General features: G+C 34.3%; 1 protein-coding gene across 1 annotated transcript; it reads left to right on the top strand.

The window, feature by feature from the left end:
- The first annotated feature begins 9,091 nt into the window (after positions 1-9,091).
- LOC128554019 (interferon-induced protein 44-like) lies at positions 9,092-50,624 on the top strand. Its single transcript, XM_053535231.1, has 5 exons — positions 9,092-9,276; positions 22,223-22,363; positions 46,253-46,430; positions 46,999-47,132; positions 49,968-50,624. Exons 1-5 carry the CDS (start codon positions 9,124-9,126, stop codon positions 50,190-50,192), a joined length of 831 nt encoding a protein of 276 aa, XP_053391206.1. The 5' UTR covers positions 9,092-9,123; the 3' UTR covers positions 50,193-50,624.
- The last annotated feature ends 14,264 nt before the right edge of the window (positions 50,625-64,888 follow it).

The following is a 64,888-nucleotide window of genomic DNA, read 5'->3' as shown; positions in this document are numbered from 1 at the left end:
TGTCAAAAGATCACATAAAAGTCAAAGATAAAAGGTAGCTGAGTTTGCGAAAATTCCGGATTTGCAAACTAAATCCGGAGACTGTTATAGCTTCTTTTGCTGTTCAGTATATGTCACTCGAATTTCCGATTATCTTTTCGCAATAAACGTCTAGTTTCAATGTTATTACTTCTAACATTAAAGTCTTCCATGCATTATTTTTAGCTCACCTGAGCCAAAGGCCGTCATCCGGCGTTCGTCCGTCCGTCCACACTTTCCTTTAAACAACATCTCCTTCTAAACAACCAGTTTAATTTTGACGAAACTTCACAGGAATGATCCTAATATGGTCCCCTGTCCAAATTGTTCAAAAACTGAATTCTACATAGAACTCTGGTTGCAATGGCAACCAAAAGGAAGAAATTATAAAATCTTCTTGTCATAAAACGCAAGACGTAGAGCCTCGATATTTAGCATGTAACATCATCTAATAGTCCTCTATGAAGATTGCGCAAATAATGCCCCTGGGATGAAAAGAGGCTCTGTCCCGGGGTACAAAATTTTACATAGACTTATATTGGAAAAAGTACTTTTAAAATCTTCTTTCCTTGATATTTGGTATGTAGCATTTCCTTGTAGTTCTCTACCAAGATCATTTGAATTATGCCCCTGGTTGAAAAGTGGCCCTTCCCTGGGGGTCCCAAGTTTTACATAGACTTATATAGAACATATTTTTAAATCTCCTTGTTTGAAAGTTCAAGGTCTATGCCTTTGATATTTGATATGTAGCATTTCCTAGTGGATCTCTTCCAAGATTTCAAATTATGCCCCTTGGGTGAAAAGAGGCCCCGTCCCGGGGATCACTTGTTATATGAGTTAAATACAAAAATGCTTCAAAACTTATCAGATCTTATTTCCTAGACAGTTTCATTATAATTACCTGATGACCCCAAGTGATTAAGGTCATCTGACTGTGACCTTGACCAGTTAGGTGACCTTGAACTACTGACCTACTTTCTTGTTTTTTAAGATGTAACCTTGAAATTTGGATGACAATCTTGAAACTGACTTTCAGTGAACATGAGTGTGACCAACTGACCTAATTTCTTAATATTTTAGCATAGTTTGACATTTGAAACATTTAGCTCATATTATTCAGGTGAGCGACCCAGGATTATCATGACCCTTGTTTAGCAAATTATTTCATAACTTATGTTGTTTTCAGATTTGACTTTCTTTATGTTATTTCATTAAAATTTATTTTTTATAAAGGCGTTGGCGTGAGGTTTCTTGGTTAAATTTTTTCGGCAACCTTTGTTTTTCTTTGTTACTGCTGCTGATATCTTACCGTAACATCACGTTAACATTGTTCAGCATGCAAACAAAGTATAAGTAGGGGCTGGGCCTATTATACATAATGTCAATGTCACCAAGATGTTATACTTAGGTTATTTCTAAGGTCAATGTTTTTCGGCAACCTTTGTTTTGCTGTCATATCTATGTTACTATTGCTTATAATTATAGCTTACTGCAACTTCTCATAAACTTTTTCCAGCATACAAACAAAGTATGTGCAGGGGCTGGGCCCATTATACCTAAGGTCAAGATCACCAAGTTGTTATACTTGGAATTATTTTTTGGTTGATGTTTTTTTCGAAAGCTTCGTTTACAGACATATCTTTGGTACTTTAAGAGATAATGACAATATTAAAAATGCTTCTTTATAATCATCATCTGCATGTGTGGTTACAATCTCCATAACTCTAATTATATTTTTGACAGAATTATGCCCCTTTCATACTTAAAGGGTTTTTTGGCAACATTCGCTTTCTGGATATAACTTTAATACAATATAAGATAATGGCTTGAAACTTAAAATGTGTCTTTATTATCATCATTTGCATGTGTGGTGACATTCCCATTAACTCATAATGATTTGTATTTTATGCCCCTTTCATACTTAATTCTTTTGAGAAACTTCATTTTCTGGACATCATTTTGGTACTATATAGGATAACGACTCGAAACTCATAATATATCTTTACCATCATCATCTGCATGTGTGGTAACAATCTCAATAACTCTAATTTGTGTTCTTGACAGAATTTTGCCCCTTTAGTTTAGCAAAGTCTTTATACTTTATGTGCATGTAGTTTCTTGGACTGTTTTTTTTTCTGATGTGATTTAATTCCATCAAAATAAGAAATGTCAGTACCCATTCCATACTTGACCTTTAACCCCTCTGGGCAGTAGGGTCTTTTTTATATCTTCGTGTATCTTCCTTTAAAAGAAGAGGTTTCTTATTGAGAAATAAACTCATTTTACTGTCAAATCGCCAAATTGTGGAGAGCGCTGTCTTACGCAAATCTCTTGATTAGGCCAGCTTAACACACATTTATATTTGTTTATATCTTTAAAAGCTTTCGGAAGGAAATGTTGCTTTTCTCAAATAGTTGTATGTTGTTGACATATTGACTGATTTTCGTATCGTTTGTTGTATCACCTAGTAACGGGCGTGTAAAGTCTGAATTTGTATTATTGGACTGTATTCTGCAAGTCATATGTTCAGCTTTAATTATTGAATGTGAAATTAAACAAGAGCTGTCCGTAAGACAGCGCACTCCACTATTTGGAGATTTGACAGTTAAATGAATATATGTCTCAGTTAGAGACCTCTACTTAAAAGGAAGATACAACAAGGGGCATAATGCTGTCAAAAACACAAATTAGAGATATTGGGATTGTTACAACACATACAGATGATGACGGTAAAGATACATTTTGAGTTTCAAGTCATTATCTTATATAGTTCCAAAGTTATGTCCAGAAAACGAAGTTAAAAAATAAAATAAAAGGGGCATAATTTGGTCAAAATACAAATTAGAGTTATGGGGATTGTTACCACACATGCAGATGATGAGGATAAAGATACATTTCAAGTTTCAAGTCTTTACCTTATATTGCATTAAATTAATATCCAAAAACCGGAAGTTTGTTAAAAATATTAAGTATAAAAGGGACATAATTTGGTCAAAAATACAAATCAAGAGTTATGGCGATTGTTACCACACAAGCAGATGATGATGATAAAGATACATTTCAAGTTTCAAGTTTCAAGTCTTTATCTTATCTTGCATTGAAGTAATATCCAGAAAGCGAAGATTGCACAAAAAAGTTTAAATACAAAAGAAGGGGCATTATTCTGTCAAAAATACAGTTAGAGTGATGGGGTTTGCAACAACATGTGCAGATGATAATTATAAAGAAACAGTTTTTATTTCAAGTATCTTTTAAAGTACCAAAGATATGTCTATAAACGAAGCTTTCGAAAAAATTTAACATGAAAATAATTCCAAGTATAACAACTTTGTGACCTTGACCTTGAGTAAAATAGGACCAGCCCCTGCACATATTTTGTTTGTATGCTGGACAATATTTATGTGAACTTACAGTAAGACATAAGCAATAGTAACAAAGATTTGACAGAAAAACAAGGGTTGCCGAAACACTTTAACCTTAAAAATAACCTAAATATAACACCTTGGTGACCTTGACCTTGGATAAAATGGGCCCAGCCCTTGTACATATTTTGTTTGTATGCTGGACAATGTTTATATAAAGTAACAGTAAGGTATAAGCAACAGTAACAAAGATATGACAAAAAACAAAGGTTGCCGAAAAACTTTAACCTTAAAAATAACCTAAGTATAACACCATGGTGACCCTGACCTTAGGTAAAATGGACTCAGCCCCAATGTATACTTTGTATGAATACTGGACAATGTTCATGTGAACTTACAGTAAGATGTAAGCAATATTGACAAAGATATGTCAGAAAAACAAAGGTTGCCGAAAAACTTTAATCTTAAAAATAACCTAAGTATAACAGCTTGGTGACCTTGACCTTGGGTATAATGGGCTCAGCCTCTACACATACATTGTTTGTATACTGGACAATGTTTATATGAAGGTACAGTAAGATATAAACAAATTGTAACAAAGAAAGACAGAAAAACAAAGGTTGCCGAAAAACTTTAACCAAGAAGGGTCACGCCGACGGCGACGGCAACGCCGACGCCGGGGCAAGTAGAATAGCCCCCCATTCTCCGAATAGTGGAGCTAAAAGCTAATCGGAAATGAAACTACTATATTCTAACTAATCAATAGCATACCATGAAATCCCGAAAATAAGCCGCTCAATTTTCATAAGGATTTGGTCGCTTATTATTTAGACCGGCTTATTTTTGAGTATGGCGAACTTTTGTGTACATATATTCAGTAACGTTTTAAAACCGCTATTTTTTCGAGTACAGAAATAATGAAGATATGAATGTCATATACTTTCCTTTTTAGTAAAACCATCGACGTCGATAAATACTTGTACTTCTGACATACCACTTTTGTTACAATTTGTTACTATTTTTAATGAAAATTATCCGATGCTAACAGATAATTACCTGTTAAAAAGTTAAGTTTGGCCTAATAAATACACTTATGATTGAATCGGCCGCTTACACAATGCGTGAAAATACACTGCATTGTATTATAAAGACCGGTCATTTTAATTTGTAGAACCGATTTGACAAGAAGCGTTTGAGACAGGAATATTATTGCTTTTTAAGTTTTAATTTGTCCAGGGATTTAACAATTAGCATAACTTGCATTGTGTTTAGTGTTTTCATTCTAAAGTATGTTTTATTGTTACTACATGTGGTAACTCTTGCTATCTTCTTTGGTGTCCTAACAAAGTCATTAATACTATATCAAATACAAAAAATCTTGACGGCTAATTTTTTAGTTCGGCTTATTTATTAGCCCTTTTTGTCTGTAGTAAAATGGTGGTTTATATTTGAGACCGGCTTATTTCCAACCCCGTCTTATTTTTGGGATTTCAGGGTATAGGGGTCTATATGATATTTCGAAAACAAAGTTGTTCCTAACATATATATCTATTGCCATTCGATTCTTTATAAGTTTTGTTTTGATAATAATAGTAATGGCTACATGGTTTTCACTATTTCGTGTCATCGAGTATAGTTTAAATTAATCTGTTAGCTTCGTTGCTGTTTTGTTCCTTCCTATAAATACTTTATGGTCTTTGTGTATACATTTCGGAAGTTGAGCTGTCATTCCATTCGAAAAACTTGTGCATTAATTTTACATCCCATATTTAAAATCGTAATAAGACGCAGTTTATATTTAAACTTTCGCACTCGCCATTTTTATGAATAAATGAGAGCATTCCTATGTTTAGAGACTGATCTCTTTTCAGGTCCTGTATTTTTGTTCCTAAGTTGAAAATATATCAAAATTATACTTTACCATACTGGTGAAATTTCGTCATGTTGCCGTCTAACCATGGGATCTTCAACGTCTTCATATTGAATATTTTATTTTCTTACAATGTAAGATAGGACTCAAAGCATTTTTTCATTGCTTGTATTATTATCGGTTGCGAATAGTCTACTATCAGCTGTCCCCGATGTAAACAAATTCTAAATTTAAATCATTTTTGTCTCGTCGTTCTTGAGCAAGAATTTGTAACGGAGTGTTCTACCTCCAGGAAATTTAAAGCAGAATTGCTCTGACTCCATTTCAACCAATAGAATGCACAGTTACATGCATGTGATCACAACAAAATATGGCGCATAGGCATAGTTGGTAGCATGGTTGAAATATACTTAGAATGTCTATCTACACGACATACAAAGGTGATCTTGCTTTTTATAGCTTACATAGACTATTTTACCAAGTCATTATTTATACAAACACATAGCTTTGTCAGGCTATAGGCAAGAAAATGTATGCTACTGGCCAAGTCTGATGAAGATCCATCAAGCGCTTCATGGCAAGAAAGTATTTCTATTTGTAGCTAAAGTTGCCCCTAAGAGGGGCAAAGTGCCCTTAATCAAACAAAGTTGAGAAAGGACTCTAGACGAAGTTTGGTGAATATTCATCAAGTGGTTTTTGAGAAGAAATCGTTAAAAGGTATTTGATTTTGAACTCAGACAGTCCCTGAAAGGGACCAAGTGCCCCCGACAAAAAATGTTGGTGAAGATTCTTATCAAATCAAGTTGAAGAAGATCCATCGAGTGGTTCATGAGAAGAAATAATTTAAAGGCATTTCTAATTTTAGCTCTGGTAATCCCTCAAAGGGGTTAATCGTCCCCATTTGAAAAAGATTGGGAAAGGACGTTATAATGATGCTACAGACCATGTTTGATGAAGATCCATCAAGCGGCTCATGAAAAGTTGGTATAAATGTTACCAGTAGTTTCTTAGGAGAAAAATTTTAAGTACAGTGTTGACGCAGGAAGACGGACGATGGACGCTGGACAATATACCTATCCTTGTAGCTAAAAAGAGACATGAATATAACATTGGTTGTGTTTATGCTAACTTATAACAAAACATGGAAAAAAACTTACGCAGCGTTATGAAAAATTAGACTAAGCTGTATTTGGAAAATATAATAGTTACAACTAAAAAGATTTTAGATCTGGTATTCATTGTTGAAAAATATTATTGCGGTTTCTAAGTAATTAATCTTCAAAATATTTCTGTTGTTATTTAACACGATTCTACGCTATGGTTTGTACGAATACCAATCTACAAAAGTAGGACCAGTATGCCTAGTTTAAATAGCCAGTTATGCCTGTAGTGTAAAAGTAGTTCAGTTAACCATGAACAATCTAGATAGCATGGTAAAGAGTTGGGAACCATTTTCCGGAGAGGACTAGTTTCGGACACATGTAATATCCGCTTTATTTCGTTGTAATTCATGTAATTGTTTCATCTAGACCATTTAGATGTTTGTTCTTCATGTCTACAGCAAACCACTATTTTATAAGGCTGTATAATGTTTTGGTTTTTTTTTGATGATAACTCACCTGCGTTTACAAAACAACTTTCTGTCTTAAAGGGGCATGAAGATAGCATTGCGCATGCGCAGTAGTTCACACATGCCGAGGTATCAAGTGGGGAAGAAATAATCAAACTACATAATGATTGTCTGCTGATAACATGTTCTACTTTTAATTTAACGCTAAAAGTTACGTAAGATGCAGGGCTGTCGATTTTTGCACTACAGTTGAACTTCAATGGCTCGAACTCGGATCTTTCGAATACCCGGGATCGCTCGAATTCTTCAGCCGGTCCCGAATTTATTCCTTCTTTATTCTATATAGTTCTACCTCGGATCGCTCGAACTTCAAAAATTCGAACTCTCGAACATATTTGGTGGTCCCCTTGGCTTAATTACAGTGATAATTACACCTATTCTGTCGAACAGACAATTTGTCGCCGGAATGGCTTGTGTTTACAAAGTTTTTCATACCTGTGCCTGACATTCGCCAAGCTTCCCCTTTAACCGGCGCGTGCGTAATTTTCACACGCTTATGTAATTAGCGTCGGTATACGACAAACAAATTAAACAAAGTGACTTTCGTTCATTGCAATGCTTTAATGGGCTTTGATTTATACGAATGAAATTATCTAAAATAATTGAGCAATGTCTGTCTTTATTTTTTTTCTGCATAAAATCGGGAGATCTGATGTCAACTTTCATACTGCTTTCGCATGACTGAACAACTTAGTAAAGGACCCGGAAACGGGGGGATAGCTAAGTCGGCTATTGGAAAGCAATATATTTGATAATATTTGTACTGAACTATGATTCATAAATGTTTGCTATTCATGTCTTTCTATTTGATGCTGTCTTCACCACAATTCTGATAATTATATAAGTGTTTTATCTGTGTTTTGTTTTCGTATCTATGTCATATTTGAAAATAAATAATAAAGCATATTGCAGCGTTTTTTTTATTTATCATCATATCATACACACATTTAGGTACAATATGACAATATATTACGATGTAAGGTTTGTAACACATCATGCCCTCGAATTCCCGAATTCAAAATGGCCGCCATTTGGATGGCTCGAACAACGGAAAACTCGAACTAATTTCCACTGGACCCTCGAGTTCGAGCCATCGAAGTTCGACTGTAATTTTAATCTATATCTATTGGAATTATCAAGAATTCGTATAAGACGAAAATCGAGATTTTTATAGTCAACCTCGGTTTGCTTTCGTAGCTGCTATTGAAAGTCGAGTTACGTTTCGTGCGCAATTTTGAAGAGATGAATAATAAAGAAATGTGTAGAAATAGTTTAATTACTTATTTTGATATCAAATTAACAACAAAACACTGTCAAAATATTTGTCCGGAAACTGGTTTACCTGACGGGAAAATTAACTCATTTTAGTGACCCCATTTGAGGCCCTATAGAACCCATATTTTACGTCATAACGCAATACTGATTACAGCATCGGATGTGAAAGGAGCTGAAGTTTGTGCAGTGTGAGCTTCATTTATGTCGAAGTATTTTTTTAGGGAATAATGGAGCCGAAATATGAAAATGTGTCCGGAAAATGGTTCCCAACCAGTACAGCGACTTTAATTACTGTTCAAGAAATCATTCGAAAGCTCTTGCCCTAATTTTAATATACATTTGTAATAAATATTATCTTGCTCTATGTCCAGTTTTGTAATTTACAGTGTTTTTTTTTTATATTTTTGTCAAAATCTCTAAAGTGAAAAATGTAATATTGCACAAATGTAAAAACGAAATGTATTTGAAAGCATTTTTAGTCAGAAAGAACTAAACGCAAGGAACAAGTAGATATATTTATTATCGTTTAAATACAGAAATGAAGAAACTAGACGAGAGTTACAATTTGGAAGCGATTTTCGCCACGTTTTAAAAATGGTAGACAGAGCATTGTTCCACTCAGGCGACGAATTGAAAAAAGAACTTCGATGTTCAAGATTAATTTTATTTTACACATCTTGATTTTTACAAAAGTTTACTTCATTCATAGTAGTGCGAATTTTTTAACTGAATACAAAACATGCATTTCTTTGCCTCACATAAGCTAATGTGACATTTTACAAGTGTGGTATATCTTCCAAGCCGATATTGAACAGCGATATTGTCGTACACCTAACAATATTTGGTACAGTACAAATGTTGTAGCAAAATGGCACTGGTCATTGTTGTATTAGTAGCCAATAAGTGTATATGTTTCCGTTTCTCTTTAGTATGAAAAACAACTCATTAAGGACATCCAAAGCCCTAATATGAAAGGAGAGGTAGAGAACGTTCGCTTATTACTCATCGGACCAATAAAAGCAGGAAAATCGTCATTTTTAAACTCTGCAGCATGTATTGATAAGGGACGAATCGCAATGGTTACTGCAGTCGGAGGAGAAGGAGAAAGTATGTCTAAAAAGGTAATTTTTTACACTCTTCTCTCATACCGGTGCCATTCTCATCTTTTACAGTATTTTCACAGTAAACAGCGATAACAAGGATCCAGTAGAAACAAGTGAATGAAGTATTTTCGTGCATTACAAGGTCCCCTACAGGATGGTACCAAATTTTCTCTACTGCAGTATAACATAATGAACTGATATTTGTTAATGATGTATAAACAATATTGTACTTTATATACAATATGTTATAACAAAACACTTGGATTAAACTTTATATATTAAAAACCTACAGTTGTTTCCATATGGCATGTTTTGGCTAATTATCAAAATAAAATGTGTCATAAGTTATTTATAGTAGCAACAAAGGGATATTAATCCTTCAAAAAGAAAACAAAAGACAAAAAAGTCTATACAATATAAGTCAACAAAAAAACTCTTTACCAGGTAGAGATAGGTCAAAATGCTCTAAAAATTGAAAGTAACATGCATGTTTTACCACAGAAAACTGGTCTCAATTTTTCCTTACGGCCAGTAATAGATAAGTTACAATATAATCTATTTATAGTAAAACAAAGAAACATAATTCTAAAACCAAGAGTGCCTCACGGTTGTGATCAATTGTGCCAAGTTACATCAAAATCCCTCCATGCATGAAGAATAAATGCCTCAAACAAAGTCATTCTTGAATTTGACTTTTGGCCTCTATGTTTGACTTTGACCTTAGACCTAAGGGCTCGGGTGTTACGCACAACACATTTGATCATCCAGGGGAATATTTGTGCAAACTGATATTTAAATCCTTTTATAAATGACAAAGTTAAAGACCGGACAGGAAAAAGACCCAATGAACTTTGATCTCAAAGTGTGACCTGGACCTTTAAGTTAGGGTTCAGGGTGTTGCGCATGACACGCCGTCTTATCATGGGAAACATTTATGCCAAGTAAAATTAAAATCCCTTGATGGATGACAGAGTTCTGGATCTGACAGGATAAAAAAGCTAATAACCTTTGACCTTCAATTGTGGCCTTGACCTTTGGCACGGGGTCTGGGTTTTGCGCATGACACACGTCTTTCCATGATGGGAAACATTTGTGCCAAGTGATATTAAAATCCCTATATGGATGGCAGAGTTTGGGATCGAACAGGAAAAAGCCCTGTTGATATTTGACCTTCAATTGTTACCTTGACTTTTGAGCCAAAGGTCCGGGATTTGCGCTTGACAGGTTGTCTTATCATGGAAAACATTTGTGCTAAGTGATATCAAAATCCCTTCATGAATGACGGAGTTATGGAACGGACACGAACCAGACTTTGTTCATGCTATGCAAACATTTGACTGCCAATTGTGATCTTGACCTTTGAGCTAGGGGTCTGAAAGTTGTGCACGACACATAGTCATATTATTAGGTACATTTGTGCTAAGTAATATTAAAATCCTAGTTATGGACCGGACAGGAAAAATATCTATTGACCTTTTACCTCCAATTGTGACCTTGACCTATCAGCTAGGGGTCCTGATTTTGCGCATAACACGTTGTCTTATTATGGGAAACATTTGTGACAAGTAACATTAAATTCCATTCATGGATGACAGAGTTATGACACGAAATTGCGGACGGGAGGACGGACGGAAAAGCGCATTCCTATAGTCCCCGAAACTGGTTGTTTCTGTTGGAAATGAAATTGGAAAGTTATAATACTTTGTTGTTTAAAATCAATTGGAAACCTTTTTATTAGTATTGTTTGGTGGTCATCTTGAAATGAAAACTTCATTTATTTTGCTGGGTTGTTATCACTTTTAACTTGTATAACATTAAACTGATAGAGTTTGCGAGGTGTTTAATAAAATAAATACTTATAAATGTTAAGCATATGAAATCGTGTGTTTCTTCTTTTTCTTTTTTCTTTTCGTTTTTGTATTGATGGTTTCGAGAGGGGATCTAATTTCTTTGTTCACTGTAGAAATTATCCCTGGTTAAATTAAAATCAGTCACAAATCAAATTAAAAATGTTTTGTTTGCTTGTTTTGGCTTTAACGCCAAGAGTATGTAGTATACAGCTTATTGTGTGATTGCTTATCATGACTAATGACTCTGAACTTAAAGCTACTCAGGTTAAGCTATATTTTAAAACAGGTTACCAGTGACCTGTGAGCGCTTCATGTATTGTTTCAAAAAATATAAAGAAAGCTGGTTATTTTCAGTTTGAGAAATATTAAGTAGAAAACAATTTATTATATGAACATCAATCTGGTTTTAGGGTCAGACTTAAGGTAGTTCTGCACGTTAGGATCAAAATTTTTTCTACAATATAGAATTTGATTAAACTCTGATCTTTCAAAACTACTGAATATACTAAGAAAATTCAGCAAATAAAAAGATAGGGTCGTGTACTTGAATTTTTGCTAGACTGATTTGAAAAATTTCGACCTCACGCAATTTTTCATAATGGGAGTCTATGGGGAAAACGCAATTTTTATAATATTTTCGCGAAAAGAAATTTTTCTATAATGTAGATTTTAATGAAACTTCTCACAGTCGTAAATACACATATGACCTTTAAAAGATGAAATAAAATATATAGGTCCGTTTGCTTATTTTTGAGATATTTGGCCATGATTAAAGTGAACCGCCTATTTCAAGCTAATTTTAAGACATTGTTTTGAATTACCATGATTACCTAACGTGTAAAATGTTTTAATATCATATTTTAACTTTAAAAATATACTAACAGCGACATTTTAATACATTTACTCACGGGCTGCCTTTAACTCATAAACTTATTTTCGTTTCCGTACACCGAATCCTGGCATTATTCTATGTTTCCCAGATAAATGACGTTACGCCATCACTTCCGGTTTATCAAACGAACTACCTTAAGGTATAGGTCCATGTTTTGGAGAAAAAAGTTCGAACGTCATCAAATCATAGAAAGAAACCATTGTTTTACATGGAAATTTAACAGCGTATAAATCATTTATATTATTCTACAAAACCATTGTCAATTTGCTGATATATGTATTGAATTCCGGAAAGGGACTGCACTTCTGGACAGTTCAGCGGCTTTAAAAACTCACCATTTTTTAAAAAGCTGTTACAGGTCTTCGTTTTGATTCATTTGCAACATCTTGCGAGGGTTTAAACTTTACATAACTAAGTAAAACATCGTTTCTGACAATTGTTTACATTTTTTCTTTACAAATGGCATTCTTATTTAAAGGGGGACAACTCATTAAGAATAGTTTAAGTATCCAACTCTGTGGGACAGAACAGTAAAACATGTATTGGACAGATAAGTTGTTTGTCATGGTGCTGTTCATTTACTAAAAAAATCTGTTGTTTTGTGATATACTGCTAAACCTTAATTCTACTGACTCCTGTCCCATTCATCTAACAGACTATATTAGATAGCAGTTTTTTAAAGGTTTACATACGGTTATGAAAATGCTTTGTTTACAAAAAGATTTTGACATTGTCGACCATAAAATCCTTTTTGATAAGTAAAAGGTAATGGAGTTGACTCGGTAGAATGGTTTAGCTCGTACTTGTCCGGTCACACACAATTTGTCCATATTAATGAAACTTATTCAGACTTGCAGCCTATAACCCTGCGTGGCACCTCAGGATAGCAAGCTTGGCCATCTTCTGTTCTTATGTTATGTTAAAGACATGCCAATTTGTATTAGTAATGATTATAAATTTTTACTTTACGCAGATGATAGTGCAATCATCTTTTCACATAACAACCTAGATTTATTTCCAGTAGATTAGGTCTTCAACTTCACTCGTGTAATAAGTTACTCGTTGATAACAAATTATCCCTTCACCTAGGAAACACTGGGTGTATTTTATTTGTAACTAAAAGGAAACTCAGTAAAGAATAGTCCTTTACTGCCACATGTAATAGAATTAGCAAATAGAAGAAAGTAAAGTAACTGTGTCAGGTCATAGATAATGATCTGTCGACAGTCAATGATTTAGTCAATAAGGTAAATTCAAGATTATTCTTTTTGTAAAGACAGAACTATCTTCTTTATAAAAGTCCACTTAAAGCTCTACGTACACTACTGGATGCACATGCCATTAAAAGGGTTTTAACAGGTCACCATTAAAATTCACCCATTACTTCTTACTATTTAATGGGATTTTCATGACCATAGTTTTAATGCCATATATTAAAAATGACTTTGATGGCCATGAAAAGCTGCTTAAAATAAACCATTAAAATAAATTAACAGGCTCCTTAAAACTCCATGAAAATTTTTAATTGGCATGAAATTAATGTGACATTAAAAAAGTACCCATTAATTCCACATTAATTAGTAAGAACTAATAGGGTCATTAATTTTTTTAATACTCTGTTAATGGCCGTTAATTATTAAATTTTTCAATGGTCTCATTAAATATGTCAGATTCAATTTTAATTGGTTCATAATATTTTAATTGTATATCAAATTAAGGGCCATGAAAATTTGCCATCAGAATTAGACATCTTAAGATAATCAACAAGAATATTTGTTTCTTCTTTTTTCTCTTATTTTTTTGTAATGTAAACACATGTAACAGCCTCGTTCAAACATTTGTTATATTGTATCCTTATTCTGTCATATGTTCATATGAAATGAGAAAATAAATGGATATTGTATTGTACTGAGTTGTACTGAGAAGGGTTTACAGGTACCGGTTTAATAGATCAAGTGACCATGTGGTTAGTTTTACCTATTCAACATTATGATATTGACAAACATTCTGACCAAGTTTTTATTGGTACAGACATTAGGCATCAGGTGTATTCAAAAAGCAACTGTTGATGACAATGTCAGCGCACAATGGGCAATCACAATTTAGCTCTACTTCAGTACATTGTGCTCACGTGCATGCACTTAAACAGCTAAGAGCAAATGTTTGAGGGATTGCATCACAATAGCTTCTCCCATCTCGAGTCAAGCGTACCACACTCTTTGATTCATTGAAACGGAGAAGCGATTGATCTGCCCATGCCCCAAATAAATTTAAATCAGACTGTAAATCTTCACAATTATGTGTACTGTTCACTTCTCTATAAACCTACGTTTCTACTCAAGGATTGGAAAATCTAAACTAGTATGAACACATTTTATAATGTAAATTCCTTACCCCACCAATTTCCTTATACAAATGCTGATTATTTGGACAAGAAAAACAAAGAACAGAAAAAAATGGCATGCACCAATGGCATACCCTTACCAAAATATTGTAGATTGAAGTTATCAAATAAATTAATACGTTTTCATCCGAATTTCATTGAAATAAATCCGATTTTTTGTAGGAACACAAATTGGCAAACATTTGAAAAAAAAATGGCGGAACTGCATCAAGGGGAAATAACTTTAATGCAACTAAATATAACATCATGATGTGTGCGTAGTATGTATTTATTGTGATTAAAGTCCATTTTAGAACAATATGAGACTGGAATTATAAGCATTCAATAGGAGAGCAAGCCAAAAACCAAAAAGAATCACATTTTACAGAATGTAGGATTTAATGGGCATTACATAATGGGCATTACATTGCTGTTAAGGGCCATTAAGTTTACTCTTAAATGAAATCGTACACAACCTGAACATTTAATGGGCATTAAATCAAATTTAAGAGCCATGAATAATCCTGTTAAATTAAAAATATACAGCATTTCACTATTTTTTCAAAGCCATTAACTATTTTAGCTACCAAACTAAATTTTAAATGGCATGATTCATGGTCATTTAACATGTAACCAATTAATATTGTGAAACCTGTTAAATAAAGTGATGCAAGAATTAATGGGGTTAATTAACGGTTTTTCCTATTTTAATGGATATTTTACAAGGTTTTAAACCATGTTTAATGGTATGTGCATCCAGTAGTGGTAGTTCTTTAATACAGTGTATATTTGACTACATGTGTTATTCATGGTATATTGGTCTTACAGTCAGGCTAAAACAAAGGTTGTCTGTCAGAATAAAGTTGTTGGCATGTTATTATGTGACTATTTCCGTAGAACATCTCTTAAAGACATAGATTTTGTAGATTTGGGAACACTTCATGTAGATGATAGAGTTAAACAACTAGGACCTAATCATACTCATAACATTTTCTATGACATTTTTATGACAAATGCCCAAGGTATTTACACGAAAACCTTCAAAAGGTATTGTTTTATTCATGATTGTGGAACTATAAGTCGTAGTAAAATAAATTTTTATGTTCAGAATGTTTTCAATAACATGGATAGCAACACATTTTATCATAATTGTACTTTGGCCTAGATTCTCTTCCTGAGCATATCAAAGATAGAAGTAAATAATTGTCTTTTAAAAAGGAAGTAGGACAAGTTAAAATGTTTTCTGTGTGTTTTAAATTTAGCCATCGTAAATTTATTATCTTTTCAATACAAGAAGGTATTGAATGATAAGCTCTAGTATTTAAGATTGGGTCAATTTTTATGACCGATTATTCATGTTAAACCGATTTTCTGAATCAATTTTATTACAAATTTCATACGATCACACTGGATATAATTTTTGGACTTTTATGGGGTATCCTGCATATATACATCTTCTACCTTACACTCAATTTTTCTTTCCAAGTCTGACTAAAATGTTTTAGGTTTTATGTAGACATAGGTATCTGTAAGCTAACTATTATTCATAAAACGGTTATTACAAACAGTAATAAATTATGTGCCAGTAAATGTATATTTTTTGTGATGTGTTTGAAATTTGTGATAAAATATGATGTATATGTGCAAATAAATCTATCTATTTATCCGGCCTATGCTGAAACACGTACTTAACACGTACTTAACAATTCAGCCATTAAGTATGTTTAAATACATCAACTCATAACTTTGCTTGCCCTCCAGACTACCTGTTAGAAAAGCTTCCCCTTTATATGGCACCAGGTAAGGCAACTCTTCCAAGGTCATGCCACTCCACAATCGCCTGTTTACAGTTTGATTTGACAACGTTTTTCATCCGTCAATCCTAGTGTAATGCTTGAATCGGCAATGTTCTCATGCTATCCTACTAGTGTACTGTATGTATTGACAGTGTTTCTCCCTTAGCTCCACTTTAACAATACATTTTGTATATACACTGAGCAAATGTTCCAACCAGACATTTCTATAAGTCATTTCTATAAGTCCTTTATTTTCAAAGGTATCATTCTTAAATAAGAAACATGATATTGTGTAGTGTACAGTGTACACATTTATCGACAAAACTGGTTTTAAAGTTTATAAAACCATGCCATCCTTGATGCACGTGCAAATCGTGTTTTTCACTTGCCGAAACCAGCAATTGTCCAAAATTAAACACTGTACATGGACATACCGATTTGAAAATCATAAATTAATCAAAACGAGTACAATATGCCGCGTATGCTAAACGAAGAAACAGCACGTGTTATTGGAATCTTGGAAGCTGCAGTCTCATTTTGTCAGGTAAAATGAGATTTTCATTTATCTTTTGTTTTAATTGGTTATTCTTTTTCAAAACATTGAATTACCATTGAAAGAAATGTTATGCTTGTTATCCTATTGATATTGATTAATATTGCAGGTTGCACGTGTGTTTGGACGTCATGTGAGCACTATAACAAACCTTCGAAATAAATTCTTCCGTACCAGAAATTTAGCGGATGTGCAACGAAGACCTTGAACGCGTGTTTCTTTACATAGGTAGGATTGAATATTTCGGCTCAGACAGTGAGAAATCGTCTCCGAGAGCAAGGAATCAGAGCATCAGAGCAAGACGTCCGTATACAAGCTGCTCACCGACAGATTAAACTGGGTAAGGAGGCACATGCTATTCAGCAGATGCAATTGGGCAAACATTTTGTTGTCCGGCGAAATCAGATTCTCATTTCACCGCAGTGATGGTAGGATAAAGCTGTACCGCCGTCGTAACGAACGCTACAAGGAAAATTGTGATATTGAACATGACAGGCTCTGTGTTGGTTAATTGATGAATATGGTCATTAAATTCTAAAACACCTGCAAGTAATGGAAATCTCAATGCGCATAAATATCAAAATGACGTGTTTTTCCCAGTGGCGATTCCCCATATATTGACACATGGTGGTCTAACCCTCATGCATGATGGATCTACAAGTCACACAGCCGTCAGTATTAGGAACTTCTTACAACGTTACGACGTTAATTTGCTCGATTTGGTGTCGAAATTCGCGGACTCAAACCGAATCGAACATTTGACGGACGAGCTTGATAGGTGCATTAGAGATTTCCTGTTGTTACTCAAAACCTTCGGGATTTGAAAGAAGTCTTCGTCTGAGAATGGTCAGTCATAGACCAGGCGTACATTTGATCTTACATCAAATACATGCGCAGTCGGTGCTTGGTTGTTATTCGATCTAACTGCGTTTATACGCGTTATTAAAAACCTGCGACTTAATTTGGTGGGTCAAGTTGTAAACGTCTTTGTTATTCGAATCTTTTATTGAATAATGCACTTTGTTATGAGAAAATAAATTGTTTTTCAAAATATATTATTGATTTTTGCCAATTTCCAATACTGTCAAAGAAATAATAATAAAACAAAGGGGTCTAGTTTGAACTTTTGCTCAGTATATGAACAGCACAACGCCTATGACAAGAGGATGTAGAAGCTGAAAACTCAAACATATAAAAAATCAAATATCTAATCTATTTATTCATTTTGTTGTAAATAACGTCGCACAATCAAATACCTAAAGAAAAGGAATATTATATAGTTATTTGGTTATCGATAAATGACCTCGTTCTTGCGATAAATTTGCAATACACATAGCCCTAGGTTCGTCAATGTGGTCGTAAATTATTAACTACATCGTGACATTAAAATATGTTTGCGGATAAGATATTCAAAGCTCAATGTAACAGCAACACCCGCATGACTAAACCATTGAAAATTACTTAATATATGCATGCACATGATGTATCTAGCTCAGAAAACAAAACCAGAATCACATTTCGAAACGAAAATTTGCATGACATATGTCATCCAATTCAGTTCGACCAATCGCATCTTACAAACCCTCTTTTACAACAACAGCAGTAGTTTAATAACAAGAGCTCACATAAATATTCGGACATAAACCAATTATTGTCTGTATCGTATATGATAGAACAAAACAGGATGCCTTTTAAGGACCAAAGACAACGTTTTAATAACATTTGGCTTTTATTTGTTCAAATTACATCAGCCACAGCAAAGCAGTTTAATAACAAACATTTACATAAACAATTTGGTTAAAAATCAATATATAGTCAATATCGTACATGTATATAGTAAAGCAAAAGGGACAACAGAAAACGGTTTAACAACATAACATTATACCTGTCTACTTACATCCAGATATATCTACAAAAATACCCAACTTACTCTACCTACTTTACCCGATACCTGCAAACAGTTCTATTGTCTACAAGTATGTTTTTCTTTACTCGTAGCTCAAGAGAAATTTTGTTTCAACATCTGCTAGAATATAAACTAAACAAAATATTGCACTGTTGTATGCTGAACACAAGAGCACCGCCCTGCGGGTGCAGACGCTTATCTGATTCTTTTTTTTGTCTTTGTATATTGTCCAACCAAAAAGGGCCATAAATTTTGCATAAAGCAATGTAGAGTTATAGTACTTGTTGTGCAGAGTTATCTTCTAATAGCAAATAACTGCTCTAAGTTTTAAAGCAATAAATTTGACCGTTAAAGAGAAAAGTTAACCTAAACATAAAACTTTACCAAGAAATCTGATATTTTCTAAATCCCAAAGAGACCATATTTCTTGCAAAAAGCAGGATGGACTTTTGTTTCTTGTTGTACGGAGTCCGTTTTGAATGGTGAACAAGTGTTGCAAGTTTTAAGCAATAGCTTTGATAGATTAGGAGAAAAACTGATTAAAACATAAAACTTAACCGAGAAATCTGATTTTCTAAGTCCAAAAGGGGCCATAATTCTTGCAGAAAGCTGGTTGGAGTTATGTTTATATGTTGTACAGAGCCAGCTGCTGATGGTTAACAAGTGTTGCAAGTTTCAAAGCAGTAGCTTTGATAGTATAGGAGAAAAGTTGACCTAAACATAGAACTTAACCAAGAAATCTGATTTTCTAAGTCCAAAAGGGGCCATATTTCTTTCAAAATGCAGGATGGAGTTATGTTTCTTGTTGTACAAAGTCCGCTTCGATGGTAAACAAGTGTTGCAATTTGCAAAGCAATAGCTTTGACAGTTTAGGAGAAAAAGTGACCTAAACATAAAACTTAACCAAGAAATCTGATATTTTCTAAGTCAAAAAGGGGCCATTATTCTTGCAAAAAGCAGGATGGAGTTATGTTTCTTGCTGTACACAATCAGCTATTAATGGTGAACAAGAGTTGCAAGTTTTAAAGCAATAGTTTTGATAGTTTAGGAGAAAAGTTAACCTAAATATAAAACTTAACCAGGCAATGCCGACGCCTATCAAATGATGACAATACCTAATTTTTTTCCAAAAAATCAGATGAGCTAAAAATGTAACATAATCATACACTTAATGCATAATTTAAATAAGTACCCGTTTCGGAAGGTAGGCATAGTTATTGCTAAAGTAGCATCTAATGTACACTAAAATGCATAGTCTGATCAGCGTCGGCATCAACAACAACTTTTACTTTAGCATTTACAAGCACGACTGATAAATCATTGTCGTCGACACCATCATCGTCATAAAGCAGCAATGACATTGATAATCATTGTGATCATCATCGAAACCGCCCCTTCAAACATCAGCGTAAGAATCATCTTGACCAAAAGTCGTCTTCATCAAGATCGTCCTGTACATCAAACTACCAAAACATTTCTAGTATAGTTGGTATTATCACCATCAGCAACGACAGCAACAAGACATTAATGAACAGCATGAAATATTACCATTGATTCTTAAATATTTCACTGATAGTAGCAATCATAGAAAGTTCAGTCTGTCATTATTGAAATCATTCAGTCAAATGTTCAATCTTTTTTTTAATTTGAAAATTTCTTTTGTAATGGAATGTTTATTTCAAAATTAGAAGCGAAACAAACAAGACCTATCACTAATGCTGATGAATATCACTAGACAGCAGCTTATTGTCAGATCAACATGTATATTGAAAATATGATACGTTGCATTTGTATATTGTTCAGGGAGAAAATGTATATAGATGCACAAAACGTGCTGTGTAAAACTGTATAATATCTCTAAATTTCATTGATTTACCTTAAAAAGAAAAAAGTAGTACAGTAGGTCAAAAACAAGGTCAGTTATAGTCAGCTTTGAAATGTATGTTTAAAACTGTGCAAGCTGTCCAAATTTTATGGCAATATCTTGAGAAAAGAAAGTAAGTCAATAGGTCAAGGGTCCAAGTAATCGCTAAGGGTCGTCATTTAGGTATTTAGGTATACTTAACAGTATATGAAATATGTTACAAAATTATTGAAGGCGTTTCCAATTTAACTCTATTAATATTTGAAACAAATAAAGGGACATAACTTCATGAAAAAAACATTCAAATGGAACGTGCTTAGCACAACTACGCTTGGTACCAGGAATAATAATAACAAGTTTTGATAAAAGTTTGACATTTCACATCTAAAACACGCAGTTTGGTAAATGTGTACTGGTGATATTGAACAAGTGGCAATTTATCTGCCATTATGTACCGGCCATATTTCTTCAATATTTCTCATCTTAGAGAAACAACGCGTAGTTTATAGTTTTCAACGTTGCACAAAAACTTGGTTGAACTTCCAAGGTAAAATTCCGGTCTAGATTATAAAGCCATTCTGATTGGCTGGTGTGAAAATGTATGTTAATCGTCGTTTAACTACACGTTAAAAAGTGTATATGCAGCATAGTGTGAAAAATGAATTAAATAAACAGAACAGATGTATATCAATGTATGACTTCAAATTCAAAATCATATCTTATTTCATTCATCATTTCGAGTTTTATTGTTAAACTGTGATTATTTTGCATTCTGTTTTTGTTTGTTTACATTCGCCTAACAAGTGCACACTGCTGTGGCCTCTAGACCGGATGTTCATTAGGGAAGTTAACGCAAGATTTTTTTCTGTAACGTTCACGAAAGCATAAAATATGTGTAGTATCTCTGCAATATGCAATATTGAAACAATGTGACTGGTGCACGATTGAAGATAAATTACCGCTTGTTCAATATACCAGGTACCTATTCATCGAACTATCTTGTAAGAAATATATACGATTGAAATGGTTAAGTGCCCTTTCCCGTTCATGACCATAGTTCTTACAGAATACTCGTACCTAGGGGAAAGGTATAACATGTACAGAGGCGTTCACATTCTGTTCTGATAAGGACAATAACTTTATTAGAATTCAGTCCAATGGAACGTGTTTTGAACAAGCACAACTTGATTTGGTACCAATGATAATTACAAGGTTTGATAAAAAGTCTGGTACATGAGGATCGAGAAATAGCGCGAACAAAATTGTTCCAAACTTAATAACGATCAATAACTTATTTAAATATCATCCAAAATGGAACCCGCTTCGCTCATGTACAACTAGGCTTGGTACCGATGATGATAACAATAATAAATGTGATGCATACAATGCCTGAGAAATAGCGCGGACATCTTCTTTTCATATACATATGAAGGAAAAATAATAAAGAGCGATAACTATATGAAAATTACTCAAATGGAATCTTTTTAGTACATGCACAACTTGACTTGCTACCAACGACTGTTACATGGTTTGATAAAAGTTTTATAAAGACTTAAAAATATGGACATTTTTTTCCATATACATAATCATAAAGATAGAATTAATAAAGGACGCAGAAAATAATATTTGAAATAATATTGACGAATGAAGATTGGTAAACCGATTTTAACTCCACAGTATATATTTACTGCAGTGCTGCAGTATTGCATTTGTCTTTCAGTTGAAGGTTTACCGTCCACAAGGAAAGTTGAAGAACTTCAGACTGTTAGATACGATGGGCATTGCAACTGCTGGGGAGGCCGGCATAAGCGTCAAAGATTTGATATATGTTATAAAAGGAAACGTTCATCCGGATTATAAGGTCAGAAATGCAAACAGTTTCAGGCATTTGAGAAAACATGCCATGAAATATGTTGATAATAATGCATTTTTGTCTTCGGTTTATTTGATTTCCTGCTGTTCAACGTGTATTTACCTCTGAAACAGAAGGGGTAAAGTTAGACATCTTTAAAATTATTGAGTTAGATGTAGTTACATGTAGAAAAAGTTCTCTAATTCACTTTTAATTTCACTCTTTAGATTACAAATGGCGGAAGAAATGTAGGTAGGTATTACTTCTGGCCTAAGGTTGTTTTTGAATGAATTAAGTGAGCAATATTTAAAAAAGACACACAGGATTATACCATAATTTTTCAACGTTAGAGTTAGAAGTTTGTCACATTAAATCCGTTAACTTGAGACACCCTAGAAAAATGATATTGACAGTTTTATTTTGTGCTTTTTTAATTGTTTACCAATAGCTTGATGTTTCTTTTATCAAATCTAATGGTATAATGAATTCTTGCAAATGTTTGGATAGTAGTCATCACTTGGAAATTTGTTTCTACTTGAAATTGGGGAAAAACTATAAATTATTCAAGATTTATAAAAAACGGCACGGTAAAAGTTGTATAAAAATTGCAACACAGTGTGAAAAATGACCAACTTTAAGGAGTCGATGAATATTTGAAATCTTGAAATTGGAACATCATAAAATCATAGAAAGAAAAAAGTTGTTTTTCATGAAAACAGCACACCTTATTCAATAAGTACATAATTCTGAAATTCCAATTTCAATTTAATGGTAGAATTAAGCTTGAATTCACAAAAAGGGACCATGATAAGGGACCTCACTTTTGGACAGTACAGTGTCTTTAAAATCCAATCATTTTCAAAGAAATGTTGCACGTCTTCGTTTTGATGCATTTTCAACTATGTGCGAACACTACAATTTCGAATAATAAGCTTGATTATCTTTTCTAGAAATATTGAAAATAGATTGTTTCTTTTTCTTAACAAATGGAATTCTATTTTAAAGGGGAATAACCTCTTGTGAGTATTTGATGTTTGGAGCTGTTAAGGACAATGCGCGTAAGCAGGTATTGGACCGAGTTTTTTGGTAATGATGTTGTCCATTTAAATACAACTGTGAGATGTTCAATTTATGGTTCATAATATCTTTTTTACGGGATAGTCATGTCCTTTTCATTATATGTTTAAAGTTTATAAATGTCAAACTATGAAGTATTGCATATTACGCTCAAATAGAAAAATGAGTCCCTAAATTAAAAGATATGTAAGTTTGTCATTGATTTATTCATTATTTTTCTATTTATCAACCATACACATTTTTGACAGATTGCCTTTTGTAATCAAATCAAAGGGAAACAACTATTTAAGCAAATGTGCATAATAACTTTTATGAAGCGGAAATGATTAATCAATAAAAAGAGAATATAAACCACGAAAATGAGTTCTTAAAATGTTTTGCAAGGAATAACGCATTTACCGACATTCTAGTCATTCAACACATGTTTTCCCGTTGTGTTCTGAACTGTCTCGTATTCATTTCAAGAAAGTTGCCCTCCTTTGAAAAACAATTTCATTTGTAAAGAAGTGCTTTGCAGCACTACACAAGTGCTGAAATTTCAAAAAGGCAAGGTTAAACATCGTTTCAAGGAAGTTTGAAAATTGTTTATTTTCATTTCTTTACAAACGGAATAGTTTTTCAAAGGGGGACAACTTTGTGAAAATAAATATTTTTTTTACATTATTAGGACTTGTTCTATTTGTACGTATTAGGCAATATTTCACAGTTTGTCATTTAAACATTAAATTTTGAACATATAATGGCTTTGAGCGACCTGTGGAGTTTCCACTTTTTCTATTTCATGAAACAGACATGATTATCCCATAATAAAAGATATTTTAAATTGTAAATTGAACGTCTCACAATTGTATTTAAATGGACAACACCTTTACCAATAACCTCGGTCCAATACATGTGTAAACGCACTGTCCCGTACTGCTCCAAACATCAAATATTCACAAGAAGTTATGCCCCTTTAAAATATAATTCCATTTGTAAAGAAATAAAATTATTCAATTTTCAAAATTTCTAGAAAAGATGATCAATCTTATTATTCGAAATTTCAGTACTCATGTATTGTTGCAAATGTACCAAAACAAAGATTTTAAAGGCTCTGAACTGTCCAGAAGTGAGGCCCCTTATCGTGGTCCTTTCTCGATAAATCGAGCATTTATCATTAAATTGACACTAGAATTTTAGAATATCATACTTAAAATTAACATATGTTTCATACCCAAATATGAACTACTAAGCCACAGTAATTTCTTAATGAAAGGGAATGTAAGGTGGATATAAGTATTTGTCTTAACCATTTAATACTCTAAAATGATTGCATTTGATGAAATGAAATAGTTCTACCGAAGTTAGTTTTTTTCCAAAATGGGGCTGCAAATATCACAAGGTTTAATGTACAATTGTTTGCAGACGGCGCGTCATCATTCCTTTAGATTACACTGGACATTAGTCATCAGACTAGTTGCCGTATGTTGAAAAGTTTATCGTTAAAAACCGTAAAAGTATGCAAAACTGAATCAGATAAAGAATGTTTAAGAAATAAATTGTCCGGAAATAGTTTGTGATTTTTTCTGCTATATTTTACGAAGTTGTTGAAAGGTTAAACACCCAGCCTCTCAAAATCCATTGGTAACATTTTTAATAATCATTATTTTGGCGGCCATCTTGATTTTAAAATGGCCGCCTCAGAGTATGCTATTTTCAATTTTCTTACCAATTAAATTTCTCAAAAGTGAACATTATGCACTTTGTATGTTACTGAACAAGTTTAAATATGTTTTTAAAGTGGAGTATTTCGTGTCTAAAGGGAGATAATTCGCTTGCTATGTTATAAATTTAGTATAATTTGCAATATCTTTGAAATACAGATTTGACATAAACAAAAACATTTCTTTATACAAAATATGTCTAAATCAACCATACTGTATGTCTTTTAAGTTAATCTTTACAATTTAAAGCAAAGCGATAATATAATAAAGACATAGTATATGGAGGTAAAAAACAGAAATGTGTATTTGCTTCTTGGGATCCTATATTATTGAAATTATTCAATTATTGGCAGAGGGATTGCATTTATTACATTAAAAATGTAAAGGTAAACTTTGTATGTTATTATCAATATTTATCTTTTTGGTTTAAGAAAAAGGGAGATAATTACAAAATGTGAGAACTATATCCAGATATTTTAGAATGAACATTCACACTGTACCTGTTCTTCTCCATGTTGGAGCTGCAGTTATGATATACAACGCGTTATTATAAAACTTTTAACTTGAATAAAGTACATAGGAAATATCGGGAAGTACTTTTAAGATAAATTGTTGTTGTAATTATCAAATGTTCATTTAATGGTACTTTTACTAAATGGCTGCTGTCTTTAAGCAATGCATAACTGACAAGGTAAAAGGCCTTTCTTTGCCATTCAAAGCTGGACATTTACTTTCAAGTCTTTTTTTTCCACCACTTATGTGGGGTTGAAATCCTTCAAGTGATGTCAAATTCTTTCAGTTAAGTTAGCAATGCAGCTATTAACTGAAGATTATTGGTTCTATTAGGTCATTACTCTTATGTTGTACATACATGTAATTATGTATGTTTAAAGTTTTATATCGTATTGACACAGTGCAAGATAAATGGCAACTTTCTATCTGTAATTGTTGAAGAAGACTCATCTGCCTTTCTTGGCATTATTTCGGGCATGTGTGGGCACCTGTTTGAACCAATGTCCTTCCGCAAGCATGCTGGATGACTCACATGATGACCAAAGAAGGGCTCGAACCCTCAGAGACTATGGTCTAGTTTTTTAGATATCGACGTCCTTCACCACTTGGCTACAGAAGTACCTTGCTAAATGTACTAGATGAACAGTTAGATTGTCAAAAATAAAACATTACTGATTAGAACATTTACATTTCTGTACAATGTGATGGATGTGTTATTCAATGAGTGAATTATGTTGATTTTTTAAATAAGGTTCTGCATAAGTAGAAAGGTATTTTCTATGCTTTTCTTGCATTAATGGATATCGGAGTTTTTAATACATGTAGTGAATTATTTACATATAACTGGGTATTCAGTTTGTATGTCAATAGCATCCTTTCAAAATTTAGAAAAAAATCAACATTAACTGGAGGAAGATGAATGAAATATGACTGCAAAAGAGGGCAATGGCGCTGAAGTTTGGAGAATAAAGTGAAGTATCTATGTAAAACTCAGATATGTTCAGATATAGTCATTTTAACTAGAAATGGCAATATTATACATATCAGCATGTGTAGTAAAAGTTTTCCTATCTCAGGAATTTCACACAATACTAAAGGCACACTTTAGATGTGGTTGCTTACCATTTCTTGATACCACGAGAGGTCAATGAAGTAAAGGTACTTCAGTTTTGTTCTGTGGCATTTTCTTTTGTATATTCATCTCTATCTCATCAGATAGTCGAAATTTCAAGAAATAGTTAAATAAAACTTGGAAAAACAAACTAGAAAGTAGATTTAAAGATTTATTCCTCAAGAAGTGTACTAAGGTCTAACAATGTTATTGCCATATCTACGGTTGGCAAACCATTAAGCTTGCTTTGTGGAACTAATGTTTACATAATTGTGTATTTAATTTAGAGGTAGCGCTCAAAAAAGCAATTGTTTCTTTAGAAAAATCTTATAACAAGGCCATGTTAAGGACTCGTTCATTGGGTGATTGTAATACATTAAGTTGTCAGTTGTCTGAAGGTATTAGATTAAGTAAGACTGAACTCTTCAGATCTCGAAAGAACACATATAAAATGTTTCTGCGTGTGACAGATATATCATTATGTAGTTACACTGCATATATTTATTCACAGTTTGACTGTTACCTTTCATAACACAACAATGGATTTCTTATTCATATAGATGTCTCAGATTATAATAGCTACAGCCAGTAACTAAGAGAGAAAGAGTTATTAAATACAGAGAGTGTGTGTGGGAAAAGGATGGGATGGAATTCGTCATAATTCATACAGATATGCTTAATTATATCCAAATTTAGATGCACACATGTTACACCAACAAATTCCTATGCTGAAATTTGGCTACTAACAATGCTTGTTTGTGTTAAGCTGCAGAAAGTATATTTAAGTCATATCTTACTTTTATACTTAAAGAAATCCAAAACTGCTAATGCTTATTCATGTTGCATTCTACAACAGAATCCCAGTTTATGGCACTGTATTATTTCATTTGAAGCAGGCTTCGTGTATTAGATTTTTAAAAAACTGTACCCTTACCTGTAAAGAATGTTCTAGTTACAATGATGATGTTTAAATGAAAAAGAAAATACCTATAATTTCACTTCTGTTTCCTTTCATGTACTTTATAAAATCAATATTTGACTAAAACTTTAAAGACACCTTCTAAATACAATCCTTTACTATTAAAAAATATAAATTTCTATTTATTAATTAGAAAAACATATTTATTTGAATGCTAGATAGAATATATAAGGGTACACTAACTGAAATAAAACCGCCATTTTGAAATTCAAGATGGCTGCCACAATGCTGGCCGAAAAAATATTACCAATGGAACTCTTAAAATGTATCATATAAGCTTTCATAAAAACATAACTATTCAAAATATAGGGAAAAAAACACAGGATTACAAATTCACCACAGACTATTTACTCACATAAAAAGAACTAAGTCTCGATTAATTTCATACGTTTATCGAACTGTGTTTATATCTGACAAAAGAATATTTATAGATTGAATGAAAATTGACATTAAAACATGATTTAGTCACACAAAACATGAAAAGGTCTTACAGAGTAATTATTGACCTATCATCACTAAAGTATGTGTAAATAAAAATCAGCTTTGAAAAAACATATACGGTCACAATCTGTGTTGGCTTATAATTTGATTCGTTACCTGAATATAAATCTGGTATTACGTTTGTTTGCAAAAATACACAGATTTCAATGCTATTAAGGACATAGATTTCCTTGCAGAAGGATACACAGATCATGACATTACAAACAGTAAAACATTTTGTTTGATTTATAAATACGTTTCACTTAAGATATTACATCCACGTCTTTAAATAATACCATTGTTAAAAATGTCGCATTTTAGTCAGATATATTAAAAACATTTTGGTTAAATTCCTGCGCATCTGAGCTCTGAACCGTGATAAATCAGGTAAAAAAAACATCCGAAGGCCTTATTTATACTTTTTCTTACATCATGGTCATTGAAATGTTTTGATAAAATTTTGCTGGGCTTTATCTATCCAAGTAGTAAGACACCGGACGCCATGCGATCAATTGAACGTCATAATGAAATTTAAATGCTCTCTTACCTGTCCACGCGTCAACCGTTGTTTAACTGAGCTCTGAACCGTGATAAAGCAAGTGAAAAAACACTCGAAGTCCTTATTTATTTTCATTCTTACATGAAATGTTTTGATAAAATTTTCTTGTGCTTCATTTATCCAAGACAGTAGTAATACACTGGACGTCACGCGATCATCTGACGTCATAATGGACTTAATAATGCTCTCTTACAGGTCCATGCGTCAACCGTTATTTATCGCAGATTCTAACACGACCCAATTCATTTTCCTAGGTAAATATTGTATATTAATATACAACAATACATTTTCCTGACGTCACAATTACTACGGCAGAACGTTAGACGGTATACAGTCGCGCAGGAAAAGAAACCAAAAGGAAACAGGCAAATATTTGATGAATGTTGTCAAGGATGCACTTAAAAGTCTTTCGTAAAGTGTGAGAATCGACATAACATATTTCATTAAGTGATTTGCTCTTGAATAAAATCATTGTTTGTCGTTCTGATGCGTATTATTGTATCACTTTGGTAACCAAATCCAGCCATGTTGGAATGTGCAATCTATTTAATAGTAAATCGCTCAATTGTTTATATGAGATCGATTTATAAACTGCAACTAGACTAGTAAGACTTTTTGATTCCACTCAGTTATTCTTTTTAACGCGGATAATGTCACAATATTGTACACAGTATTGTCTTAAGGGTTTGTATTGAAAAATGAATATTATATTACACACATTTTACGGTGATTTTGATAAAAAAGGAAGGATTGATCGCTGTATATAAATCACAATGAAAATGTTTTGTCTTTTTTCTGAAATATGTGATTTGTTTATATTTTTTCAATTTTGCATTTCTATAAAGATAAATTATTCAACAATTTTGTCATGTTTCATTAAAAAATGTAACTAGTAAGAGCGTTTTTTTTGTCAAAGTAACGGAAGTCGTTGCGCATGAATTAACTGTAGAGCAAACATGCTTTTGTTACTATAAATAGAAAGATATTAACACAAAACACTTAAATCCAAAAATCTTTAATTTTTATTCAAAACTAAGCGAAATATGGCGATTGAAAAAGAAATTTGCTGAAAATGTCCTTTATCTGAGTTGTCTGCATCTGAGAAGAGGAGGTACGAAAAGTCAGTGTTTTATATCCAGATTTCTATTTGTTTGCTTTTGGGTTTAATGCCGTTTTTCAACAGTATTTCAGTTAATATGTAACGGCAGGCAGTTAACCTAACCAACTTCCCCACATGAATCAGAGGTGGAGGACGAATGATTTCAGACACAATATTTTTTATCAAATCATCACGGAGAACATACGCCTCGCCAAGGGCTCGAGCTCACGACCCCGACATCCGTAGATCTACGCTTTCCCTATTGAGCTAAGCGGGCGGGCTCGTTTTCTATTTGACATAACCTTTAATCATTTAATGTTCATAGCTTGTCTCTACTAAAAAGTGTAAATCGAATGACTTATAAGCGTAGCTAGTAAGACTAAATCAGTCTTTTATAATAAAGAAAAAATTAAACTGTCAGATATGAGTAAAAGGTCTCCACGTAACTTTTGGAAATATATTAAGAAATTTAAATTGGTAACATGTCAGGCGCTGTAAAAGCTTTACATGATCAAGCACTTAGAGCTAATCATAACCCTTTGTCATTGTTTGATAAAATTATTTTTAGATTTAAACTAAACTCTCATTGTTTGACAAAGCGGTGTACGGTTCAGAAGTATTGGGGATTTATAATAGAACCAGTTACAAATGTGCCGAATCCGTCCGCTTAGCTAAATAGATAGAGCACAGCTCTACGGATCTCTGGGTCGTGAGTTCGATCCCCGAGCGGGGCTATGTTCTCCATGACGATTTGATGAAAAACATTGTGTCTGAAATCATTTGTCATCCACCTCTGATTCATGTGAGAAAGTTGGCAGCTACTTGCGGAGAACAGGTTTGTAATGGTGCAGAATCCAGGAACACTGGTTAGATTAACTGCCCGCCACTTCATAACTGAAATACTTTACAAAAAGGCGTTTAACCCCCCTCCTCCAAACCCCCGCCCTCTCCCTCCCCCCCCCCCCCCCCCCAAAAAAAAACAACAACAACAACACACAAATGTGTAAATAATATGCATTTTAGATTTTGTAAATATATACAAAAATGTACTTGGTGTGAAACAGCAAACTCTAAACAGTTCTGTTCTTGGTGAATTGGGAAGATTCCGATTATCATTCATATGCAGAGACAGATCAATAAATTATTAGTTAAAATTATGAAAAATAGGAATTTGCCTTTTATTAAAATGTATAATGACCTATGCCAGCATGTACAAACATGTAGAAAGTGGCAAATATAATGGTACAGTAAGAAAAATAGACTATGACTTTTGTGTAATCAAATGGTACTTGAATCGGAGAATCATTTTATGTTATGTTGTGACAAATGTAGAGCACTTTAGAAACATATCTTTGTATTTTATTCAGAAATTTAACTCGCTTGTATCGGCATAAGGTAAAAGTTTGTAAATATATTAAAGAATGCATGTTAATAAGAAAACATGCCCGGGAAATTTTAAGTGTTTCTTTACTGTATATTATAATAATGTGCATATAAATATTAAGTATGCATTATCATTTGTGTATGTTGTATATGTATCTTTGTCATAGTATTTTGTGTTGTAAATGGCCAAAGGCAAATTGTATGCTGACTATGCCGTCATCAACATCATTATAACATTACTCGCCTCAATTACCGTGTCAGCATATCAAGTTACCTAGATATGCATAAAGTATGAAATGTCGAATGATATTTTTGTGCCCCCCATGAGTGGTGGGGGGCATATAGATTTGGTCTTGTCCGTGCATCCGTACGTCCGTCCTTCCGTCCGTCCATCCATCCGTCCGTCCGTCAGAACTTCGTGACGCGCCTAGCTCGAAAAGTATTTGATACAAATTGATGAAACCATGCATGAGTATTTATCATGATACGAACTTGCGCTCCTAATTTTGTCTGGCTCTGTCCCCTATTTTTAGAGTTATGGCCCCTGAAATAGTCAAAAATGCACATTTTCACCTTTTGACACGCCTAGCTCAAAAAGTACTCGAAATAAGTTGATGAAACCTTGTATGAGTCTTAATCATGATATGAACTTGCGCACCTCCTATTTTTCATCTGGCTCCACCCCCTATTTTTAGAGTTATGGCCCCTGAAATAGTCAAAAATGCACATTTTTACCTTGTGACATGCCTAGCTCAAAAAGTATTTGATATAGATTCATGAAACCTTGCATGAGTCTTGATTATGATATGAACTTGCGCACCTCCTCTGGCATTTCATCTGACTTTACCCCTATTTTCAGAGTTATGGCCCCTGAAATAGTAAAAAATACACATTTTCAACTTGTGACACGCCTAGCTCAAAGAGTGTTTGATATAGATTCATGAAACCTTGCATGAGTCTTAATCATGATATGAACTTGTGCACCTCCTATTTTTCATTTAGGTCGGCCCCCTATTTTCAGAGTTATGGCCCCTGAAATAGTCAAAAATGCACATTTTCACCTTTTGACACACCTAGCTCAAAAAGTATTTGATATAGATTCATAAAAAACTTGCATGAGTCTTAATCATGATATGAACTTGCGCACCTCCTATTTTTCATCCGGCTCCACCCCCTATTTTTAGAGTTATAGCCCCTGAAATAGTCAAAATGCACATTTTCACCTTTTGACACACCTAGCTCAAAAAGTATTTGATATAAGTTAATGAAACCTTGTATGAGTCTTAATCATGATATGAACTTGCGCATCTCCTATTTTTCATCTGGCTTTGCCCCCTATTTTCAGAATTATGGCCCCTGAAATAGTAAAAGATGCGCATTTTCACCTTGTGACACGCCTAGCTCAAAAGTGTTTGATATAGATTCATGAAACCTTGCATGAGTCTTAATCATGATATGAACTTGTGCACCTACTATTTTTCATTTAGGTCGGCCCCCTATTTTCAGAGTTATGGCCCCTGAAATAGTCAAAAATGCACATTTTCACCTTGTGACACGTCTAGCTCAAAAAGTTTTTGATATAGATTCATGAAAAACTTGCATGAGTCTTAATCATGATATGAACTTGCGCACCTCTTATTTTTCATTTGGGTCCGCCCCCTATTTTTAGAGTTATAGCCCCTGAAATAGTCAAAAATACACATTTTCACCTTGTGATGCACTTTTTCACCTAATTATGTACCTAGCTCAAAAAGTATCAGATGTGAATTCAGGAAGCCTTGCTGGAGTCTTTATCTTGATGTGAACTTGTACACTTGGCATTCCTCTTGAGAATCTTAGCTCCTATTACAGAGTTATGGCCCGTGAAATAACCAAATGTGGATTGTTTGTTTGTGATGCTCATAGCTCAAAAAGTAAAGGGCCTAGAATAATGAATCCTTTTCATAAAATGATTGTTGAGGCTATACCCCATTAAGACTGCAAACATTTGAATTATTGGCCCTCATTTATGACAAATGTACCAGTGGGAGACACACCCTGTGTCCTACAGACACATTCTAGTTTTCTGATAAATGTTCATTTAAAATGTCATTAAAAAAGCTTATTGACTAGTGGATCTTATAATATGACCTTGGCTTCTCCTCGGTCAATATGACTTTCTGCCTATGGGTATCAAGTCATATTCTATGGGTCACTAGCCAATGTTTATTTAACAAAGTTTAATCAAAAGCTTGTCATCGGCCCGTTAAATTGCTTTTTGTCAACATAAGACTGAAAAATCTGTGGTATACCATCGACTAGTTACGCAAAATTGAAACAGAACAGCTTTCATTTGGAAAGAGACTCTTCGAGTTTATATTTATGTATTGCAATAGCTGGCTCTCTTTATGTATTGCAATAGCTGAACTTGTCCGCACAGAAAGCAAGGTAAAAAAGCCTCCATCGTATTTGTAGGTTTCTGTCTCTTTCTTTATTTGCTTAAACAGAAGTGCTATCGTAATACCAAACCGTCTAAACGGGCTGGTATAAACGATAACGGTATTCTTATTGTGACCACTCAAAATATTTTTAACAGAAAAAAAGGAACAGTTGAAAGAACAGGAACATTTCCCAATTAGTATAGTTGACAAACTTTAAAAGGATATTGTAAGCCCTAAAACCAACTATTTATGTATCAGTCCGTTACCGGTGTCGCGTGAATATCACACGCGTGGTAATATTACCACGCGTGTGATAATTACGCGGCGGCGTGAGAATCACACGCTTCCGGGTATACTCATGATAATCACACGGGCGGACTTAGTTTTAGACATACATACTAATATGATATATGTAATTATTCAGGAATGATTTCTGCATCAACTGGTATAACATAATTGGGTATTCAGGCGCGTATCGATTCGGGGATGTGCATCAAAGCCACATACTTTGAAAAAAGATGGGATTTTTTTTTCAATGGGATTTTTTTTTCATATATATAATTCTGTCTTTCTTTTCAGAATAGTTTTAATTTTTACTATATATCTTATTTAAATTGGAATGATATGAATATTAAGAATCCTGGGGCGGGTAGTGATGGGGAAAACACGTGCGTGCAAACTAAAAGATGTTAATATTTTGATTAAATTTCTATTCAAGGGAAAAAAATATTCTGTATAATTAGAAACATACAATTTATGCTCTCCGTTTTTTTTTATCCATATTCGAAAATCAAACATACATATGCTAGTGTACTGCATTAAAACGAAATGTTTTATGATGAGCTGATACGTCTTAATAGAAACCAGGGGCGGCTTATAATTGAAGCCTTTTTGATTGAGAGATATGCAGTTTAGCGTAACTATGTTATAATCATACGGGTGTTGTTAGTTTTAGACATATTTACCGAAATCACACATAAGATAATCAGGAATGATACGTGTCTTAATTTACTTGAAATATTCAAATATTCAGGTGCGTAGCAATTCGGTGTGTGCATCAAAGCCACGCAGTTTAAAGGGGAAAAAAAGATGTGTTTTTTTTAAGAAAGAAAAAAAAACAAGATCCAGACCTTCTCAGAATAGTTTTTAATACATTTCCGTATATTTATTTTTAAACCGATTATTGTGAACTTTAAAAATCCAGGGGCAGCTAGTGATGAGTAAATACACGTTAGATTCATACGATTAATGGATATGATTTTATAACTCCGCGGGCGGCGTAATTGTACGTATATATGATATACCTATATAATGCATAAAATATTTCAGAATGACTTCTGCATCTATTCTCAAAACTTTATTTTCTTGTGCGTAGCATGAGGCCATCATACAGGCACATACTAAAATGTAATAACATTTTGATGAAAATGTATTTATTTTTATTTAAATAAAATAATTATTCTGTATAAACTGTTTGAGTAATTATCTGCGTGGCAACACAGCATCCTATGAAATAAATTTCCAAGTAATATTTCTGTGTAGTGCATTAAAATCAAATGTTAAACGACGAGTTGCTACATTAAAAAAGCAGGGCAGGGAAGGTTACTAGGCATCTTTTTGCAGTTCGGCGTGTGGCCGTTAAAATAACACGGACATTGTTAGTTTAAGACATATATATACTACGATGTATATATTTTTTCAGGAATGATTCCAGCCTTAGGCTGGAACCCTTTACTGGCTTATTTTATTTATTTATTTATTTATTTTTGAATATTCAGGTGCGTAGCAACTCAGGTGTGAGCATCAAAGAAACATATTTTGCAAAAAAAGTGGGAAAAGTAATAAGGTATTTCATATTGTCTTACAAGGTATCTTGTGATAATTAAGTGCCGGCGTGAGAATCACACGGTTTTGGGGTATAGCCATGATAATCACACGTGCGGTCTTAGTTTCAGACATATATACCTATATGATACATAAAAATGTTTAGGAATGATTTCTGCATCAACGGGTATTAATTAATTGTGTATTCAGGCGCGTATCAAATCAGGGGTGTGCATCAAACCACATACTTTGAAAAAAAATGGATTTTTTTCATAGATATAACTCTGTCTTTCTTTTTAGAATAGTTTCATTTTTTTCTATATAATTTATTTAAATTTGCCTGAGATGAATATTAAAAATCCAGTGGCGGGCAATAATGGGGAAAACACGTGCGTGCATACTAAAATATCATAATATTTTGATTAAATTTCTATTTAAGGGAAACAACTATTCTGTATGACGTAACGTCAAAAGTTGCGACCCATGCTTAAATTCTTTGAAGTGATATAAATAAATGTAAAGTTTTTAATGACTATTCATCCTATTTTCTTGAAAAAAAGTATCAAAATATAGAGCAATAATTAGGCTGTAGTAACGTATTAAATAAGTTATCGTTTATGTATCCTAATGATAAAAATAAATACTTCAGTAGAACAACAAGCTACGAGCTCATTTCTGCCGGTAGCAAAATACACTGTAACCATCAATGACATTAGGGGCCGACCATTTGATATTCCTCCGGGTCTGTCTCTGGATTTGCTTAAAATTAATATTCTGGCTTCAACATAATGAAAAGATCTGACTCCTAAATCATTGAAGAAAGAATTTCTGGCCCCAGATTAAATTTGTCTGAAAGCAATGTTCTTTGCGTTTAGATTTAATATTTAAGAGGACGCATATTGCTACATTCACAGTTCATACAGAAATGAGGAAGGGGTGCATATTCAAGAAATTGATGGTTGGAAGATAAAAAACATATTCCTAAACTAATATTATACTGATGGACACCTGTAATATTCAGTACTTTGTGGATAAGGGTGTGGTACTATGAATGTAATAAGAACAGAGGTCTTTGTGAAAGTACATTCAACACAAAATATTAAGCTTTTGTATAAGGAAAAAAAAACAGGTTTTTTTTTTTTACAATACCAGCGTTTCAAATAATGTTGAAGGGATGAGATTTACTTTCTAACGCACCAGGTTTGCTGAAACATGTAAAAAATTAACGCCACGTCATTTAAACTCGGGATGGACGCCATCTTTCTCATTGATAAAAAATGTAAACAAAAAAATCAGAGTGGGATTAGTATTGCAAGGGCATAACATGACATTCTACACAATGAATACCTTAGAACTGATACATTGTATCTAAGATGCTACAGAGGTCTGGTGGGTTAAATGCATAACGTCGATCACTTGAAACTGATTTTGAAAAGGTGATTAATTTTAGTCTATTTACATGGTTTTTAATTTTCCCACGACTTCTCGGCGATTCACTGCAAAATGTTTTACTGCGCCGGACGAACGGTTACTCTAATAAACTACGGGAGACAACTTAGATGTCAGCACGTGTATGATTTTTACAAAACCATGTCGATGGTTATAATTTCTTATCAAATAACGAATTCTATTCAGATATTCGTCTTTAATATCAGAAAATTTTTAATTTCTATGGACAATGTTCAAAAAATATTACTTACAGTGGACTGCTTTGTTCACCATACTCGTTTCCGCTTCAGTTGTGAGGCATTTCAGTTATACTTTTTTACAACAATAACAAAACACAAACTGAATCAATAAAGTCACTTATAAACCGACTGCTACTTAGATCAGTGTAAGTGAAGTTGTTGTTACAACATTATACTTGTTCATTACGTTATGAGATAAAGTTTTTCCTGAACTTCATAATCAATTAATTACGTTTGGATGATGTTGCATTTACAACTTGTCTGACCCCGTTTTTTACGTGAATGACAGCAGTCTCGTGCAACTCGTGCAAACAGAGTTATGAAAAGTATGGGGGAGAATTCAAGGACAAATTGTAAATGACATTAAAGTGAAAATAACTGTATATTCGTCCAGTTCTGATCATTGACATCCCTGCTGTGTATTACTTAGTGAATAAGATAAGAATGTTACTTTTGCACATATACACATTGCTCAACCAAATTTCATATCTTATTTTAGGGATTTTTAAGGCATTACATTTCCAAAGGTTTGTTGAATGTGTTTTGATATTTAAGTGCATTGTAGTTCATGAATACCAAGTTGAAAATTAATAATGGAACAATTTCTAGGCCCTTATTGTAAGCCACTCATCTTCTGTAAAGATAAATGTTTAATGTATTAAGGGGAATATACCCTTTTAGTTTTGGAAAGTGGCATTCCTTAACCACCATATCTTTTCATTTGCACTACTTTGTAAACAAACTAAATAATGTGTTTAAGCTTACATATGCAAAATGAAAATAAAGACAGTGAACTTATTTCACTTTTTTCCTTTAAGTTAGAATCTGTAGGATATTGATAAATGTTTGGACAAGGTAAAGCACTATTATTTTCTCACAAAAAATTAATTGTTGACTCTGAATGTACACAATAAGTCGGATGTAATTCAACAATAACTTTCTTGTTTGAGTTTTTCTCATTTTTACTTTAGTGAGCAATCCTTTGTGTACTTATAACAGTTGAAACAGTATCCATTTCATGTACCAAACCTTTGTACTTTTTTTGCAGGTAAATTTTATCATACCCCACCCACATTTTTTTCTAATTTCAAGTCTGCGTCCCCTTAACATAAATGTATGTGTCATTACATATTACTCTTTTATTTATTTTTAAGGATGCCAGGCATTTCCATCAATGTTTAAATATCAAACACTGCTGAAAAGTGCAAGATTGAATGAAAGTATTAAAGTTGCTAGGTATATTTTTTATGAGTTGAGCACCACCTTTGGACTGTATTATGTTTCCTTCTTATAGATAATTTAATCCTAAAAGATTTCTAAACTTTCGTCAGCTGTAGCACTATCTACAAGGGTCTAGCTCCCATATAAAAATCATAGTAAGATATTTTTCCAGGATAATTGGACATAATGTAAAGAAACCTAGAGCAACAGACGACTGTACTTTCAAAATTGAAATTCTCATAGAATGGACAAATTTCAAAATATTCCGGAGGAGGTTACAACTTTTCTCAAAATGTGTTGACCTTTTTTGTCCTTAACATTGAAACACAGTTGTCAAATAGATAGACAAAAAACAAATAACACTTTAGATATTTTCAACTCTTTATAATACATTATAGGTAAAATAAAGACTTCTCGGGAAAAAAAACAACACTCGATGACAGAAATTTCTTTCTCTCAAACTTCAGCAGAGTGCAGGATTTAGCGTAAACTTTACTGACAAAAAGTGCAGAGTTAAAAAGTTTAAAACAAATTTCCAAGGCCACAAAAACATTTAGTGTTTGGGTCAAAATTTAAAGTAGGTCGGGATACCGGAAGCAAACAGTTCAAAGTCCTGGTCCTGACCATGAGCAGCATAGTACCAATTTAAGTTCAAATGCCTGATCCTGCAAATCATTTTCTAGCCTGGGAAGCCGTTGATAATATTTGTGCTTTGTCAGAAGAAATTATACCTAATATCTATGCTTTAAAAATCCCACTTTATTTTTGCGCTAATTAGTGTTAATTGGCATTCATCGAGTTTCTGATATTATCAACGCCTGGGGGAAATCTGAAGGAGTTTCCATGTAACTACTGATTATCGATTTTCTATAAATAACCTAATTAACATGTGATTTATTTGCGCTTGTCTGAAAGGAAAACGAGGCAATGCTTTAGAAAATTCGGCAATTTTCGTAGATCACTAGGTCTGAATTGATAAATTTACAATTTGGTAGCTATGACGTACATTAAAGTTTATTCTGACATATTTAAAAGTTGTTACAACTTGTTGGAAAAGCTATGAGAGGTACAAACTGGCATTTGTCTATGGTCAAAACTGTTCGGAAACCTTCGTAAGTACACGTGTCTTTTCCTTGAGAATTCAGCTTCTATTTTTAGCCACGAGTTATTGCTTTCAGAGGTTATCGTTCTTCAACATACAATTTAACAGACAGTTTTCTGAGTGCATCAGCCGGATTGATAGTTCAAAGTGAAGGTCAAAATGGTAGCTCATAGCTAAAATATGCCTGTCATATTCCTCAAAAACAGGACCCCCACCACGTCCAAAAATCACATCGACTTTCTTGTAACTTAGTAGTCTGTCACTGCACAAAACGTTCTAATCCTCAACCACCACTGGGCAATATCACGTATTATTCCCCAACAGACAATAATATGAACGATTTCTAATAATCAATGTCATGTTGACGCTTATTGAAAATAATTTCATTTACTCGGACTGCTTTCTTTACTTTCATACGTAAATAAACCATGGCACACGTGCTGCGTGTTTGCTGTCAACTGTTCAATAAAAGTACAAGTTAAGTTTTCCGTCTCTTTCTTTGATTTTCTTCTAGCCTTCTGCTTTTTTATTTTGAAAGGCACAAACCCCTCGGGATGGCAAACTTTATTTGTCCGCATTGTATGCGTTAATGTCTTACTCATAACTTATTTTATTGCCTTTGCCTGAGGTGCTGAAGTTGCAACAAAGACACCAAATAGATCGAAATTAATCTCATTCAAAGGCCTTGTTGGTGTCTCAGGTTCTTGTTCACTTGATATGCTGGATAAATCGGAGAATATATCAGACAGAGCTGTGATCGTATTTTTGTATAGATGTGGTGGCCTAATTGCTAATGTCATTTCTTCGTCAGTAGATATTAAGTGCTGATCATTTGAAACTCCAATAAGTGGTTTAGAAAACGAAATTCCCTGACTTTTCCCTAACCTTTTCCTGACTAAACCATACATTTTACTGACCAAAACTAAAATAATTTATCGGCCCCTCCTCTCATACAGTCGTCCAATCTACCCTTTCACACCGGTATATATTTTGTTATAGAAATAGAAACGAAATTGATTTAAACACATCTCTAGACTATTATGTTTATACACAATATAATTGCACCAAAATATTAATGTGTTTGGAAATACTTAACAAATACTGCTTGAAGACTGCCATAGCCACTGAACATTTTTAGAATCGACCAAGAATTTAATTTTTCCCTCACTTTATCCTGAATTTTCTAAAATGTTATATTTAACTGACCATTGTATCAAAATTTCCTTGACAATTCACCGATCTTGAAAAAACAACAACAAATTTTCCTGACTTTTTGTTCTATCTCAATATCTTTTTGTATACTCCCGTAATTGTACCATATATAAGTACACGCCAAAACGCTCTAGACTTATAACTCGTAACTGCTGCCTCCCGTGTTGTTTCTGTCACAGGGACAGCGGCACTGGAGTGACCTCTCAAGGGCGCAAAAGCCTATGCGATGTATATGGAGATCCTGGGATGCCAAGTCGTCAAGATCCCCTCTCTGCCTCGCTGATGAAGTCCAAAGGAAAGTACAGCAATACGTTTGGCACTAGGTTGGCTGCAAGAGTTGCCGGAGCTGTGCTTGTACAGGCAGCCGTCCGCCTTCGGAGCTCCACTCTTGATTTAAAGGGTTTACTCCCTTACACTTGACCGTTAAATCAGCTCGATCACCTCTGCCCTTTAGCCTTTGGCTCAACACCACTTTCGTAACATTGACAAGGGGGCAAAACAGGTGCTAGGCTCTTGCCAGGAGACTGTGATAACGGGGTACCCTTATTATGTCTTCTTGTCATATCGACGTCTAGCAGCGAATGCAATTTAGTGTCATGCCCAGGACACTAAGCTACTAGTTGTCTCCGAAGGTGTGATCATCGCGTCCCACTGGTCAGCTTTCTCCCGCCTCAAGCCGGGCAGCCCCCGGCCAATAAGGTGCTGACCCGTCACAGTCTGCCTGCTTCAATGGGTACTTGAAGCTTAGGGTAAATACCGAAGAAGAGACTGCAAACCCGCACCACCAGGCATGACAAGAAGAAAGAAACTAAAGCCGCAAAAGCTGAGACTGGAAACCTGGAACGTCAGGGCCATGTGTCCTGGCCTCTCCGACGACCTGCAACAAGTCGATGACTCCAGAAAACAGCCATCATTGACCGCGAGCTCAAGAGGCTAAACATCGAGATCGCTGCCCTGCAGGAAACTAGGCTCACATCCAGCGGCAGTCTCAGAGAGCGGAACTACACATTCCTTTGGCAAGGAATGGAACCAGAGGAGCTCCTTATACATGGCGTTAGATTCGCAGTGAGGAACATCCTGCTGTCAACAGTCGAACCGCCGTCCCGAGGCTCGACAAGAATCCCCTCCCTTCGTCTCTCCAGCTTGTCAGGCCCAGTGAACATCCTAAGCATCTACGCTCCTACACTATGCTCCAGTGCCGAGGCAAAGGATGAATTCTATAATGAACTGGAAGCAATCATCAAGGGATCCCTGCCACAGAATGTATATACATGTACTTGCTCGGGGACTTCAACGCCCGGATTATAGCCGACCATGACTCCTGGCCTCGCTGCGTCGGCCATTTCGGTGCCGGCTAGAATGAAAAGGGGCAGAGACTTTTGGAACTTTGCTCTTAACATGACCTAGTATAACAAACACTTTCTTCTAGACAAAGTGTGTCCTGACGACACCCAAGATCCCGTCACTGGCACCAGCTAGATCACGTCATCACCAGAAGAAGCTCACTGAGCTGCGACCGCATAATCCGCATCTACCACAGCTCCGACTGTGATACCGACCACTCCCTGGCGCCATCTACAAATCCGCCATGGACACCTTCAGCAAGCTGGAGATGAAGAACCCAAACTGGTTTGAAACAGGGATCACATAACTCGAGCTAGCAATCGCAGCAAAACGCGCAGCACTGCTAGAGTACAAGAGGGACCCTTCAGAGAAGACACTCGCTGCACTTAGGAAGGCCAGAAACGACGCCCAGAAGATCGCTCGAAAATGTGCCAACGACTACAGGCTGAACATGTGCCAGAACATCCAACTCTCTGCTGACTGTGGTAACGTGTACGAGTGCCTGAAGAAAGCGTTTGACCCAAGCGTAATGAAGATCGCACCGCTGAAGTCCGCGTCAGGCGACATCATAAGGGACCTTGGCAAGCAGATGAAGAGATGGGCGGAGCACTACCAGCAGCTATACTCTATGGAGAACGCCGTCTCCGACTCAGTAGTCGAGAGCACCAACCCTCTGTCAGTCATGGAAGAACTTGATGCTTCATCCTCCTTATAGGAGCTCAGAAAGGCTATTGACTCCCTCGCCTATGGTAAAGCATCAGAAAGCGATGGAATCCCACCCGAGCTCATCAAGGCTGGGAAAAAGACGGCACTCATCGACAATCTTCATGAGCTTCTAGTACAGTGCTGGGAGGAAGGAACAGTCCAACAGGACATGCGGGACGCCAATATCACAACACTCTACAAAAGCAAAAGAGACCGCAGTGACTGTAATAACTGACGCCGAATCTTCCTTCTCAGCATCGTCAGCAAGGTCCTCGCCCGCGTGGTCCTTAACAGACTCCAGGCACTTGCAGAACGCGTCTATCCAGGGGACGTAATGCGGCTTCAGAGCGGAAAGGTCGACTGTCGACATGATCTTCTCGCTGAGGCAGCTGCAGGTGGAGTGCCGCGAGAAGAGACAACAACTCTACATCGCCTTCATAGACCTGACAAAGGCATTTGACCTGGTGACCAGGAGTGGCCTTTCTACCCTACTGTGCAGGATCGGATGCCTCAAACCTACCCCCGAGCTCCTGAAGATGATAATCTCCTTCCAAGAAGACATGAGAGGTACTGTCCTGTACGACGGATCATCTTCCGAACCCTTCCCGATCTGCAGCGGCGTGACACAAGGATGTGTCCTCGCTCCTACACTCTTTAGCACCTTCTCCCTGCTGATGCAGTACGCCTTCGACAAGTCGGAGGACGGCGTCTTCATCCACACAAGAACTGATGGGAGCCTGTTCAACCTCGCCCGCTTCCGTGCAAAGACCAAGGTAGGCAAGCTTCTTCTCAAGACAAGGAAATGCTGTTTATAGACGACGCTGCGCTGACTGCGCACATTGAGGATGCACTACAACGACTCGTCAATCGTTTGGCACACGCGAGCGATGAGTTTGGTGAAATAAGAAATACAATGCACAAATGCTTCAAGAGGAGAAGTTCTCCCAGGTAAGAGGGTTTTCTTAGAGACATCAATTTTTTCAGAAATGGGGCTTGGCAGTCTTTTTGGATCACTTTATTGAAAGGTTTAATATGAAATAATGTTATTAAGAATCCCATGGGGCTTTTTACTAACGAGAAATAACATATCAGAAATGATCCCCGGGCACTTTATTTTATGAATAATTTCCATCTTGTACCTCATGAAAACATCCTTAATAAGACAAACACTGATGTCTGTATTTTAACTCATAAGGTATGAAATTAAAATCACGTGACTTTATACAAATTACTACACTGCAAAGAAAAAAATCGTGTAATGAAAAGTAGAAACTTAATTTCCCATTTATGTGTGGGTATTTATCCTTACTCTGCGATCAAAATACTCATATCCTTTTTTGTGCTATTGAAAGCGTATTAACTTGAGTGAGAAGTATTGCCATGTCGTAAACGAAGTGAAGAGAGCACGTATATGATTTATTGCAACTCTATCCCTGTTCCGATCAATCTAACATATATTTTTTGATTAAGTCCATTAACATACACAAAAGCACACGTTTATTTTCCCAAAATGTTTTAAGGAAGTGGTCAAAAATCGTATCTTACGAGGCAATTTAATAGCAGGTTCAGTAATATATTGAATTTCCATCAATAGCTGGTAAACACGTTGGTTTCTAGTTACCATACTTGTACAATATTTACAGGATTACATGAGCAGATAATTGCTAATACACTTCTATACAAATGATCACAATGTCAAGTTTGAAAATGCAAGCGATTTTTTTGAATTCCCGTTTACATATGATATTGTTATTATAATAGTAAATCGATCTCGGATGCTGAAGAGGGGAGTTTGCCAGATTGGATCTCTCGAAGCGATCCATCCTTGCAAAATCCACAAGAGCCGAATACAAAATCCTGGATCTAGCTATTGTTTTAATGACCCTTTTGATAAATACCTTCACCATAATGTTTTGTTTGTTTGTTTTGTTATCGAACGGAATATGAAATGTTTGTTGGTGTTTAAATAGAAATAAGTGTAGTGCGTTATTTATACAATTGTGTCAGGTTATGCAAATTAAACTGAGTCCAGCAAGGTACAATACAAAAGGTACAATGCAAAACTTTTTCTGACTGTTCATATTCACTTGTGAAATACAAGCTGTGTTTTTGATAGATTTTATTATAGATATATAATAAAGATATGTATAAGCATTGCGTATAACTATACAATACTGAAATAATTTCACTAATCCCTCAAATACTGTACATGAGTTCGCAATTCATTCCGTTTATTTCTTGTTTAAAATTAATGATTATGTACAGTTAAACGGAATAAACTGTATATTTTATTAATATATACATTTTTATGTGTGTAAAGTATTTTGTTTAAGTGCGAGTGTTCGTTAATTCGAAACAGCGTAACGAGGAACATTTTAGGGAATTCCCATATTATTTCAACGTTGCTCAAGAAACGGAATGAATGTTGACTCTCGTTAATTTACCGAAAGTAAAATTCACATTGGATCATTTGTAATATAATGTTAAAAGTCCCCTGGGATCATTAATAACATTCATTTTGTATTAAAACCTTTCAAAGACAGTCACCCAAAAGACTACCGAGCTCCATTTCTGAAAGCAAGAAAACCCTCTTCCCGGAGAGAGAACTTCCTTTCTAGTAGCAATATTTACTTTCACTATGGAAATGCATAATATATTTACTCCAATAATCCGCCACGGGGATTATTACGGAAGTATATGATAGGGTCTGTAAAAGTTAAACACACTTGTGTATAGTGTGAATTTGTGTATATTGTTAAATTATACATGCTTCTTAATAAATTGATATTGGCATGTGCAGAAAAACGGTAGCATGCCATTCTAGTGCCCATGTTTATAAATCAAGGGTATTGCCGTGCACAGACAACGGCAACACATGTATTTGCATAGCCTGGTTCCTGACTGGTTGTGAAACCGCTCTACAATGAAGCGTAGAGAGTTAACATGGGCACCAGTGTAGTATTTACGACAAGTGGGCCTGATCTATTGACATGCCCGCAAAACATTTCAAGCGTCTTGAAGACGCAAACTCATGTCAAATGTCATTGTCCCCAGGGGACTAATACGGGATATTGCCAACCACTGCACAGGCACACGTTCTACAGCCAATGACAGATTATTATATTTTTTTTCTTTTCTATATGAATTATTTGACGTCATGATTTTCCTTTCGCGTAACCTAGCGCGCGTAGCCTAATGCTCGTTACGTTGAACCGGTGAAACTGCTATATTCCACTACATTTTTTCTAATTACATTTTGGCGTTAAACCCCGCATCCCCATCCCCCCCACCCTCCACCAAAAAAAACTCCAATAGTAAAGAAGCAAATGTTAAACCAGTTCGTCTTCACAGTTGGGGGACAACATTTCGCCCCTTAAATCCATCTCTGTATTCACTTGCATGACGTTTTATTATTATATAAACACGAAAACCTATTGAGTTGATATGAATTTAGTATATATCTTGATTATTATTTTAGTTTAATCCTGCATCTCCGATTACTGATACGGACAAATCTTTCTTTAAAACGCCGTCGAAGAATGACCAAACACACTGTGTAGTCTTCATGTTAGATGCAAGAGTTGCCGGCGAAGGTAACATATCTACGGCTATGAAAGCGAAGGTTGCATCACTACAGGATGAGCTTAAGGCATTTGGTAACTTTTAGAACACATTTATAACCAAGTAGTCCATTTATAAACTCGGTTATTAATGTTATTGCTTCTTTGTTTCTATTCGAATCATTAAAGATTTCCGCTTAGTAATACGTTGTCTTTTATGAAGAGACTTCGTTGCATTTTCCGTTCATGATATTGATTGACAAATTAAGGTAAAACGTCCTCATTATCATCCTCAGAGCTATTTAAAATGATGTAAATAGTATTGCCTTAAATTAAGAGAGATTTCAACTAAAGTCCTTGCTATGATAAACCTGAATCATAAAGTATTTAGGTTATGTATGTCTAGACTATGAATATGTTGCAATGTCATTTAAAGTAAATGTATTTACTTTGCGAACATTACAGAAAGGAGGGAGCATTGATTCGTGTCACATTAAGGTATATAAAGTAAATTTTGATGACGATTATAACTGGTCAGAGATTATTTCACAACCTGTTTGTCATTTATAATATTAGATATTGTGATTAACAAAAATGATAAAACAAGACGGACAGCGGTTTAGTAATGACCAATGTCTTAAATGATTTACAAATTATATTTCAGATATCCCTAGAGTAGTTCTTCTTACAAAAATTGATGTACTCTGTGAAAAAGTTGCCGCTGACATCTGCAATGTATATAAAAGTGCAAAAGTGCTGAAGGCTGTAACTTTTGCAGAAAATTTGTTCCACGTCCCGGTAAGGTCAATGTTTTGTATACCATAATGAGTGTATATATTTTTCAGAAACAATGTGTTATATATTTCTAAAGATAAATCATTCGTATTCCTCAGATTATACATTGGCAAGAAATAATAACAAAACAATTATTCAGGACTTTTTACAGTCTTGCAATGACGTAACCATCTGTAGTAACAACAAACGTTTGTGACAATAATAAACTTTTTATCATAGGTGTAGAGGTTTTCTTGTCCTGAACAAACTATAAAACGTTTCTTAACATTCTTGAAAGGATAAGTTTAGAAACCAGACATTGAACAGTGAGATAATGTTTGGCTTGAAAATGAAGAGGGAGATATTCATATTTCAGAGAAATATCAAAACATAACATTGTCAAATGCTACTCGTATGGATGAAACCTTGATCAATGTTACAATTTCCTTACATTTTTATTAATACATTATAATTTGATTTCTTAAGGACGCTCGCTACAGTTTCGTAATTTTTTTCTCATGTTATGATGTATTGAAAAATGAAATAAAAATACTAGGTCACCGGCTTTGTTTCAATTTAATTTGCCCCTAGATATGGTGCTATTTTAAACATTTTTCAGAATTTCTGTAATCCTAAAATATATTTCAGTAAAGTATAATAATCAGCATAAATTTGATTATCTAAGCATTTTTATAACGGAAAACAATATATCTATTTGAAACAAGCTCAGAGAAATCAAAAGAACATGATTTTGTAAAGAAAGGAATACTTGTTCAACAGACCCAAGGGCTATTTTGCATATTTTTGTCAGTCTTAAGTTGGTACTTCTGTTATTTTATCGAGTTTCACATTATAGAATTTAATCAAATTCTGCACATACCTTTGGTTATGTCTACCTAATCTAAAACAAAAAGAAAATTGATAGGTCACCATATTAGATTTCGCTTAAATCAAATTACAACGAGGTGGGGTGTTGCGGGCATTTATACAACGCAGGTTGGTACGAAATACTCATTCAGTGTTTGAGCAAATGACTTAGAAATATATATATACCTATTTTATCTATCCAATCGCGAACGTTCATTTGAAACACGTGACCGTACAATATATTACGGTATTTGGATGCACGTGCATACAAAAATCCTGTATTTTCTGTATTTGGACGCACGCGCGTACAAAAAGTCCTGTATTTTCTGTATTTGGACGGTTCAACAGTCCCATGTTAAACATACGATAAAGCCCGAAACGCGTGAAAATGTTCCGAATGTAAATCGGATGAAGTAGGCACTCTATGTACAGAGTTTGATTATGCGTCTTGAAATCTGGATTTAATTTGAGTATTTTTGTTTACAACACACAAAAACGATTCAAGGGATAACAAAGCTATCTGATTTAGATATTAAAACGTTCGTTAATAATCAAAAAAACTTAAAAATACAGATAAAAGGATCATCAGATGTTGGAATATTTAAAAAAGTCTCTAAAAGAAGCCGTTCCGGACGAAACCTAGAAATTGGTATCAGCCCTGACTGCCTGAATAGCTACCTTAGTAGTTTTTATTTAACGGTTAAGAAACAAAATGGAGACGATTATGAATGGCAACGGACGGGCGGTCAGCATCCAAAACATGTCTGCTCTATAATTCAGTTTTCGTCGGATCTTCACCAAACTTGCTGACAATGTTTGTTGGCATTATATCTCGGCCAATTTCGATAACCAGCCAAATTGTACCAGGCACTCATTGATTATAGTCCTTGAATTACTCGAAAAACGGGGAATTTAGCCTTGTCCGCTTTTTTAAGTCGAACAGTTTTCATTCGATCTTACCAAACTTGCTGACAATGTTTGTGGACGTATATCTTAGCCAAGTATTATTACCACCCAAATCGCCAAATGGCTGTTGTAGGGAGGTTGCACCATATACTTTTTTTAATGGTGATACGCAGAAAAAACAACATTTAATGAATTACGTATATTACGTATGAATTGAAATGAATATAGAATAAAAAGGTTATTTAAGGTCTAACATTGTTCTGTATAATATATATTTGCACTCATACCAAGCTGGGAAAAACTAGAAAAGGCAGGAATACAATATTCAGTGAAACATTTTTAATTTAAACTATTATTATAGCAAGATAAAAAAGATATAGAATAAAAAGGTTATTTAACATTGTACTGTACAATACGAGATATATTTGGACTCGTACCCGTCATATATACTCGTAGGTACTCGTCCAAATATATCTCCGTATTGTACAGAACAATGTTAAACAACCTAATATTCAAACAGCAGATTTCTTAATAAGCGGATTTTAAGGTGTTTCTGAAGCATTTTGATGGCATAGAACGATGCAAGTTTCCGCCCCTTTTTTTAACAAAACCTATAGTTTCCAATGTACGGTACGGGTACGGTACGGGATTAGAAACAGCTGTGACTCAATGCAGAGTTTGAGCGCTCGTATAAATAACAGACTCCAGTATATGTCGGATTGAAGCAATTTGAACTAAAAGTACTTTAAATGTATATATTTTGTAACCATGGAGATACTTACCCTTACCTTTAGTCAGTATATTATACATTTTGTACATTAAATGCATGCGAACATATAATAATTTGCGATTTTTTGCCGTACGCGACATTAGATAATCACTTCCGGGCATGCACAGAAGGCCGCACCAAGTCTGCAGTGAGCTACATCGAAACCAAATTGGCACGGTGTTGGGGTAAATAACGACCCGTCCGAAAAAACTGTAGCGGGTGCCTTTAAGAGGCTTTAAAATTTGATATTTTGAATGTCAGACATTATTCAATCTTCTTCCGGTTTAATAGTTCATCTTAAGTTTTTATCGTTTTAGAAAATGAATATATTTCCGGTGCAAAACTACAAGGACGAAATGGATATAGACACTTCCAAAAACATTCTACTGCTTCTGGCATTGAGGCAAATGGTAAATATTGCAACAGAGTTTATAAACGAGCATGCCGCAGGGAGCGATGATCAGCAAAATGAACTTCCAAACGTCGCTTCTTCGATCCTTCCTTTTTTAACGCTTTTGGTTTGCAAATTAAAGAGTTTTTAACATGGTTCTATGTTTTACTGCTGGTAATTATACAGAAAAGAGCAGAATAGAACAAAATTTTATTAAAGACATGATACATCGTCATGTTTAATAAACAAAATACCGTTATAATATAATGTTACGTTAATATGGTTTTTGAACAAACTGACATTATTATTCAACAAATACTACTGTTTCATGAAAGAGGAAGAACAGTTATAATATAACATAATTATATAAATATTTATAATACTTCTATCACAGTTAGTCTTAAATGTGGCGTTAAAGTTGCTGATAGAAGACCCAGAAATTAATTTTAATTGTTAACATTCACAACCATAGTTTTTGTTTTAAAAATGTCATAGTTTTACCTTGCAAGATACTCTTGATTTGTAGTAAAAAATTCAATAAATTTGTTCATCGATGGTCTATCATGATATTACTTTTTAACATTTTTTTCTATTATCTGTATAACAGGGACATATTAAAAGAAAATAACATTATATTCGTTCTCATCATTAACAATGTTATAACATAAACAGTATCTTGCATTGCATGGTATTCTTATTCTTTTTTGCCTGTATTGGCCAGTTTAAATTCTAAGAGTATGTACAGATATTCTTATTTGTGTTATAAAACTTTTGTAACGTTTAGGTAATAAATCTAAGAAGCATTCATATGCGAGTGTTGTTTTACATTTTGTATGAGGATCTAACATGGTACTACTTTCAATAGATCTGTATGCCACTCTTGCATTGCTTCCAAAGGATATTTTTACATATTTTATTAACTATCACAACAACAATCTTTAAGTGCCGCGCTGTAAAATGTCCTCCTGCCGTACTTGGATTCAGTGTTGTTATACTTTCTAGTCCTTTGAAGTCCGTTCAATTAATGTGTAATAGGGTTTCGTTTAAGCCGGTGCTAGTGGGCGTGAGAGTTGTTGCATATTCCATTACCTCTCATGGACAGACTCAATCAAAGCGAGTCTGCTATTATTCTGCTCGGTTGCATCATTTGCTTCGAAAGTATCTTTTTACAGATTTTATATAGCATTCGATAAAGGTGTTTTTACCTGTATACTATTTGGTTACAACTTCTGCATAGACTTATTAATATTATTAGTATTCATAAACTGCAATAAGAGTTGGAATATCAAAAGAGAAAAGAAAGACTTCAATTACAGGAGAAAAAGTTAAAAGGGAGAGGGAGAGGGAGAGAGAAAAAAATAGAAAGAGAGGGAAACAAAGACAGAGATGAAAAAAGAGACATAAGAGAGAGAGAGAATGAATGCAATTTGAATTAAAAATGAAATTAGAACTGGCAAGTAGAAGAACGGGATCTTGTCAAAGTATTTCTCGATTTGATGTCACCAAACATGTTAGGTTAATTCCACCTTTTCAAGTAAGAGCAAGAGCATTTGATAAGTATTTCATGAATTTTGAAATACCCCGGATATAGCAAAAATTAATTGGGGCATTCTATTATGAAGTGTTCTAATTGGTAAAGCCCGTGAATTTTGTACATAGCTGTCTGTAAAACAAAGCTCAAATTACGATGTTATATATTTAATCTTGAAAGGTTATGAGCTTGTTCCTGAGGCTTAGAGGCAAAGATTTTGAAATTGTAGAAAATTTTCCGACTAGAAGCATGATGAATTTGCCCGAGGTAAAGAGCAGTGAGGTGCTGAAAATCAAAGAAGATAGGTACTAGTTATGATAAACTTAGCCGGAAAATGTTATCTGAAGAATTTAAAAGGTGTATGGCACCGAGGTTAAAATGTAAAACTTTCTTGGATGAAAAACCAGTTGAAAATTTAGAAGTGACGGAGGACGGCTATATCGGTTACAAAGGTCAGTTGGAGGACACTAAGCGTGGTTAAACATGTATCAAATGTTTTTCAGATCGTACGGGCGCAGTCGTTAGGCTGAATAAAAGGCACATTCAATAGCAGCTTTTTCTGAATGAATAATCTTTGAACATCTTTCGTATCATGTATTCGAATATTTGATATTGGTTATTTGGAATGATGATATCACTAGTTCATTCTAAACTCTTAATACTACACATCCATACTGAAATGCTTGTATTATATATATTTAGACTGTTAAAAAAATATGTAGAGCTTTTACACTTGCTGTCCCGCGTTGGCTTACGCTTAAGTGTCTCGATCTAAGTGATATAAATTCGATTCTACTGCTTTCTCTTTTGCTTCTGGACAAAAACTTACTCGGATCGTAATATCCGTAAGATGCTTGGTGGTGCATTCTTTTCAGGTTTTCAGTTTTGTGAAGCTCGAAAAACTTAAGTTGAAATACTAAAAATTTTGCATGTTGCAGAAAGCAAAGCTTTTACTCTTCCACTATGATCATAAATTCGGAGCGGTCGAAACAATGCTACCAGTTATTAGATGTTCTGCATGCAGTGAGTGATTTAGACCGACAAGAAGGGTAAATGAATTATAAATAAAGCTTCCTATTTTTGATCTTCTATAGCAATAATGTATTCAACCTACTATAGAGACTATATATTTTGAGAATACCGTTGCAAGTTCACGTCTCTTATTGTATTTTATTCGTTATTTCCAAAAGCGTTTGGACTTATTGCATGTTTTTATTACAATCTAGCTGTGTGCGCTCAAAGTGTACTTGTTAGTCTGTAACCTATAAACCTAAACCTCCTGCAGATTTGATTTACATGTAACGAGCAATTAATTAAGTATATTACATAATTTGGCGTTGAAAATACGTATAAAGTACGTAAGTAGTTTTCTAAATTTTGCTCCATTCCATGCCGCTTTCTTATTAATTACATTTACCTTCGAAAACATCGAAAATTGTAAATACCTTCATATTCGTATGATTTTTTTGACTTTTGTTTGATAAAGGAGGGAGAAAAAAGGTTGATGTAAGAAGTAAGTATAGGAGAAACGCCTGTTTAATTTCAGAAGTTGAAACTTTCTTAATTTAGTGTAAAGAGCAGATTGTATTCTCCAGTAGAAACACTCCGTAATTAGCTGTATGTCTGTAGTTGCAAAATGCATACATGTAAGCACATGATATGTGTTAAAACTATACATATCTCACTTCGATGCTTTGGTTTGCTGGTTTACTTTTCCAATTGGAACGAACCGTCGTTACACCCTTTATAAAATGATGATGGTATATTATAATCTGACCTTTACCTTTGCATTGTGATCTAAATGCCATTTGCTAATAGACGTACACAGGAATGTTAGTTACGTATACATCTTTGTAATTTATTGCTTCGACTGGTTCGGTAGTTCAATTTGGGCAACAAGTTCCTGTCAAAAATTCTGATACTTTTCTAGAAACAACATTGAGAAAAATAACTCAGATTGATGATAATTAAACGTTCAATCAATTTGATAGTTTGGATTAAATGTGCAATTACAATAGCGTTCACATGCTAGAAAAAATACTGCTTTCAACATATCTCTCAAAATGTATCACAATTACATAAAAATGATCCAACAGTTTGTTGTTGTTGTTGTTGTTTTGGCGGAAAAGGCGAAGCATTTTAAAAATTAAGGTGTGCATATTGTTACGGAAATAATTTGAATTAAACCTAGGTAACTGTCGTAACGTTACTCAAAGAGATCATGTATTGTCCTAACTAAAATTTGTATGTTGAAAAAAATCTTCAATAATCAAGGGTTTTTATTGACTTAGATATTTGGCCTTGGCATTCAGCGTCGAACTAACACGTAAACATACTTCTTGACAAATTACAAGACATACAAAATCACTAAATTAAACACATTTTAGTATAAAAATTGTTGGGCCAATTCGACAACAAGCCACTTTACAAATTATAAGGCCAGTAAGAAATCACTAGATTAATAACATTATAGTATAAAAAGTGTTTTGTGATTTATTGTTTTAGCAATCGAGGAATACATTATCTGCATAATGTACTCTTAAAATTAATTTCAAATCAAGATCTAAAATAATGCTATTGTCCCGTGAGAGATTTTGTACCTCTGATGTACCTCTGAATTCGAATAACGTAATTTTACAAAGAATAACTCCCCCTCCACTAATTATTAGTCAGATATGTATTCAGCATGCCTGGATGTTATACTCAGAAAAAAAAAGAAAAATTCTATCACGTTTTGTATGACATGAAATACCGTAACTTATACTTCTACCTGAAATAAATATTATGTAAATACGTTTCAACTTATTACGGAAAGCAACATTTCTGTAAATATAGATAGTTACTTTCTTTTGTAGATAAGCTGTTAAAGAGGAAATATAAAGTATATTGTTACAAGGGTATTTTTCACGAAATGGGTACATGAATTATGTATGGTGATTTTACTCGCCTGAAAGTGCTAAGTCAGTCAGTGTTAAAGTTTAATCACGGTCCATCCGCCCTTTCAGGCACAGTGACGCATAGAAATGCCACGTAGAGTATAGAATGCGAACATTTCCCCTGTCATGGTCTTAAAGTATGATTTTGGATCGAATATAGGGGTATTTGATTACATCTCTGCAATTTCCAGAGAGTTTTTACTACAGATAATGAATTTTGTTGCCAAATTATGACTATATCTACAGCCAATGAAACCTAAACGTACTCAAGTCCGAGTGTAAGAGTCTGGGCGGAATGGCAAGCACATCGGACCGGTCCGAACACGCGTTCCTAGCGTTGACAATAGCAGCAGTAGGAGAAGGTATGCTACTCTTTGTTGATCGGGCTTCTTGAGTCCCCAGCGGAGCCATGTCAATCAGGAACCGAGATTGTACCGTCCATCACTACTGGATGCACATATCGTTAAACATGGTTTAAAATCTGTAAAATATCCATTAAAATAGGAATAACCGTTAATTAACCCCATTAATTCTTGCATCACTTTATTTAACAGGTTTCACATATTAATGTGTTACATGTTAAAATACTAGTAAAACATTCTTTTCTGACCACGAATCATGCCGTTGAAAATTTAGTTTGGTAGCTAAAAAAGTTAATGGCTTTGAAAAAATAGTGAAATTCTGTAGATTTTGAATTTAACAGGATTATTCATAGCCCTTAAATTTGATTTGATGCCCATTAAATGTTCAGGTTCTGTACGATTTAAGAGTAAACCTAATGGCCCTTAACAGCAATGTGATGCCCATTAAATCCTAAATTTTGTAAAATGTGATTCGTATATTTTCAGAAGCACAAAATATACATATATTTGTTGTTTTTGGCTTGCACGCGTCCCATTGAATGCTTATAATTTCTGTCCATATTGTTCTAAAATGGAATTTAATCACAATAAATACATACTACGCACACATCGTCTATAATATATCATGATGTTATATTTAATTGCATTAAAGTTATTTCCCCTTGATGCAATTACGCCATTTTTTTCAAATGTTTGCCAAATTGTGTTCCTATAAAAAGTCGGATTTATTTCAATGAAAGTCGGATGAAAACATATTAATTTATTTGATAACATCAATCTACATTATTTTGGTAAGGGTAAATACGTATTGATGCATACCGCTTCTTCTGTTTTTTGTTTTTCCTGTCCATATAATCAGCATTTGTAAAAGAAAGTTGGTGTGGTAAGGAATTTACAATATAAAATGTGTTCAGACCAGTTTAGATTTTCAAATTTTTCAATCCTTGAGTAGAAACTAAGGTTTATATTAGACATTTCTAACGTAAACGTAAATCGGAAACGGATTACTGAATCCGTAAATGTTATTTGCAAATAATGGTCTAAGGGAGATACTATTGCATTACTATTGGATGAAATTGTCTCCCATAGATCACAAATTAGCCTAAAATTTTACGGATTCAGTATTCCGTTTCGTAATTACGTTTACGTTAGAAAGGTCTATTGAAATGAACAGTACACATAATTGTGAAGATTTACAGTCTGATTTAAATTCATTTGGGGCATGGGCAGATCAATGGCTTCTTCGTTTCAATGAATCAAAGAGTGTGGACCGCTTGACTGGGGAGGAGCGGGTGGGGGGAGGGGGGTGGGTGGGGATTGGGGGAGGCTACGTGTGATGCAATTCCTCAAACATTTGCTCTTAGCTGTTTAAGAGCATGCACCTGAGCACAAAGTACTGAAGGAGAGCTTAATTGTGATTGCCGATTGTGCGCTGACATTATCATCAACAATTGTTTTAATACACCTGACGCGTAATGTCAGTACCAGTAAAAACTTGGTCTAAATGTTTGTCAATATAAAAATGTTGAATAGTTAAAACTACCCACATGGTCACTTGAATTATTAAACCGATACCTGTTAACCCTTCTCAGTACAACACAATACAATACAGTATCCATTTATTGTCTCATTTCATATGAACATATGACAGAATGAGGATACAATATAACAAATTTTTATACGAGGCTGTTACATGTGTTTACATTACAAAATAATGAGAGAAAAAAGAAGAATAAAATATTCTTCTTGCATTTTACAAAACAGTACATATGTATAGATACTATGACATGTGTAGTAATACGTAGTTTAAATCATTACGGCAAGCATCAATCAATATGAAGTTGTTTATCTTAAGATGTCTACTTCTGTTGGCAAATTTTCATGGCCATTGATTTAGCATTAGAATATTACGAACCCATTAAATTTGAATGTGACATATTTAATGAGAACATTAATCAATTTTTAATAATTAACGGCCATTAACAGAGTATTAAAAAGTTAATAGCGCCATTAGTATTTACTAATTAATGTGGAATTAAGGGGTACTTTTTCAATGGCACATTAATTTCATGCCAATTAAAATTTTTCATGGAGGTTTAAGTAGCCAATTAACTTATTTCAATGGTTTATTTTAAGCAGCTTTTCATGGCCATCAAAGTTATTTTAACAAGGTATATTTTACCAGGGTTTTAATATACTTATTTCAAGGTTTTTTAATAAAAGTTAAAGCTATGATCATGAAAATCCCATTAAATAGTAAGAAGTAATGTGTGAATTTTAATGGTGACCTGTTAAAACTCTGTGAAAACGTTTGAAAAAAGTTTAGGCCAATTTCAGACCCTTTTAATGGCATGTGCATTCAGAAGTGCATGTCACACCTGTCGTTGTTGTCGTAGAGTCCTCTTCGCCATGGTCTTCGGACTGTTCTGTTTCAACCAGTCTTCACCGTCCCCTCTAAGAGAAGCACGTTGAGCGTATCTTTACTTTGGAGGCTTGGGCGGCGTCGTTTGTTTAACCATCTTTCGCAGTCCTCAGCAGTTGTAGGTAGGCTTTTGTCGCCTGTAGACATCTCAAACAAAACGTTTCTTTTAGGGGCCACTGAATTTTGAATTTGAAAATGGTCTAAATTGTATGCAAAATGAGAAGAAGATATCCAAAGATTTGCCAAAAAGTTTTAAAAGTTTAAGAGATTTTTTTTAAAACAATGTACTTAAAAACATCAAAATTCATTTACAATGCATGTGTATTTTATTAACAAGGGGGCCAAGATAGCCCTAGGTCGCTCACCTGAGAAACACACCATAACAGTGTAAACATGTCTGACCTAGTGATTTCATGGAAACAAATATTCTGGCCAATTTTCATTAAGACTGGACCAAAAGTGTGGTCTCATGAGTTTTCAACAAGTATTTTTAGATATGACCTAGTGACCCATATTCGAACTCGACCTAGATTTCATCAAGGCAATTATTTTGTCCAAATTTCATGAAGATCAGTTGACAATACAGCCTCTATCGCATACACAAGCTAACGTTGACAGACAGACGACAGACAGACGGACGGACGACGGACGCCGGACATCGAGCAATCGGAATAACTCACCTGAGCATTGCTTTGCTCAGGTGAGCTAAAATATGAAAACAACACGAGAACTTAAGCTTGAAACAAAAATTTGCTTGATTTTATTTTGTCCATTTAGGCAAATAGGAACCTGTTTTTACGTATGAATAAATGTTATAATTTTCTTCATATTTGTTCTCTGTTATGATTTTTGTAATGTTAGAGCTATTTCCAAATAGTTATGATCTGTAAACATGTTGTAGCTCTTGCATTATTTCTATACTGCCTATCACTTTTCTTCTTTTTGCGTACTCCTGGAGAGAAATGGGTGATTTCTTTCAGCGTTCACAAAACACATCTGTACAGGACTCGAAGCAAATGAGGACCTCATACGATGTTACAAGCCTTAGTAATTCGGGCTACTATGATCTAAGATTTTGTCCTTATCTGGTCATGAAAACATATATGTGTGTATTATGCTTTTGATCTACCATTGGAGGCGTTTAGCTGCCGAATCGGTTTAGTGTTAAAGGGAGGATGGCTAAGTCAATTTGGAGTAACAAATTGATATTTACAGAGAATATGTCACTGGAAGTTGCATATCAAAGATCTTTTTCACTAGCTTTTTTTCTCAGTTTTTACAAAATGCATTCGTATACGTAATGAAATTTTTTAGGGGTTTCACTACCGATTGGTTCATTGGTTAAGGCAAGGTGACGGTATCAATTTGAGTAAAATCTAATATTTACAGAGCAATTGTTATTATACGTTGCACACACATGAAAAGCCTATGGCATTGGGTGATTTCTTTCAGTTTTCACTAAACTCATGCGTTTAGAACGCATAGCAAATGAGGTCCTACGATGGTACAAGCCTAAGTAATTCGGGCTGCTCTGATCTAAGTTTTTGTCTTTATCTTGCCTTGGAAACATATGTGTGAGTGTAAAGCTTTTGATATACCATTTGAGTGGCTTTACTGCCGAATCGATTAAGTGTTTAGGGGAAGATGAAGAAATCAGGTTGCAAATGAAAGACAATTTCACTAGTTTTTTTTTCAGCTGACCATTCTATTTCAAATCACACGAGTCGGTGACTAACTATAAGAAATGCAGATAAGGGGCTGTACTTAATTTAATGAATCAATCAGAAACCAAAAGGCATTATTCATCTGGCATGAATTTCATTTACACATCTCTCTTTTGTTAAAAGTCGTTGCGTACTAGTAAGGTAGGTTCTTTGACCATCATATTTCACTGCCAAACTTTATAAACATAAAGAAAGACTTAACTTCATGAAGTCACTGTTTCTGTAATTACATTGATTCACAGTTAATTGGCATATATTTCAGGGATTTCCCAAATATACGTCACGGAAAATTCATGGAGTTCTTAACATGATACAACAATACTGACTATATAATAACAATGCCACGAATTGAATATAGCTTTCATTATTCCAGTCGTGGAAACGTCCAATAAATTCTCAATTTACAATAAAGATACATTTCAAATATACGCCACGAAAAATCCATGGAGTTCTTAAAATGATACAACAATACTGACTGTATAATAACAATACCACGAATTGAATATAGCTTTCATTATTCCAGTCGTGGTAACGTCAGATAAATTCTCAATTTACAATAAAGATACATTTCTTGGCAAACTGTATCATATTGTTGTCTCCTTATTTCTGTGGTTCACGGTTGAGACATCATATCAGAAGAAAATAAGATTCTAACAAATTTCGTAGATTTGGAGAAAGTACTTTTAAAGTTAATGTGCGATACGACGACCTAGAGTTTGAAATATAAATATTGTTCGACAGCGGATGAAGAAAACATTTATGGCATTTAAGCTGCATCCTGTCTTAATCCTATAGAAACGAACTTGAATCAAATATGAGTTTTAAATCGCGATTATAGGCTTCATTTAAGACTGGGAAGCTGCTTGTGGAAATCCAAGATGGACGCCAAAATCCAAGATGGCTGCCATAATTCAGTATACTAAAGAAATGGCAAAACAAGTGTGTGTATCCTGTAAAAAAGCTTTGGAATGATAGTGGAATATATACTACGCTTCAAATAAATTTGTGATTTATATTGAAAAATCAAAATGGCCGACAAATTCCAAGATGGCCGCCCAAAACTCATCTTTATTTGAATGGCGAAATAATTGATTGTATAACGTTAAAGGATATTACTGGGAACAATCATTTAAAATATGTACCCTTATTATAATCAAGACAAAAACTATTAAGGCCATTATATCCAAAGATGACCAGCACTTTGAATCTATTAATAGAGTCACTACTGACACTTGATTGGCTTTTCTAAAGTATACAAGCCATGTTACATAAATATATTGTCCGAACTGAAAGTACACATTATCTTATCCTATTTTACTTGTATCATTAGGTACTAAGCAGTTTTATATAAAAATTGGTTTCTTTTGTTTACTTACAAAAAACATAAATGAAAGTTGCACCCACCCACACCATTGTTTAAATGCAGCCATAAGTAAAAACAGTACATTAAATGTCAAAGGACAAAGCTCAAAAATTCAAAATTCTCAAAACCATTCAAATTAACAAAATATTATTTTACAAACTTGTTTTATGTAAATGTTTTGTTCATAAAAATTAATGTTTTGTCAATATGAGTAAATGCTTTTGATTACAAAGAATTGTGCAACAATCGGTTCAGATAGATATATAATAGGTACTTGTAAAGTCAATAATGCATATGTTAGTGTACAGTGCATAAAGTAAAAGGCAAAACTGTTTTCATATTAATATAAATTTGTTTTCAAAGCTGAGACGAAAAGTAAAAAACGAACTTTGCACAAAATCAGATGTATAGCTGAGATAATTTACTAACAATAATAGTACAAAAATACAATTTCAAGTCCAGATGTGCATAAAAGGTATATAAAAATTGTAATCCACACATTTTAATATCGAAATCAGTTCATTTGCACAATAAAGTACAATTTGTAAATATATGAATTTGAAAGAACTATCAAGTACTGAGTTTCTGCTATTGTCAATTTATTGTTCTGTGTATACGCAATCTTTAATTTGTGCTACTTGAATACCCAATAATTTATAAACAACTTGCCCACCTGTTGCTATGTATTGTCATATTATTGAAATTACTATACCATAGCTAGAACTGTTTACATTTCATTTTCTTTCAGCATAAAACAATGGTAATAATATGGCTAGTTTTTGGACGTGCATTCAGTGTGGTTATATTTTCTGGTTCTTTAGGATCATGGTATCCTCCATTCAATATCCGCTATAATAGATATCCACTAAAGCTAGTGCTAGGAGGCATGAGGGGAGTTGCACTATCCATTACCTCTCATGAACCGAGTCTGTTTTTATTTTGCATGGTTGTAATTTATGCGTCCAAAAGATCTTATATACTTCATCTCGGTGTTATTATATTTTCTGGTCCTTTGGGATCATTGATATCAACTTATTTAGATTTAAAGATTGGATACTGCTTAAGCCGATGCTAGGGGGCGTGGGCAGTGTTGCATTTCCCATTACTGCTCACGGACAGACTCAATCAAACCTAGTCTGCAATTTTCACTGTTTGCCTTGATCTCGGTGCTTCCGAGGGATCTACTTTCCAGATTTTATCTATTACTACGGCATATAGTCTCGCAATATGACATTTACAACAGGGAAAAATAACATCCGTATAATTGTAGGCTTCTACTAAAGAATAAGTATGTCAGATGTAAGCTCACCAGATAAGTAGGGTAATAAAAAAGGCTTTGTCGCATATGCTCAGAAACAGCTAACATCCACTGCAATGTCCTGCAAATCTGAATTACAATAATGCAGACTTTAGAGAGGAGTTCTACCACTCAATGTACATCATCAAGGCTACTGCCAACCGCCACTGTTTCCACCAGACTCCAGTTACGACACACAAACAGCCTCTGTATGCAATCGCAAACCAGATAAAGCGGAATAGGCCAATGACATACTAGTATGTTGAGAATAATGTTTTGATTACACGGGGTGGATTGTATTATACGTTCAGACTATGAACCAGTAGATATCATGTTGTTTTTTACATTAGACTTCACCCAACTGTTCAAGAAGGCTACCCTTTGACATCTGAGACGTTGCCATCCTTTCAGAAAAGAATCCAAATATGTTTCGTAAATTTTCTACATTCTGCCTAGTTAACTGAAAAATTAAAGTTCATTTGCGGTTCCCTCCAGGCTTGATAGTTTGCAGTCAGAAGCAATTCTAGAACTCGAGTCAACACACGAGAATCTGTCTACGAGTGTCACATCAACTGAAGCATCCATAATTAATGTGGGGCTGCAATTTTGAACAGACTAAAAACGGATCCCACTAAAGAGTTTATTGAGTATCCGCCATAGGTACTTCAACCATACATGTAAAGGTTCTTACAAGAATTCAACAGATGTGACATCGTATGGGAAGATTCTCAAAGCTGATCAGACCCCATTATCCTGTTGTGAAAATTTGAAGAAACTAGCACTTCCCATTGAAGCAACATTGGGGCTTACAGTCTGGCATCTTCGATTTCCCAGGGTAGTGTAATATTGCCATTATATGGGTAGTTTGTTGTCCTTTCGTATGGACAGAACATGTGCAACAGAATTATCGTGTCAATACTGCCATAGGGAACCTGTTAACACGCAAGGGACAGCAGATTTGTCTCTACTGGAAGCCTCACTGCGACATACTAAGACAGGAGTATTAAACATTGTTTTTTGTCCGTCTCCTCAATTATTATTTTGTAAATGTTTCATTAATTGCTGCAACGAAACATATTTAAACTAAAAGGGCAGGTTAAATCTATGGTCAGGCAATAACAAAAGAACAATATTTACCAATATAAGCAATCGGGGCTGTATATGGATAACTAATCCAATGGCAATTACTATGACCTGTTGTAGATATACGAGGTCAGGTGTGCATTTCCGAAGTAAATACATCCTTCGTATTTTCGCGGCCATCTTGGATTTCATTGGTCATATTCATTGACATATTTAACCAATGTAAGTGTTAGATTTTTATTGACATATTTTACCAATCTTTATACCATCATGCAACGTCTCACAATATTCACACAATATGCTCAACTGACGCAAGATTTTCACGGAAAAAATATTTATGGCGGCCATTTTGATTTTTATTGGTCATGTACAAATTCATTTCTTCAATATTAGTTTAACAATTGTTTGAGTAGCGTATTATACAAATATATAAACTATCATGCAATGTTTCAAAAATTTCACACAGTATGACCAAGTCAAGTACAATTTTCATGGAAAATTATTTTGTGGCAGCCATCTTGAAATTTGTCGGCCATATTGAAATTGTTTATCCACTGTTAGTGTAAAATTGTTTGATTATTGTACTTCACAAATATATGTTCTACATGTACCATGCAACGTTGCATAATATCCGCACAATTCGTCCATTTGAAGTGCGATTTTCATGGAAAAAATATTTTCTGGCGGCCATCATGGATGAGGCCGCCACACTGATTGTTTTCTGTTTGCATATAGAACTTATCTGTAGCTAAATATTACTTTCTGCTACATTTTTGTTGTTTTTTTTCTCGCCATGTATACAATGCTAGAGTATATTTTACAAAAAATGAAAACTACGGCGGTCATCTATGATTTTGGCGGTCATATTGAATATCTACAACCGGCTTCCCAGTCGAAAATGAAGGACAGTACATCTATCTACAATCATGCCAAGTTTCATACTTTTCACAGAAAGTGCACAATTATTTCACCATTTCCTGGGACTACGTTGTCAGTTAAGGAAAATTGTAAATACGAAATATATCTAATGTTTTTGAAAGATAAGGAACAAGTTTTGAAAGATAAGTATAAAATCTTTCAATACGAAGCCATGATTGTATATGACCTTAAAAGCTCAACAGAATAAGATATTCAATTTAATTTGCTTTTTTGAATTTCAAAAGATGAATATTAAATGCAGTTCACAGATACTCATGTCTTGAGGTGAGACGTTAAAACAAAGAACATGATAGAATTATTGAATCAAACTTAGCGTATTAAATACAGATGCACAGAAAGTATAATTATATGACGAAATGATATCAGACATTTCAATGAGGACATGTCATAGTTCTAAGCAGTGTTTGACACGGTATCTTATTAACTTGACAGTAAGTATTTTAAAAGATATGACAAATACATTAATAAATCCTCTGAAGTGAAGTCAACTTGTTTATTTTTCTCTGTCAAAGGTTTAGGGGAATAGGTCTACATCTGTTGGTAAATGTTCAATCCCTTCACTACATCATCGGTTTACGACTTTGTTTAAGTGTTTTAGTCTATCAATTTTAGGCATCTCAAGTACCTGTGATTACAAATTTTACATTTAAACTCGACCAAAACAGAAATACTTTGTCATTTTGCGTGTACTATAAACAACCCCTTAAAGAACAAATTTGCTGTTACACGTAGTTCCATAGAAGTTACAATGTACATCTCAAACTCGCTTTTTTTTCAGAATTCCGGTTATCACGAAGAAGTTTCAAGTCTCCTCAATAATTCGTTTTAATGCATGTACTTTCACCTCATTTAAGTCAAATTCGACAAACTGCGACACCGGTTGTGTCAAAGCGAATTTGAAGCTGCCGTCAGTTAAAATTACATACGTATTTAGTGGCATGTCAAAGTTAAGCACAGCATGCGTTACAAATACAATTTAATATAACAAAATATCATTTCTGCACATATAAAGTTTAATTTTGCAGCATATGAAAGGCAAAAAGCATCAGAGATAACTTGAAAACAATCAAACATAGTCAATCAAAATAAGTTACTTTCGGGTCTCAGGAAATCTGCAACGTTAGAAATTTCATTCACACCGTTTTAAGACGTAGACAAGCGAGATGCCTAATGTCATAAAAATTTACACA

The sequence above is a fragment of the Mercenaria mercenaria genome, unplaced genomic scaffold, assembly GCF_021730395.1.
Source record: "Mercenaria mercenaria strain notata unplaced genomic scaffold, MADL_Memer_1 contig_4648, whole genome shotgun sequence".
Classification (NCBI taxonomy): domain Eukaryota; kingdom Metazoa; phylum Mollusca; class Bivalvia; order Venerida; family Veneridae; genus Mercenaria; species Mercenaria mercenaria.
The sequence above is the reverse complement of the archived record's forward strand: the minus strand, read 5'-3'. Positions and strand labels throughout refer to the sequence as shown.

Excerpts from the sequence above, each read along its gene's own strand:
- LOC128554019 (XM_053535231.1), top strand. The coding sequence starts at position 9,124 with ATGAAAGGAGAGGTAGAGAACGTTCGCTTATTACTCATCGGACCAATA. Across the intron at positions 46,431-46,998 it reads GGATGAGCTTAAGGCATTTG|ATATCCCTAGAGTAGTTCTT; the intron begins GTAACTTTTAGA and ends ATTATATTTCAG. Across the intron at positions 47,133-49,967 it reads AAAATTTGTTCCACGTCCCG|AAAATGAATATATTTCCGGT; the intron begins GTAAGGTCAATG and ends TTATCGTTTTAG.